This window comes from Eschscholzia californica, unplaced genomic scaffold (assembly GCF_041429995.1).
Source record: "Eschscholzia californica isolate CP2 unplaced genomic scaffold, dmEscCali1.0.p SCAF_3, whole genome shotgun sequence".
Lineage (NCBI taxonomy): Eukaryota > Viridiplantae > Streptophyta > Magnoliopsida > Ranunculales > Papaveraceae > Eschscholzia > Eschscholzia californica.
In genome coordinates this window covers 9,099,231-9,170,047 of record NW_028238420.1, presented here as the reverse complement: position 1 = coordinate 9,170,047, position 70,817 = coordinate 9,099,231, and the positions used below count along the sequence as shown (strand labels likewise).

Sequence of the window (70,817 nt, the reverse complement as noted above, 5' to 3'; positions counted from 1 at the left end):
TTTTTTTTTTTTTTTTTTTTTTTTAGTACTTTTCTGGTAATCAGACTCAAATACACAAAGAACTTTCTTGACATTATTCTTTCCTTGGGTATAATTCTCTTCATTTTGCTTCATAGCTTATTCTCAGGGTTCTTACAAATGGATTTCTATCTTCCTCTAATTGACATTGTTTTCAAGTTTCTCAGACTACAAGATAAAGGTTTACTTCCTGATGACATCCCTAGTGGTTGTAAAATTTGAACTCAAGAGATCAAATGAGTTCTTCTTTCAATATTGCGAGGTTGAGTAGCTCTTCACTCTACTCGGAATTAGCTCAGAAGAGATCACTCAAAACAACAAGAAAGGCTCAGAATCTCACATAGGTTAAGTCTCCACTAATGATCGATTAAGTTCTCTCAGAAAAGTCAACTCTTCACCTATCTAACACTCACATGGCTAGTGCACAGACAACTTCAAGACTCGAAATTCGTGGGAAAACCTTTAGCAAAAGTGTAGTACAACCAACTAGACTCTATAACTATTAACAAGCAAAAACAACTAGACTCACATTTTCAATCCAAAAATAAAACTTTTGAAAAATTTTAAACCCTTTTGAATTTTTGAAATAAGGACTTAGCAAAAAATTCAATCCCCTATCCCCAAACTTAAACCGAACATTGTCCTCAATGTTCTGAAGACTATGCAAAAAAATAACAGGGTGAAGGGAGAGATATTACCCGGTTCAGCGTCCTCTGCATGGGTTGCCTCCCAGAAAGCGCTAAGTTTAACGTCTTCAGCCAGACGAAACAGATGATTCGAAAAATGGAAAAGATTATACCTACTTGATTACAGAAGCGTAACTAACTGTAAACCAATAATCGATACATCTGTGGGTCCACCCAAAACACAAAGTTTTCAGTGAACAATAGTCTCACATTTTTGTAAATTACTGATAGTGCATGTGAGACTATCAGAAAAGAAAGGCAATCCCCAAACTTAGACGACAATAAGGTCGTTAAGTTTGGCACCGCACTAGAGAGAGTACAGACCGGATAGAATGGGTCTTCATATGGATGATCGACAGAGGGAGTGAGTGTTTCAAAATCACTACATGGTTTCGAGGGACAAAATACAAAGCAATCTAGATGACTATCAATGACACCCGGACTTAAACTAGGGTTCTCTAAAACAGGTATTTCGGGTTCCTTCAATGGAGAAACCCTACTATCAGACTCACAGCCCCTAGAAGTCGGTTTAGATAAACCTTCTATACTCTTTTTGATAGCGATGTACTCAGGGTCCTTAAAGAATTCTATATCCTCACCAAAGTCAAGCGAGACAATGGTCTCATTTAACACATTTATCAACCATGATTCATCGTCCTTAAGCGAGTCAGACGACTTCAAATCAACAACCTCTTCATGATGGGACCACGATCTATCCATCTCTCTTTCAAAATTTTGTTTTGTTTTTTTTTTTTTTTTTTTTTTTTTTTGAAATCGAAAACCGAGGAAGCACTACGAAGATCCTACGAAGATCTTATAGAAAAGTACCCACTAGCAGGGGATTCGTGGGTGATTAGAGAAAGTTACCTCCCGTTCGAGACGGGCGACGACCTTTGCAGACGACCCGGGCCACTCTTCCCTCAAGTGTACGAACCCGAGGCTTCTTTGGTTTCGATTACAATTATGCCCTTTAAATTAGGGTCAAAACTTAAATCCAAAAATAAAATTAAGAAAGTCTAAAGTCTCTCTTTCTCACCAAAAATAAAAAAAAATAAAACTGTAAATTTCTTCTTTTCGACTCCTCCTCCTTGTTTGCGCCTTCTCTTTCGCTCCTTAATGCCCTACACACCAAAAATAGAGAAGCAAGTCAAAGTGGCCAAAAATAAAAACTTACCAAAAATAAAAACTTTCCAAGATTAGAACAAATTTAAAACATAGTCCCCGGCAGCGGCGCCAAAAACTTGGTGGGCCTAGAAAGGTTACCCTAAATAGGTCTACACCCGCAAGTGCACGGGTGTCAAGTTGTAAAATTCCGGTAAGACCGGTTCGTTCCTCAGAGACTAGTTAAACCTATTCTAAGACTTGGAAGTAAGACGGTTTTGAAAATGGTTTTGGTTTTGGTTTAAAATAAAAATAAATAAAATATTAAAATGATTAAAAAGGTGAACTCAAATGGGGAAAAGTCAAATGGGACGAGAGCCTAGGATTTTGGAATCCACTCTATAAAATCACTTTTAGAACAAATAATTATCTAATTAATTCTCTTTTCCTATAACTCAGAATTTCGGATAATGAACTATCCTAATTCCGGGAGATGTCTTCGTTAAAACAGATAAATCATAACAATATAATTGTGTTTATTCTGAAAAACGAACCTCTAAACTATTATCTATCAAGTGATAAGTATACACCATCAAAGGATTTAACCTAAGCATGATGTATCAAACCTAAAAGTATAGATAATGAATAGAAAATATATTTAACAAACTAAAACAAATTAAACTATGAAGCCTAATCAAGAGTAATCAATCGAAAATATATCTCTAAAAGATCAAAAATGAGTTTCATCGTAAAATCCTAGATGGAGAGTCTTAGCTAATCATGATTGAGATTTAAATAAATATGAATAATAAAAGAGGGAGAAGAAAACTTAACTTTTTCGCTATTTCAGAACCAAACAGGGCCTTAGGGAAAGATTTTCCTTCTGTTTTCCCAAAATTCTGCCAAACAGACCTTTAGGGAAAATTATTTTCTCATCTTCCCGGAAACGATTTCCAGGTGAGAAAATAATTTTCCTTCCCTGGTTTTTCTTCTCCTTCTCTGTTTTCTCCTTCTTTCTCACTCTCAAGCTTCTCTTTCTCTATCTATAAACAGGAAATATACTCTCTTTCTCTCTCTAATAGTAATGATAAAGAAAGAAGAAGAAAAAGATGAGATTAATGGAGTTTATAAATAATTCAATCTCTTACTCTCTCGACAAACAATAGCTTTCTCTCTCTCTTATTTCAATATAAACTTCTCTCTGTCACTAAGAGAAGAATAAAGAAGAAGAACAAAAAGAAAACAGAAAAGAAAACTCTTTCTCTCACTTTCTCTCTCTAGCTCTCGATTTCTCACTTTAATGGCTGAGTTCTTTGATCTCTCTCTCTCTCTCTCTCTCTCTCTCTCTGTAATGTCTTGTTTAGTTGAGCTCGAGAGACCCCCAATCCGAGATCCTCCTCTCCTCTGTCCTTTGTCTTCTATATGTAGAGAGAATACCCGATCATCTTCTTAATTCTCTCCATTATCTTCTTTCCTTCTTTTACTCCAATCTTCTCTGTTTAGAATATCTCAATCAATGTCGATTTTCTCTCTCCTTATCTTTCCTTTTCTTCTCCTTCTTTCCTTTTTCTTCTTTTGAAACGTTGAAGTCGGTTTTTGATGGAGTCGGCTAAGAAAAAAATGGAAACTCCCAAAAAATGGGAAGTCTCGGTTTTAAGCTGAATAATTGGTGATGAAGGTGATGATGATGACGTCATGATGACGTCAGCAGAGCCTTTGACTCATGGTCCACCTATTTTGACCTGAACTTTGACTTGCTCTAATTTGCTCATCCGGACTCCGATTTGACTTTCGTTTTCGCCTACGGGTTCGTCTTGGTCTCTATTTTCCATCCGAGCACTAATCTCGATATCAGAATCAACAAATGACCAAAATACCCCTCGTCTGCGTTTTTCCGACTTTTATCCGTTTTGCACATATAACTCTGAAAAAGGTACCTGAGTAGAAAAAGAGATAATTCATGAGAGTAACTTGCCCTAGATAGACTAACTTGTCCAAATTAAGAGACTCAGATGGGACATTTTCATGTCTCATCATCCTCAATGCGCAATCCAGAAACCGAGATTGGTCCCATTTCCTGATTATCCCTGGTTTGCATAGGATCTAACATACGTTTTTTCCGTCATTTTCTTCGTAAACAAAAGGCTGAAATCGCAGTTGATAGTGACCTTTGCAGAACCATCAGGTATCTTCACGAAACATTGTGTTTCTTCGTGTAACTATCCAACATAAGCATCCCTACATTGAACAAAAACGTCCCTAATGAGTATTGGATTCCTATAAAGAGGATCCAAATGAACTCGAAATTTTATTGTGCTTTTTTCCTTTCTTAAGAGTAGGATTATGCCATTTCACAAAGATATTACTGAAGAAAAGTTTTCAAAATTTAGAGAATTTTCTTTCATAAATTTCAGTCTCTAACGAGTCGTTCTGAAGTTCATAATACTAGTCGATAGTTTGATCGCGTTCTCTTTCGATATACTTGAGAAGGCGAACACATACATGTATCATGGAGATGAAACACAATTGATTTGTGGATATGCCCAATTGCCTATGGCGTAATTTTTCTTAAGTCAAAAGATTTTTCTCACTTCAACTCTTTCCATATCCGAACCCATCGAGTCTTATCTGTGCAAAATTAAATGGTAAGTATCAACTAAGTCTTCTGTGTTTGCAAAAATGAACACGAAGTCTTGTGTGAATTTTATATTATTCGTGTGAGAAATACTATATGGAGTGACAGTTTTCTAGCGACACCAAAGCGACTCAATAGAAGACTAACGCATATCCCTTTCTTGCTGAAAAGCGTGATTTCGATTATTTTGCTTTGAGTCCGCGAAGTTCCAACAATTCGTATTAAGTCCCAAATCAAATTCTAATCTGGACCATTGAATATTTTCTACAGTCCAGATCATAAACGAATTTCCACACCCACAAAACAACTCTTACTCTCTCTTTATCTCTCCAGACTTGTCGCTCCCTCTTCTTCATCTAAAGATCTAGAGCGAAGCTCTTTCTCTCTCTCTCTCCCTCCCTCTCTCTCCCTCCCTCTCTCTCTTTCTCTAACTTGTTCTATATTTCTCTTTCTCTATCTCTTTCCCTCTTTTTGTTTTTGTACTTCTCTCTTCCTGTCAATCTTTCTCCAAACTCAGAGTTCCATCCATCTTTTTAGTTATTTCTCGGTCTTTATTAATCTCTATCTCTCTCTTTTGCTCTCTTTTGATGAGGAAGACTGGATATCTCATGAAATATAATCAAAGTTCGTGAATGTAATAGGTATCTTATAGATAAGTGAATTGTTCTGGACCATAAAAAAAACAACTCTCACTCAAAACAACTCAAACTCAATCCCCCTCTCTCTCTCATTTCAACAAAAAAAAAATTCCCCTCTCTCCCTCTGAAACGAGCAACCAAGTTCCAGTTCCTCTTCCCCCTCTTCAACGTCAACTCTATTTTATAAACTCATTAGACGATTAGAAAAACTAAATTGTGATGTAAAAGAATCAGATGTACAACAAAATATCAAACAAATAACCTAAGTTGTATACTAGCTTTTTCACTTATTCATAATCATATCAAACAAGTGAGAAAAGAACGTAGAGAAACAAAACTCCACAAGGAAATCATGTCACATAACTGAATTATAGAAATAATTTGATCAAATTTGACCTGAAAATAAAAGAAAAACCCCAATGAAAATTCAAACATCAACAACTCCAATCAAAATTTAGACATGGCCAAATCCAACCAAAAATGACCTAATTAAACAATTGTAGAGAGAGAGAATCAAAAAATTATCGGTGAGCATAAGAATCAAAGACTCAGAGAACATGAAACTATTCATAAGAAGGTATTTTACGTCTCGAGTATCCATAGGAATAGTTGAAGAGAGGGAAGAGGAACTGGGACCAGGTCGCTCATTTTAGAGAGAGAGAGAGTGGGGGGATTGAGTTTTGTGGGAGTGGAAATTCGCTTATGATCTGGACCGTTGAAAAGACTCAACGGTCCAGAATAGAAATTCGATGAGGGACTTGATACGAATCGTTGGAACTTCGCGGACTGAAAGCAAAATATTTGAAAATCACTCTGTTGAGCAGGAAAGGGACACGCGTCAGTCTCCTATTGAGTCGCTAGAAAACTCTCGCTCCCTATAGCATTTCTCTATTCGTATACCAACAGTAGTCTACTATTTCTTATACAATAGTCTTAAACTGTCAATACACATTCTTACCATGACATTCAAAGTTTATCATCTCAAATTTTGGTTATAACTTTTAACAAACAGTAATAGGCCGTTAATTACTACTTAATTTAGTATCATTCTTAAACATCAGTTAATACATCATCATTCATCAACCATTAATTTGTTGTTAGATCCGCCAGTAAAGGCGAGACAAAAGTATCCAAATACAACCTTATATTTCCTTCATACATGTACTTAAAAAACCTAACTTCCAAAATCCAAACAACTCAAGAATCAAAAACTAGTTCTCTAAAAATATCATAAAACAAAGAAACTAATAGGAGAGATGGCAGATCCAAATATGGCCGAAATCGAGAGAATTTTCAAGCGATTCGACATCAATGGTGATGGTAAAATTTCTTCATCAGAGCTTGGTGAAGCTCTTAAAAAACTTGGATCAGCTAATGCTGATGAAATTCAAAGAATGATGACCGAGATTGATACTGATGGTGACGGTTTCATATCTTTTGAGGAATTTGCGGCATTTTACCGTGCCAATGGTGGTTTGATGAAAGACATCGCTAAGATATTCTGATCATTATCGGAATTAATTTACATATATACACATACATATATGATTTATGTGAGTATGTATGTTTATGCTAATTAATATTCTTTTTGTGCTACATTTTTGTATCTCTATGTTTTTCTTGCAATTGTATCTCTAAATTTATGTTCAGAGTAGGGTTACCCAATTTTATTACCGTTCTTTTTAACCAATATGTTTTTCTTTTGTTTAGGTTAGTAATGAAGCTTAATATATAATTACAAAAATTATATATGTATATACGATTACAAGAATGTCACGGGGATAGAATTCGAAGGGTTGACAAAATTTGGGGGTTAAGGGGAACTCCTAATTATAATTGAGAGTCAAATCAGCCAGTTGGTCACAAATTAAGAGTCAAAACAGAATTAAACCTTTATAGTATGAAGTATAACGATTTGATCTATTTTCAGATAAATAATTTTAGATGTCCTTTTTATTCGTCAAGAATGGACCATTATGTAACATATCAACCAAGGCTGCGGCTGCTGGGTGCCTACTCATACTTCATGTAGGACCAATTGAAGCTGTTTTCATCCACTAGCATTTTTATAAAGTTTTCTTGAAGGACACTCATTCTACTGTTTTTATTTGACCACAATATTTATTTTAGCTTAAACTTTTTTTTTTGATGAGAGTATTTTAGCTTAAACTTGTTATGCAAGTATGAAACAGGACTAGTTATAAAGGTATATAAAGGAAGTAATTGAATCTTTCAATCTTATGTTGAAGTTCAAGAAAACTAGTTGAAATGGGGAAATATTACTTCCCTCTAGTTTTGAGTTTAGTTGTTATATGTTTAGTATTAATTGGAGTGGTTTTAAGTTGTCTAAGTTGTAAGAGAAAGGAGTCGTCGAAAGAAATCAATCTTGAAGCTCCGAAAGACAGTGGTGATGGGATAAGTCGTAGTAGCGTTGGTCACGCACCAGTATTGTGGTGGCGTGTCTAACAGGTATTATTTATGCGACAATCAAGCACTCACCTCACGAAATGTTGATTGAGAGTTCAAATTTCCTTTGTTGGTTACCACAGGACGGGGAAGTGGAGGATGCGGACGGGGAAGTGGAGAATGATAGTGTAAGTTATGCGTGACGAAGACAGGGTAACTAGCTTTGGCAGGTTTCTAAGAGGCTAAACCTATATGTATAGAGAGAGAGAGAGAGAGAGAGAGAGAGACAAGGTTCGAATCTTATTATTTCCAAAAAGAAAAAATCGACATTATATGCCATGGGCGTTGAAGTTGAATGTATTTCTTCCAGTCTTGTGAATGTGTAGATTTGGTACTTGTCTCATTTATGTACCTGAATTTATGCAGTTTATAAAATATGGTAGTTCTATGTGTCGGACCGGTATACAGTCCTCTCATATGAGAAGCTTGTCAGCAAGAGGTCGGCCGCATGTGTGAGAGGGTCGTTCATCGTTGGCTGGTGAGCGACGTACAACTTTTTTCTTATTAAAGTCTTTAACGGGCATTTCAACAAAAAAACTCTAATGAAATTAACAAGACTTGGAAAAATCTTATTGTTTTGCAAATTGATTTTGTATACTATATTTACAATGGACCCTTTCGAAAATTCAAGAGTCAAGACTATATACAACTAAGGTGAACAAAACAAAACGAAAAAACAGAAAACTGAGGAGTGTAGAAGAATTAAATTTGTTCATCGGCGATACAAATGATGATCGTCTTCAAGATCTGAAACCCCTAGCATGGCTAAAGCTAAGTGACTTCTCATGTCACTACTCTTTGTCTGTAAATCATGAAACTGAGGATAATAATCAGAAAGACAGCCAGAAAGTTCAGAAGTACTTAAATTTCTTTTTGAACTATACTTCTCTTGTCCTTTTAATATTGTAATGACTTCATCTATGCTTGGTCTAATAGATTCTTCGCTGTCTATACAAGCAGTTGCAGCTTCTATCGTTCGGGTAATTTGTTTTAAATCGCGTGGATGAAGTTTGAGCTTTGGATCGAGCAAATCCTTGACAGTTCTAGTTCCTTGTTGCAAGAGTGGCTTCGCCTACAAGACAATTTACGAACATTGACACAATAAATAAACATCAAAAAAATAAACTAGTATTAGGCAGAGACCTATAATCAGAACTATGGTTCAACTTCGACACGATTATTTCTGCTAGAGTATCTGAAACACTCCTTTCAAGAATATCTTCTATAGAAAATCCCTTATTAGTAGTAACTATCGAAATGCTTGAAGAGTTAAAGTCAACTCCTAGGAGTTCGAAAGTAGTATTATATGTAAAAGTGCTTTCAGAAAGCTAAACGATTTATTGCAAGGAGAGATGGATTTTTTGTAAGTTGAAAAACGCATTGCAATTCGAAAAATACCGAACTTCTCATTTTCAAGTAATAAACAAAACCAAAAGTCTCTAGTAAGCATGTTCAAAACCCTAACAGTTTTCTAGTAACTTTGATCCATTATGGTGTTTCAAGATAGTATACGCAATTAGAAAACATAAGCTATTATGAGAAATTACGAATTAAATCGAGAAAAATGGAACTTACCCATACGACCAAGTTCTCATCCCCTGGAGCTCTTTTCGCCTCGATAGGTTTCCGGCCTGTTAATAGTTCTAACAGTACCACCCCGAAAGCATATACATCCGTTTTATCGGAAATTTTTCCATGTTGGAAATATTCAGGAGCTAAATAACTGCAAATCAAATTAATATTTCAGAAACCTACAGCTAAAACCTTTCAAAGGGTGGACGCGAAAATGAGCATAGTGTTTGTGAAATATATCTTACCCGAAGGTTCCTTTCACAGTATTACAGAGGAAAGGAACTGAAGGTGCCGAAGTCCATGTAGCTAATCCAAAATCGCAGAGCTGCAAATACCAACTTCAATCTTTAAATTGAACAAAAAACAAGAATATCGACAAGAACAAACTTGGAAGCTAGAAACCTTCTTTTGAATCTGAGTTTAGCCTGAGCACTGAAGTGTGAGAATAATCCCACAATAACCAATAAACAATATATCTAGGCCCTCTCCACACATCAAGAATTGGTTATGAGTTGGATGTTAACATGAAGTGATTCAAAACTTCGATTGATGATTCTTAAGATATTAGTTTCAATATCTCGATGGATTTGCTTGTGCTCTATGAGCCAAGGTTTGATGCTTTTATGGTCAAAAGGAGTACTTCAAAACTCAAAAACGAAATTTAAGAAACGAAATAAGTTACTATTTGTTTGCTCACTTTGGGTGTTTTGTTGGAAGAGAGAAGGATGTTAGATGGCTTAATGTCTCTATGAATAGCACATTTATCTGTTCCATTGTGAAGGTAATTCACTGCTTCTGCAATTCCAACTGCAATCTTAAATCGCGTCGACCATGAAAGAGATGAACCACCCCTTAATCCTCTCTTCTTTTCTGCAAAATGGGTATTTAAAAGAAGAATTAAATTTGAAGAAACTGAAAAAGAAATCCACCATTAAGAGAACTTAGAGAACCACAAAAGCTTACCATGAAGATGCTGCTCAAGGCTACCACCAGATGCATATTTATATACCAAAAAGAGACCTTCATCTGGATCAATACAAAACCCTATAAGTGGAACAATATATTGGCTTTCAAGAGCACTAGCAATCATCAATTCTCTACAAAATGCCTTTGTAGATTCTTTATCTTCTTTGTCTAATCTTTTAATAGCAACTGAACTTCTTCTAAATCCAAATCTACCTTTATACACACAACTCAATGCTCCTCTTCCCAAAACTCTACCTACCCAGATGAAGAAACAGCAAACTAGGTTTAAATTTGAACTGAAAACAACTCAAAATTAACAACAAAAGAGTTAAAAAGAAAACCCATTTTTGTACCTTTCTGGAAATTCTGAGTTGCTGATCTGATTTCTGAGTAACTATATCTTACTAATGTATCAGCAACTGGTGAAATACTTCTCTCTAAAGATTCAATCCTTCTCCAATTTAGGTTATTAGGTTGTGATTCTTTCAACCCAGTATCTAAATTCACCATAAGAACAGTAGCCATTGAAGAAAATGAGTTTAAACAGAGTGAATCAAGTTGAGAACCAAAACTAAACCTAAATGAAGAATGAACAGATTCTAGTTCATTATTAGGTTGAATTTTAGAATCTGAAACTTCTGATTCAGCTAGTAACCAAGCATTGTTATGTTCAGAAAGTTTTTGATTGATTTCTTGAACTGGTTTCTTTTCAATTTTTTGTTTCTGAAATTTTTTACTAGGAAAAACACAACCCAAACCCAGTTCCCAAACCATCTTTTGCAAAAGATTTACAACTTCAAAATCAATTTCATGGTAATTTGTTTTAGTGATTATTGAAGAAGAAGAAGAAGAAATGGGTTGTTGTTTTTTAGCTACTACTGCATTTGGAACTTTTGGTGTTTCTTGTAATGAGTAACTCATTTGAAAAAAAAAAAGAACAGATCTCAAGAAGAAGAGGAGACCAAGAATCCAAAAACCCAAAAAAACAGATGTAAAGAAAGACAAAAAAAATGAGAGGTTCTTTGCTTGAATTTGAAGGTGGGGATATCAAGAGAGAGAAAGAGGGAGAATTTTCCGCAGGAGAAGTTTTTAATTTGTTCACGAATGGAAGGTGAATCTGCAAAGTGAAGTAGGTAGTGAAAAACTGAAAATGGTCCAGTGGTTGGAATGAGCGTTGGGCCCAAAACTGGGCCCAAAATTGAAACCCAGACCACAATTGGCCAAAAATATAAATGAGGTCCAATGGGTCAGAGAGCCACGCGAAATTACCGTCGTCCCCGTCGATCTGCTTCAAATTTACGATAGATGCCACTGAAAATTTGGGCGCGAAAAAGTGAAATTTTCTGAAAAAGCGGGATTTCGAGGGGACGTGCGTCAGGCGAACTGACCTTTGTCTTATCAAATTTACGAAAACTGCCACTCGAATTTACGAAATATGCCACTGAATTGCCTGGGAACGCGAAATTTTCAGAAAAATTTGGAAGGTCCGTATTTTACTTTCTCTCTCTACTCCGAATTTTACTTTCTCTCTCTACTGTTATACTTTCTCTCTCTAATTCTCTTTCCAGATTTATTTCGGCGATTGGTAAGGGGAGCTGGAGATTGTTGTTGGGGAGCTGTAGTACAAAATCAATTTTTTGTACTACAGCTCCCTATACCAATTTGGTATTAGGAGCTATTTTTATGGATCTGAAACTAAATAATGGAATATAGATGGATTAGAAAAAACTATATAATTCAAAATTTTAAAAATTTTGATAGTAAATTTTCTTTTCTATTCTTCCTTAAACCCTAAATATTTCAATAACAATATAGCTCTCTTTCTTCTCCACAATTAAGTTATACAAGAACCATTACTGATAAGCAACTAGTCCACTCTCTTCTCTATTGGATACTAACGTTTATTATGTCTCACGATATCTATGATGTTGCTTCTTTAATGGAGGAAGAACATATTTTTCGCTTGAACCAACAACCACCAACTCAATCAAACAATGTTATTATAGATGAAGATCTATCTCAAGATGTAAGAAACTTTCAAGACAAATATTTTCGATTAAATTTTATGTTTCTTTCTTCCTTCAATTTTAAAAAATTGCCCAAAAAGAGGCAGAACCGTTCGGTTCGTTCAGATATTTCCCTGGGGAAATTTTTGAAACATTTCCCCCCAGCTAAGGGAAATTAGGCAAACAAAGATGAAAACAGTAAGTTTTCCCTAGGGAACCACATATTCATGATATTTTCTTTAACAAATTTCCCCTCAGTTGAGGGAAATTAGACAAAAAAGGTGAAAACAGCCTAGGGAACCACATATCCATGATTTCGTCATTGTAATAACAGAACCTCAAAAAATGAAAAAAAAACTAGGAACATTACTAAAGTTTCTTCCCATTTCTGAAATTTGGTGAATAGTATGATTATATTAGAGATATAACATATCAATTCTCTTTACAAAATAGTCACAAAGAGATTCATCAAATTATACTATTGTCAATTTTACTCATAATCTTTATCCCCGTTGCTTGAATCGCCGCCATCGATTGAATCACCCTCATCTTTTTCGTCTGAGACTTGATTTCCCTTTTCAGCAGAATCTTAATATATGCTTTCGAGGGTGTCTTGCATTTTCTTCCTCGATTTCGGACTTATCGGTTTGTTTGTGTCTTCGCCACCACAAGCTTTCCTATTATCTAAAAGTTTACCAATTCGCTTGTTCTGCAAAAACAAACATAAAAATTCTAAGTGCATAACATGTTGTAGTAGTCTACATTTGCTTACAGTAGTTGATAAAAGATTTAGCTTACCAAAAGCCTAAGTACCAGAGCCAAATCAAAGAACATATTGCAATAACAAGTTTTGACGCTAACACAACAATCTTAAGTATAACGAAAGGGGGAAAACAAATAAACAACTTATGACAAATTCTCAGCAATACCCTAGATGTAAAACTCACTAAAACCCTAGATATAAAACTTAGAAAAACCCTAGAAATTAAAATGGGAAGAAAAACTCACAAGATTTTAGTTGATGTCTTCTTCATTAGAGAAAATACTAGGGTAGAGTTAGACGGAATTTTGTAGTTGATGACCGGAAAAGATTGAAGAGAAGTCGGACAAAGATTAAGAGAGACGATTTGAAGAGAGATTGAGTGGAAGTAGAAGGCATCGTTTTTTTCTTTTGTTTAATTCTGGTATATTTCAATGTATTATACTTGAGTCCCTTAAATTGTGAATCTTAGAAGGTCTTTAAAATAATAACTCAAAACTTGCATCTCCCTTTACTAATCATGGCAGCTCCCCAACCATAATAGTTCCCCAACAACAATCCTTAGCTCCCCTTACCATTCGCCTTTATTTCTCTGTATTTATTTAACCAAATCCTAATTTCTCTCCTAATTTAACTAATTTCTAACTAATTTAGATTTTCTCTCTCTCTCTAATTCCTATTATCTCTCCAATCTCAACAAATTCCTCTCTTTTCAAAATTTTCTCTTCAATCTAAACAAATATTTCCAGATTGGTTCAAAATTCTTTCTTTTTTTTCTAGATTTGTTTCTTATCTCAAATTTCGAATTTTTCAAGATTGGTTCAAATTTCGAATTTTTCTCTCTAACTTTCCAGATTTATTAATTTAACCAATTCCTAATTTCTCTCAAATTTTAACCAATTTCTAACTAATTTCGAATTTCTTTCTAACTAAATTCTCTCAATTTTTTTTCCAAATTGGTTCTTGTTTACGAAAATTGTTTAATTTACTGAGGATTTCTTGTGTACTAGACACTTTTGTGTTGGGAAATTTTCTGGTTTACCAGAAACTGTTTAATTTACTGGGGATTTCTTGTGTACTAGACACTTTAGTGCTGGGAAATTTTCTGGTTTACCGGAAACTGTTTAATTTACTGGGGATTTCTTGTGTACTAGACGCTTTAGTGTTGGGAAATTTTCTGGTTTACAGAAACTGTTTAATTTACTGGGGATTTCTTGTGTACTAGACACTTTAGTGTTGGGAAATTTTCTGGTTTACCGAAAACTGTTTAATTTACTAGGGATTTCTTGTGTACTAGATACTTTTGTGTTGGGAAATTTTCTGGTTTACCGGAAACTGTTTAATTTACCGGGGATTTCTTGTGTACTAGATACTTTTGTGTTGGGAAATTTTCTGGTTTACCGGAAACTGTTTAATTTACGAAAAATTTCTTGTGTACTAGACACTTTTGTGTTGGGAAATTTTCTGGTTTACCGAAAACTGTTTAATTTACTGGGGATTTCTTGTGTACTAGACACTTTTGTGTTGGAAAATTTTTTGGTTTACCGGAAACTGTTTAATTTACGGAAAATTTTCTTGTGTACTAGACACTTTTGTATTGGAAAGTTTCTTGTTTACCGAGAATTGTTTTATTTACTAAGAATTTTCTTGTGTACTAGACACTTTTGTACTCGAAATTGACTTGTTCACCGGGAATTGTTTTATTTACTAGGAATTTTGTTTGGGTTATGTAATAGACACCGAATTTCTCTCTAGATTTTTCCTATTTTCCCTCTCTCTAAATTTTATTCCTTTTTCATATTTTCTCTCCAGATTTTTCTCTTCCCATATTTCCTATTTTTATTCGTTTTATTTCTGTTTAAACTTGTTTTCTCTCTCCAATCTTACTACTTTCCTTTTCTTAAAAAGATAGAGATGATGGCAAGAATATAATCGATTTCGAAATATTTATATATAGATAGAAAATTTATATATCTTCTTCTTCTGTTTCTCTAAAAAATTTAGAGAGAGAAAAAAAAAATATTCCAGATTTCAAAAATCTTTTCAAAATCTAGGCGGGGGGCTTAATTACTTTAGATGGAATCTTTCAAAAATCTGAGCTGGAGTTTTAATTTTCGCCAAAACTTGATCCCAGATTTTCAAAATTTGAACGAAATAAGAAAGAATTAGCGTTTTTGAGAAGGTTTTAGAGAGAGAAACAAAAAAAAATAGAGTATTTTCGGGATTTAGATATATTTAGAGAGAAAGATGTTGTTTTTCGATAATCTAGAGAGAGAAAGAGTCAGTTAAGAGAAGGTTTAGAGATATTTAGGTGAGATTTTGCGAGATTTAGAGAGATGTATAAATAGAACAAGAGGATAGAAGAAAGATAAAATCTTCCAAAAATCTGGGTGGGAGACTTAATTTTCGGCAAAAACTGCTCCAAAATTTCCAAATTTTGAATCCAAAAACTGGTTTTGAAAAGGTTTTAGAGAGAAACAAAAAAAGAGAAATTAAATGCTTCCTCACCATCAGTCACTGAACGCGTCAGGAAGGAAACAGCAAGAACCAGCTTTCCATGGGAGGGGCAAAACAGGTATAAAAAATTAAAAAAACCTGAAAACCCTTAGCTGTCCTGACATTTAGACTTAAAACGCATTTCGGTCCTTGTTTGAGCTGTAGGCGTATTGAAGGCTGAAAATTTGGACCATTCCCTCATTTTTCCTTTCAATAATAAAGGGAGTGATTCCAGTCTATGACTACATAAAAAGGACAGAAGATTGGTTACAAATAAGCATTTAAATATGTTCATGTCAACAGTTGGTAGCCCAAGTGGTTCCAAGGTGTTGACATAAACTCCAGACCTCTCTAGAGGTCCCAGGTTCGAATCCCAGAGAAGGTGGACTCTTTGGTTATTTGAATTGGGGTTATTAGGGTGTAAATAATGTTGTTGGGCTTTAGGCCATGTCTTGTTGGGCTATAGGTCAGGTTCGAATCCCAGAGAAAGTTATACTTCACACAAATAATTTTGGCCAGCGCTTTGGGGAAAGCTAAATAGGTTTCGGGGTGTGAATACTTGGTCAAAAATTGGTCAATTTTATTTAGGGGGAAAGCAACATAGCTTCTTCACCTCAGCTCTCTCTCTCTCCACCTCACCTCACTTTCTCTCCTCCTCACCTCTTTATCTTCTCCGATTAGATCGTAGGCCGGAGTTTCTAGAGGGAGAGAGAGTGAAATTTTTTTTTTCATGGTCGCCGCCCGGAAAATTTTCCGGTCGGCGACCTAATCGGAGAAGACAAAGAGGTGAGGTGGAGTGTTTTTTTTATCTCCCCTTAAAATTTATTTCCTCGGGAATTTCTAACATTCTACATATTCCCTTTAAAATTTCACACCCCAGAAACTATTTAGCTTTCCCTAAAGTGCTGGCCATAATTTTGTGTATAACCTAGTAATAAGAAATATATGAATAAGTTATTAAATTTACAACAAATCTTATTATAATATATTTTAAGTTGTTGTTAATTTATTATAAGTACACTTTGAATGTTATGTATAACTGAGAAATTCAAATGATTCAAATGACATGATTAAAACATAATTAACAAAGAATAGATAATAAGATCTTCAACTTTGCAAAAGAGTCAATCAATCATGTATTATGGTCAGGTAATTTCCCAATTACTATTGAAATCTTATCAGTTCTAATCGAGTAATACTCGTCGGGTATTAGATTCTTATCGGATATGAAAATGAGGATCCAGAATCGGCATAACATAGTTGCGGTTATGGTTCGGTTTCGGGTAATCGAGGTACCCATTGCAACCCTTACATTCCACTTTGCCCCAGTATACTAAGATTCCGTGGCGTCTTACGGACGTGGCAGATCCCTCTTGACTAACGCCGGTAGATAACACTTTGTTATGATTTATACGAAAGGTAGAAGATGATGATGGTTGATTTTTTATTGCGAAAAGGAAGAAACATAATAAAAACTAAATTGTTCATCATATCTATTTGAGAAAATTTGGAGGGGAGAAGCAATTGGGAGAGAAATAAGGAAGAGATATTAACCGACTCTTAACTCAGGGTGTGAATTGTGAGAGAAAAAGAAGTTGGAAGAGAAGATAAGTGGGTAGTAGTTATATATCCTAAACGATTTTGGTCGATTTACTCTAATACCCTTCTCTTTTGAGTCGATTTACATGAAGAAAGATTTATATCAGTTATTGAATGTGATATCTATCAAACTCCGAACAAAAATAGACAGTCAGGCACTCAGGCTTATCCGTCTTATATCAGTTATTGTATTTAGAATAATTCTAAAGGAGCTCTTATTTTTGGCGCCTTCCCACAGCAAAAATTTGGGGCTTAAAGAAGCGCCTACAGCTATAAAATGAAGCGCCTATAGAACTTCCCTAGTATTTATTGATTACCGGTTTAGGGGACCCACGTACCTCTATCTTTTTGTCATGGAGACCCACGTACCCTATCTTCTTAAATATTCAGTTGCGGCCTGAATTTATGGGCGCCCGTGTGGGTAGCCGTTAAATGTCGCCAACTCAAACCCAATCACTGGTTTAATTCCAAGGATCATATAAATACACACCGTTTGGACTTTGTACATGTGGTCTAACCAATTTGCATGTGGTTTCCCATGTGCATAAGTGCATTCCATTAAATACCACATTTATTCTTTTTGAGTTATATGTCAGTTTTTAGAAAAAAGAAGAGTTATATTAGACACAAAATCTCCCTTAATTTATTTAGTTTGCAATCAATATATAATAATCAAACATTTTGTCCACCATTATTTGCTTTAGGGTTGGACACCCACTCTTTAAACGGGAGGTCTCAAGTTCAAATCCAATAAAAGTAGAAATCTATCATTTCTTGAACTTAAATATAAATAAGATAAAACTAGGAGTAAATAAACTCTTAGAGTCCTTCAACAAAAAAAATAAAAAAAATAAACTCTTAGAGCATCTCCAATGCAAAACTCAATCTTATAATTCTCGGAGTGTCACATAGGATTTTCTAAGTTTTTCTTAAAAAATCATCTATAATGCAAAACTCAACTAGGATCTCAAAGATGATGTGTCGAGAGTGGAATAGAGATATCTCAAGAGGACACTCTATTTTCAGAGTGTCCTCTTGAGATATCTCTAATTGTCCAACTCATCAATATTTAAATTTCAACCAATAGAAATCAAGTCTTCTTATATTTCCAAAATAACTAATTATTTTTTTTTACAAAAATAACCATGACGCGTAAGTAAAATAAAAGAGTTTAGAGTGTTGCATTGGAGACATACAAGAATTGAGAATCTCTAATTTCGACACCTAGGAGTGAGAATCTCAATTGGAACTTCACAAATAGGACGAATAGAGTTTTTTTTGAGTTTTGCATTGGAGATGCTCTTATGTCTCGTAAGATGACATTAAGGGTCTTTATATGACCCTCAAGACCTTTTTTTAAATACGGTAGTTATTAAGCTCATTTAATTTGCGATGGCGAGAATAGTCTCACACGGGAGAAGAGGTAACTAACAACCAAGAATATGATGTGTAGGTCTTCTCTACTCATTGCCAATTGGTTTTGAGTTGGATGACCACAAACTTAACAGTAATATGTTCATGATCTGTCCGTGTCGGGTAATGATGTAATGACTTCTGAGTTCAGTTCCCGTTAATCAAATCATATCTCCACTCCACAAAATTTCTCAAGCTCAGCACTATCGAATCTTCATTTTAATTACTTTTTATGGAAAAGAGTCGATTGATTTGTGTATCTAGTAAGTTTCTTTTTCTGCAATAAACAAAATCCATTCAAACTAAATCTCTCTTAGGAGAGTTTCCAAGTTACAATCAGGTAGATTGGTGGAGAGAGCCAAATCCGAGTAACATTTTGTAGTAAGGAGAAGCTCTTAAAGGTGTGAGCGACATTCTTACAAGGTCGTCTACAAATGAAAACCAGAACCCCATGTTTCTTGCGTTAGACTTCAGATATCTAAATGATGGAGCGGTAGCACCAAGGTAAATCAAATTAATCAGTATCCAGATTGATCAGATAATTGACTAAAATTTGGGAGTGACCTTCTACAATGCACTTTCCATAACCCAAACGTATCACCAATTCGACACTGAGCAAGAAAACTTGAGCTTCACTTTTCTCCGGGGATTGAGACGCTACAACTTTCGCTTCACCTGCGAAAAAACTCCTCCTGCAATCTTTAATAACAACTGCACATGAGCCCCCACTCTCATTGGGTCCGAGATATATAATAGGATACATTACATAAGACGGATGGAAAATAGGAGATCCGACGGTCAAGATAAGTTGCAGAAATAATATACATGTGTAACACGTGTATGTACGTGACAGATCGAGAAGACGAGATCCGACGATCAAGAAGAGTTCAGAATATTAAAGATATTTGAAGATATATTGAAGATATGTGAAGATTTAGTTTCTTATATTCAGAATATCTCTTGTAACTATCTAATGGTAATATTAGATAGATTTTGTATTATTTCCTAGATTAGTAATCAGAAACTAGGAAACCCTAAACCCTAAGTCATCTATAAATAGGAGAGGGTTTTAGGACTCAAACTCATCGAGTTATGTCTGACCAATGTAACCGATCAAACCCACACACAATTGTATGTGGTGAATTATAATAAAGAAGTTGTTCTCCGTGGATGTAGGTCTTGAGTATTCCACCGAACCACGTTAAATTATCGTGTCTTTTACTTCATGTTCATATCTCCGATTATTTATATAATCGTGAATTTAACAATATATCCCATCCACATTCCCTTGGGTTGTGTTGAGGGTCTCCACCGGTTGATTCATGAATGGGATTTTATGTGATCTGTTATACTTCTCATACAGCGAGCTTATGGCATGCATATCACCAACATAACAGAATTGTCTAGACTGAGCACCTGTAAGCGTATCAAAATCGACCTCTCTTACTAAGTTGAGGTGGTTCGTAAATACAAAATAAGTCCCGTGGGGAATTGAGCTGCTACATTTAGACCGATGAGATTGGCTGAAGCTACTATAATAGCACCATGCACAAAATCATTCCATAGTATCCATATATCACCACTTCGACCATTGGCACACACTTTATAAAATCCAAATTAAAAAGAAGGATCCAAAACCAGATGAATGTCGTGGTGGAGACGAAAAGACTCTATCGGGTCTCATGAGGAATGATATCAAGGTCTGCAATATCGAGGAATCCTCCAAACCTCAGACAGTTCCATGCAAATATCATCATCGTCCTCACGACTCTTTAGGTGTAGCCGCCACAACCCTTTCTTTTCCGAAAAATCTGAATATATCATTAGGCTTATATCCATTGTCGGACCTGTGATTCATGCCATCTTTTTCCAGTTCCTCTTCCTGCTTTCATTCAAACTTGTTTCTTTAATAATCTCCATGGGATCTTCTACCTATCTTGTTTCATCTGCTGTAACTGCGTGTTCCGTTACTCTTATCATAGCCCAGTGGCGATCATCTCTTCAATCGTTTTTCGTCCCTTTTGTCGTTCAACCTCTATAATCACTTGGTCTTCAAAGTCTTCAAAAACGCGGTAAATGTTCAGTTTTTTGAAGCAAAATTCATAGTATGACTGATAAAGCCAACAAACAAAAACGTGGTAAATGTTCAAAACGAAGACACTGAGCAAAGAATCTGCTTTCGTAGTTTTAATTAGAGATTAGAGGTAGAGGTTCAGTGATGTCCACTTCAACCTTCGCCCTACCATATTGCCCCCAATTTTTAGAATCTGTTTTAGTAATTGAGATATGATCTTTGAGAGTAGCCGCAGGAAGGTTCACCGTGTCGATGTCGAGGTGATTGATCGGTAGTCCATGAAACTGAATCCGAAACCAGCTTAAATGAAAAAAACAATGGACGTAGCCAATGTCCTAACAGCTTCAATTGTGTTGTTAGGTCAAACAAATCGACTAGATTGCCTATAACCAAAAAAAATTGTTTATAAGATTGCATTTAGCGAGGCTGTCTTTAACAAGAATGAGTAATCTGATCCAGCAGAGAGATCATGGTTTTCTTTTGTCATGATCCTGCCAGTATTTAATACACCCAATAGAAACTTAAGTCATAGACAACTATTCCCTGGAACCTGGGGTCACTCACCAGGTTTGCACCAACTCAATACATCAAGAGTCGGACAAAAACAAACAGTTACAAACTAACTCAAATCTATCTAAACCTCGAGTTAGATTTTGAATAAGTGCTGAAGTACGGAAACTCCCCCTTAGGGATACTCGGCCGAACCAGCCCATTAGGTGGGACTACATTAAAAATCTTATTCAAAATCAAGAATTTGAATATCCTTCCCAGCCATCATTTGTTAACTTCTCTGCCTTCCTTAAGACTTCATCCCTGACGTCTTCTTGGTATTGAATCATTCTGCAAAAAGTATAAAGAAGTAATTTTAGAACAGTTTACTTCATATATAAATATAAATATACGGTTTAGGGAGAGAGAGTGAGATTGCAGGAAAGGTTCCGACCTAGTAAGTAAATCAGGGTCTTCGACACCCAACATTTTCACAGCCAACAAACCCGCATTCGTTGCGTTATTTATTGCAACTGTTGCTACAGGAACACCCCTCGGCATCTGATTCATTAGCAAGAAAAATCATGAAATGCTTTTAATATTAGATAAACTGAGTAAAATAAATAATATCGGAAAGTGACTCCGAAGGTAATACAGAAGCTATGTACCCAAAGTGACAATGCATTTGTATAGGACAAGTACATGAAAAAGAATACTAATTTTACCTGGACGATCGATAATAGAGAGTCAAGTCCATCCAACGAAGAAGATCGTACAGGAACACCTATAACAGGTCGTGGAGTAAGAGCCGCCACCATACCTAAAACTCAAATAAATGAGTATTCTTAAAACCCTTGCATACATATTTGTGTATGTATGTGGGTGTGTGTGTGTATAGATATATATATATATAGAGAGAGAGAGAGAGAAAGTGAGTTAAAACTGACCAGGCAAATGGGCTGCACCACCGGCACCAGCAATGATGACCTGAATGCCTCGCTTATGAGCAGATGCAGCATAGGAGTACATTAGTTCAGGTGTCCGGTGGGCTGAGATTATTCTTACCTGCAAACTTTATGTGTAAATATCTGGTCAACTGACTTATTAGGTGACAAATGAAAATCAGAATCAGAATCAAAATTAGAATAAGAAAGTCCACCTCATTAGGCACTCCAAATGAATCTAAAACTTTAGCAGCCTCTTTCATGACTGGAAGATCTGAATCAGATCCCATTATAATCCCAACACGTGGAGCAGCTACAGCAAATGAAAAATTAGACCATTCCAAATATAATACAGAAAACAAATTAGACAATTCCAAAGGCGATGTTATTTTCATGAAAAAGCATAGTCGGTAGACAAAAACCCTTTCAAAAGAAAATTCAATTTACCTGTATTATGTACTTCTGAACTTTCTTTTTCTTTAGTCAATATAGAGTTCAGTTTTTTTTCGACAATGGCCATAGAAGGACCAACAATTGTGATGTGACCCATCTTTCGCTGCTTACGCATTTCTGCAAGATCATAAGAACGCCATCAACTCAAGAAAAGAAAAAGAAACTGTAGTATGGTGAAAATATTTCAATATTTTTCTTGCCTGGCTTGTTATACCAGTGCACAGACGCTCCAGGAATATTCAATGCCCTTCGCATCAATTGATGAGCTAAAAGGAACCCTTGCTCCCCCTACAAGAATAGTTTATCCATCATAAATCAGTATGTCACGTTTTTTTTGCTCGAAATTTACAACTGTGAAAATGGTTTATTTAACAAGCAGGTCATGTGTGTGTGAGTATCTGACAGCCCTCTTATAAAAACATGTGTTGTTCATATGGTGAGCCTGCAAAAATATTAAATTGGATATAAGGCTGAAAAAACAAATTCACCTCCTCTTCACCTAGTAGATTGTACATGATAGCAGCTGGTGTCTTCATTGATGAATCACCAAGTGGAAGACCAAGAACAGCTCGTAAATGTTGCTCGTATTGTGAAGTGAAGCAAGCTTCTATTGTGTGATGCCCACTATTGTGAGGCCTCGGAGCAACTTCATTTAGCAAAATCTGTGAGAAGTAAGAAATAATATAGCAGCTCATTCATTGTTACCCTAAAAAATGAAAACAAATTACAAGTACCACCTAACAACGGAGACTAAAGAGCATAGAACAGAAACTGCATACCTGACCATCTTTTGTAAGAAACAACTCAACCGCAAACACACCAGCACCTTCTAATGATCTAACAGCTCTTTGAGCAACATCTGTAGCAAGTTCCCTGATCTTCCATGACACGTCTGCAGGTGCCTTAACTATATGACAAATGTTATCCCTACAAGTGAACAAAACCACAAGTTGAGGATTTCAAAATATAAAGCAAACATTTTGTCTCATTATATTATCATTTATAACAGGCGACAATTTACAAGAAAAAAAATAAAAGAAAATTACTCACTAGTTTCCAATTATAAGAACATTAGATCTTACTTGTGAATGGTTTCAACAACAGGATAGCAGGAAAGTGAATTGTCCCTTCCCCTCGCTACAATGACAGCCAGCTCCTAGATTATCACAAGGAACAACCACCATGTCAGAGCCCATTTTTGTTTTTTAAGTAGACATTTTGTCCGAGATGTCGAATTATCTACTTAGTAATAGACATTATATGACCTCCATAATTACATTTCTATGTCAGATCAAGATAAGGTATATCGTCTATTTATTTTGTTGCACACCATAATTGGGAACAACTTGCTATGTTTGGCCTGGAATAGGCAGTTCAACTCTTAGCTCGAAAAGCTTCCAACTCCCAAGTCCTGATACGGATTGTTGGGGGTTGAGGTGCTGAATCCTAAGACTATACAACTTATTAGATAACTAATTTGTTTAACTGAGGTTACCCGCTCAAGTACCATAGCATAAAGAGTTAAAGACGGAACTCATAGCTGCTATCAAGATGGAAGAATAGCTGGAAGTAGCTGCTTCGCTACAAATAAAAGAGTTTTCGACTGTTCTTTCAAACTCTAAACAAATTATCTAAAAGAGATTTACTTGTCACAATAGAAATGAGTAATTTTGATAAATAAGAAAATACAACCCAAGAAACGCCGTGAACATTTTAAAATAAAAACAGAAACCAACTTTCCCACCAACCTTCACGAATGGAGCCCACTTCTCAACATATAAGCCATGACTATATCCTCCAAGAGCTGTAACGAACAAAATAGATCTTGAGGTAAAGAAATAGAACATAAACCAACTCAGACACTCGACTAGTAACGTGGGAGGATGAAAGTTGAAACTCGGATATCAGATAACATAATTTAAGCTTATTATTACCACTTGGGCTAAGCTTGATCATGAACCTCTAAGTAAACCGCGAAATATATACATAACAAGTGTAGAAAACCCCCAAAAGGTAATGAACTGCAAGCCTCATCACAGTGAAGACTGAGAGTCGTTACAGAAGAAAGGAACAAATCTGGCTGCTAAACAAGCTTTTTAGTAGTATATGGCTATGTTTATATACACTTTCAGTTATTAGCATCAGCTTATGTTGATTTTTAGGTTGCCTCTTTTAATGGTATGTCAGATAGTCAGAGGAAATATATAACATAAGTCAACAAATTTTCATGCCATAATGTACCAGCTACACAAGAAAAAAGGTCGTCTTTGCTACGGGCAACAGCATTGCCACGCCCATCGTAGGCCAACCTTTTGCTCTTAATCATTAGAGGATAACCGAACACCTCCCCTGCTTTTATTGCACCTTCATCATCATCTATCTGACTCAAGCAAAATACGAAAAATTAGAGACATGAATAAATTCAACTACATTAAGTTGAAAAACAACAACTTAGCATGAAGTTACCTGCATAAATTCAGGCATTGGAATAGCATGCTGAGAAAAGTGAACCTTCTGTAGATATTTGTCCTGCAACAGAAAGAAGAAAAACTGAGGTTGAAGGATAAACTCCGTCAGAAAAGAGCTCATTCTTAATTTGAAGAAATCCGTGTTTTTTTTTTTCATATTTTTATCATTTAATATTGTGCTAACTCACCAGTTAACTCCCACTTGCTCACTGAATTTCAGTAGGCTCAACTCGACTGAAGTCTAAATAAATAAATAAAATCTCAATTACCTAAATGATCTACTTTTCCAATGCATGCCTTATATACATAACATTACTTATAAGCAAAAGGAAACTAATACATAAAAGGAGTAGCCTCCTTACTCCTCCTTACAGTTAGCAATTAAAATGTCAAGACTCTAATGCAATTTAGAAGGAACTTCGATCAGCATAAATATCTCATCTCATTTCAAACAACACCTCGGTCTGACTTAAACTACTTATACGATAAATTTTGTTTAATCAACAAAAGAATTCATCACCATTTGCATCGTAATAGTGAGCTAGTGACTTTTGAAGTTAATCTCTTTGAGAAATTTGATCAAGCCTTTAGAAACTAAATAAAAGGGATAGAGAGATAAGAGATTGATGTGGTACCGCATTCTCTAATCTTGAATCGTTACAAAATTATGAGGATGACGAAAGTCGAACTATCTACTTATGAAGATGGACATGATGAGAAGGTCAAAATTAAGAAACATACTTGAATTATTCGAATAGTGGAAGCTTTGGGTTGGCAGTCTACTCCTTGTTGCTCAAGCTTTTCAAGTGTGGCAACATCAACATGTTCAATTTCAACAGTCAATACTCCACATCTAACAAAATAAACGAAAACAAATCAAATCTGCGTAGATGACAGATATATAAAGCAATGGTGAAAGTATCAGATGAAAAATTAATCATCATACTCATTAATATAAAAAGTAACCTTTTTGCAAATTCTTGAACTGCAACACTATCATCAAATCTTCCAACAACATGGTGGTATGCTAGTGTACTTGCTGGACAATCCTCTAGTGGATCTAAAACCATCACCTTGATACCCATTTGTGAAGCTGCCTGGCATAACATCTGTCCTAATTGCCCTCCCCCCAAGACTCCAACGACCGAATCAGATAACCCATGTACAGAGTTTTCATCCTCCCTGAGTGCAAAAAAAAAGGAGGAATTTTTTTCCTATAAATCCAAGAACAGGTAATGTGGGTGGTTATTCATATACAAACTTTTGGCCCATTAAATTATCAAATTGACTTCAAAACTAGATAAGAACTAGAGTTTTATATGGTTTTACCTGAGCGAGGTGGAAGAACGGTCAGTAGATGCACGAAAAGTAGAAAGATTTTTCTTTAACTCAATAGAAGAAGTTCCACTAACACCATTGAAGTTCTTCATTGAAAAAGCTAGACTTTTTGTGACTAAATTTGTATTTTGAGTTCTGAAATCAGAGGTAGATAGGTAGTAACGTTGATTACCACAGGATGCCACAAATGAACATTGAAGAAGCATTCTTTAATCTCAGCTCCTCGTTACTTCACCCTAGCTAGAGAGAGAGAGAGGAATTTCATCAAACAGTTCGGCTACAACCTAAACCATATCCACAATTCTGAAAGAGACTCATGAATTTCTTGATGAATTTCTTCAGAGGGGAAGCAAAATTATATCTAAGTCCCCAGGAATAAGGATCAATAATCTCTATGAGAGACCATTCAGATTTCAAAATCTTTTACAAATTACACATCTAAGTGGTTAGAATCAAATCAAGTATTGAGTACTCACCAGAAATCTGAGTATCCCCAACGTTGGAGTATTTCAAAACTGAAAGTACAACCAAATCCTTGAGAGAGAAAGTGAAGATTTAAGGTAAACCCCTCTAGTTGCTAGGCAGCTCGACTTCTTGCTGTTGTCGTCTTTACTTTTTGAGAAAGGTTTGAGAGAAGTTCAACTTGAAACCCTAATCCTTGAGAGAGAGTGAAGATAACAGATGGTACTAGTTGCTCACTTAACTTCTTTGCTCAGCTCCTTCTCTTCTTTTTTTGTTGAAAGTCGGCTTGCTGTTGTCGCAGAGGTTGAAACTCTCCCTTCCTTACCCGCCTCAAATTTTTTTTAAAGAAAATGACATAGAAGCTGTTGAAATATCCAAATTGCCCCTATTCTTTCAAATAATTACGATGACACCTAGTTTAATTTAAAGGGTGCCTCTAAAGGCACCGGGTCCAACAGCTATGGAGTATTTTTATCTATAAGCACCGGGTCCAACAGCTACGGATCTATTAACAGAGGTCTGTTCATCACGAATGTTCGTGATGAACAGACCTCCGGCGAAGGGAAACCCCCTTCGCCGGAGTTTAGAGAGAGAGAGAGAGGAGAGAATTTAAAAAGAAATTAGAGAGAGAAAGAGAGAAGAGAGAGAAAAAAATAAAAAATTTGAAGGTCGTCGTCCGAAAATTTGGCCGGACGGCGACCCCTGCCGATGAAGACGATGATGTGGCGTGTTGAAATGATGTGACAAAGAGAGAAATGAGATGGAGGAGAAAGAGTAACGGAATGTTGAAGATAACGGAAAAAGGGGGTCATGCGGGAATTATTGCTAATGTAGGGGGTCAGGCAGAAAGCTGGTCACAAAGTTGGGGGCCATTTGGGAAATTACCCTTTTATCTATAAGCACTGGGCCAATCTGTAAGCACCGGCCCAAATGACTTAAACTTAATGCCTCCGTCCATTTCTCACGAAACCAGACCAAAGTACCAAACCATTCCGTTAAGTGTTTCCTCGTTTTCTACCCCCGACAATTCCTTTACCGAAAGAGAGCTCAAAAGAGGGTAAATCGACAAATCTATTGGGGCTTTCCTTGGAACCAAGACATTGAATATCAGGCGAAACAACGCATGTTACCAGATCTAGAGATGTCAAAGAAAATCCTAGAAGAGATCGACCTAAAAAAGAAGACCTTTGATGAAATCCTAAATTGAGTACTGAAACTTTGATTAAACTGATTGGATCAGAAGGAACCGAGTCACTGGAGTCCTCACTGTTATGAATCATTTCACCAACTTTCGCTGCTTTCGAGCATTGTTCTTGCACATTTACGCCTAGAAAAAACAAAGATTGTCAAGAAAATCATCAGTAACGAAGATTTATACAACTCGACAAAGTAATTACAAGAAGACTTACGATTAGTTATGTGAGGTATCGTCCATTTTTTGAGGAATCGAGCTATGAACATGAAAAAACTGTCTGCGATGAAAAGTAGGGTTAGATAAACCCTAAGAACAATACAACGACTAGGGTTAGAAATGAAAATACCTTTGATGGAGTTATTTTGTCGCCAATAAAGATCAGTGGGAAGAAGTGGATCTTGCCATAAGTCATGTTGATAATGTGAGAGAAAAAGAATGGGAGAGAATTCAAATCAAATTATTTTGAAAAAGAAAACGAAGGTGAACTTCACCCACGTTAGTTGACTGGGTGCTTATAGAGAACTCGGGTCAATGATCATTGACCCGAGTCCATGACATGGCCGCCTGCTTACAACCGTTTGGCCCGGTGCCTACAGAAGCACCCTAATTTATATATTCATCTTATTTCATTCTTACCCTACTCATAGATTATAATATATTTTTCGAAAAGTGACTACGAAAGTCATTAAAATGACATCTGACATATAATTACCGAAGTAAACCTTGAAACAAATGGGTCTAAACCCAACGAAACAAACGGCCTAAAGTCCATCTAACTACATTATTTGTACCTTTAATAGTCCAAGTTTAATAAACTATGGATTCCACTTCCTCTGGATTCTGGAGTTTATGTTAACACTTTCAACCAGTTGGGGAACCAAATGTTGACTAGATTATATCATAATTTTTTTTTTGAGAAATCAACTACAATTTACGTTAGTCGTTACAAGGCATTGATACATCATCAAGATGTGATAAGCACGATAACCTTCTAAGTTTAACTTATAATGAAAGAGGCCTAAAGCCTGACATACTTATTACATTATTTATACCTTTAATAACCATGGATTCCACCTCCCGTGGAAAACGAACCTAGGACCTCCAAGTTTTTGGAGTTTTATGTCTAACCCTTTGAACCACTTGGGCAACCACAATACATTGAATAAAATACATTGAGTTAAATAACCCAAGTTCAATTAAAACTATCTATTATTTTTTTTAGAACGCACATTACATTGAATAAAATCAATTATAAAGTCAAGTCCTTAAAGTTATGTAAGTAAAGAAAGTCGAGGACTAATCATAACAAATTTAACCATGTAGGGGGTGATAGTTAAGAATTAATTATACTGGACTAAACATGAAGTAGCCAGATCATAAGCTACTTGATTCTGATTTCTTGGGGAGTAGTTGTGAAATTAAAAAACCTGATTGGAAGGCAGACTGTATTTAAGAAGTTAATTCCGCCAAGAATGTCCCAGTTGTGTTGGAAAAAGAAAAATGGTAAGTCGTCTGATCCAGGTAAGGGTGGGAATCGGGCGATATGGGCACCCACGAGTAATCTTCCTTCGGGCTTGGGCAGGTCAGGCATATGTCTTCAATGGCTAATAGGGGAGCCGGGTGAATTGGGCGGGTAAATTCGGAAATTCCAATGCCCAAAGCCCGCCCATGTTCGTTTAATTAACCAGACATATAAGGTCTGGGGCTATCGGGTTTCGGGCAATCCTAATTTGAAAGGTAGCAAAACATGGGCATTGGATACATCAAGCAGCACACAAAGTCGTGGGCATGAGTAGCGGTACTTGGACTATTTATAAGAGTCTCCCTCACACCTTTCAACTATGAAGGAGCAATGTGGGACTATTTTTAGGAGCATTCGAGAACTTTTCACTTTAAATGCTTTAGTCCCACATTACCAGACTATTGCAAAAGTTGTTAGGGGTTTAGTTATATATAGAATCCTTATCTTAACTTTCAACTTGAGGCACAAATGTTGCACACTTCAGCCCACACAAATTAGTTAAAGTAATGTGGGCTAGATTTCTAAACTAGGATGGTGGTCAAGTACTCATCTTCCTTCTAAATTTATCGGGCTACTCGGGTAATACCGGTGGGCTCGAGTACAGGCGGGAGGTCGGGTAGAAGCACAAACTATTCGCAGGTCGGGCGGGTGGCACCCGGGATGGGCATCGGGTGCCCATGTTCGGGGTACCCATGGACGGGTTCGGGTCCACAGGCAGAATTCCCACATCTAGATCCAGGGCTTGTGATCGACCCCATCTTAATGACAACTGCTTTAATTTCGTCTGATGAAGGAATCCTCGAGATGTAGCCCAACTAGTCGCCTGAGTGAACCTTGAAAGCACTAAGAATGTCAGGCGAAGGTTGGCTCACTAAGTCAGCTTTGAATAGATTTTGAAAATATTCTATGAATTCCTTTGAAATATTGTCTTTATTAAGGTAACCTCACCAGAGCTAAGTGTAAGTTAGTCTATTTTGTTTTTCTGTCATCTGGTCTCCATTGGCATATGAATATGCTCTTGTGCTTCGGTCTCCATTTTTTTACTCAAGTAGATCTAGCTTGTTGTTCTGCTTTTGTATTATTTATTTCTTCTAAATATAGTATCTGGTCTTGCAAGTCGCTTTCGATATCCAGACTGTTTTTCGTGGGCGTAAGAGACTGAATGTCTAGTAGTCTTTTCCGAAGAATAGAGAGTTTATTCCGTAAAACCCCAAAAACCTCTTTCTCAGAATCTGAATGGACTCTTTGACCATTAGTATTCTTGCATGAAAAGCCCCTGAGCTAGCATCCCGATTGGTTTGGAATGTATTCCAGGAGTATTATCATATTTTGTCTAGTAAACCTCAAATTTTCTAATCGTATTTATCACCTAGCCTTGTATCTTTAGTTTCAGAAGAATCAGAGCATGATCGTTGTTGTAACGCGGAAAATGAAATACCACTGCCTCCGGATATTCGAGTAGCCAGGAGACACTACACGAGACTTTATCCAACCTTTACGGAGTAAAGTGATGACCCGATTTACAATTCGTCCAAATGCTTAGTCCATTGAATCGCAGGTTCAACAAATTTGCGTTGTGTATAAAATTCTAAATGAGTTAGTGGACCCTCCCCATTTTCCGTAGTTGACAACAGAGCATTAAGGTCGTCTAAGCAACAAATAGAGTTAGATAGTCTCCGAATTCATTAGTAGTCCATTCTAAAATGGTAAGTGGTCTTGCAATTGCGGGGGTCGTAAATACAAAATAGGTCTCATGGGACCGAGCTATTCAAACAGTAAGATAAATAACATTGTTCGAGGCCTAGTTAATTACAATATGTGAATTACTATGGTATAGCCCGTGCCTGTAGGGCACATATTTTCTATAATTATGTTATGATAGAGTAATAAATACACATTAAAAATGATAACTGTAATTACATTATGTTTGGAGATATAATTGGGTTATTTGAAGAGAGACCATGGAGAGAAAGGATCGTGTGAGTTAGTAGTTCGAATACAAGAGACAGAAAAATAGTTAGAGAATTTATAGGAAGCGAGTAGTTATTTTGATTTTTAAACATAATCTCTCCTCTACACTTTTTAATAGAAAGGTTAAGAGTTACAAGGATGATTCAACGGTCTAGATTTACAATTCCAAGTTATGACATGGCAAAAAGCCTAGTAAATTTGTTATATAGATTTATCCGTAAGAGGAGTAAACCTCCGCTTCGACCACGAGGTAATAATTGAAAATGATTAATAAGATCATATTTATCAAACACAAGAGAGATGGAAATGATAATAATTTGGTTTCAGAGAGAAAAATCCCAATGAGGTTTAGTCGCTTCTAGGAACTTCTTAATGTTTAATTTGTCGGGTTGCTTAAGTCCCCGACAGTTCCAAGCCAAAATATGCATTTATCTTACGACATTTGGGTTGTCGATACTCGTTTCCATGCAGTGTCTATAGAGAGTTGTCTGGCCATCCTATTTTGGCCCTTTCATATTTGTCTCCAGTCACAGTATAAATTCATCCTGTTGAACGTTCAATGCAGACTCAGAACCACTTCCTTTAGTCAGGTGTTCTACGCCATGGCTCGACTGACCAAATGAAGCTTTGGCCGCAATCATTGAGTCTGTTTGAATTTTGTTTCTTTTAACCTGAGTAACTCGAGAAAGCACATCCCCAAAGTTAGATTGTAAAGATGAATTGACTGTGGTGTTTCTAGGCTCCTTGCAAATGTAGTATAGTCTGACCCTAACATTCCGATATAGATCGGACGGTCTTAACCGAAAGACTCAAATTCTTTGCCTGACCCCTAACATTGAAGCGGGGCTTTGAAGGAGTCTCACTACTTAGGTTCCATGGCCTTCAAAAGTAAATGTTTTTGCTTCTCGATTGTTTGTTGTTTTAATAGATTGCCAAATGTGAGAAATGTTGGACAAAATAATGAAATGTCCAATAAAATCGCAAGAAACGCAGAATTGGGGAAGCTTTTCAATACGAATCTCAAATGAAATCAATTGATTGTTTAATGGTCTGAGGTTAACCCTCTAGGGCAGAGGTTTTTGCAGAGAAACTTCGCCTTTCACTTGTCCTACAATACTTAATTTAATTGCGTCCTCCGTAGGTTGAAAGTTTCCAAGCGACCCCGCCAAACGATTAACCGTAGTATTGTTGAGGTAACCCAAAGGAATATCGTGGAACTGTGTCTAAAACCAAAATGAGTCAAATGAGTGGCCAACCGGTGTAATTTTCTTTCGGCATACTTAAAATACAATAAATTCCTACTGAATTACCCAAGGGGAACTTTCTAATGCCAAGTCCTGTTCAGTAGTCGTCAAGAATTTGAGGAGAAAAACATTGCCCTTCACTTCGGTTAAAGTAAACTTATTTGGACCGTGAATGATGCAGGAAAGTCGCATCATTGCTTGGCTGATTTCAACTTTTTTTTTTTTTAATTTGGAACCATGTTACCCCAGTCTGACGATGTCGAATTCCCACCGGTGGCATGGCTGAAAATATAGGCCCCCATGAAATTTTAATCGAAGCCCCATATATCGTTATAGGAAAATAAAAGGTCTCAAAATTAATTAACTCTAAAAATGTTATTAAATAAAATTTTATTATGTAACAAACTTATTTATACTTGCCCTATTTATATAACTAATTTATTTTAAAAATATTCATAATATATTTGGTGTATTTAATGTAAGTAATGAATCTAAGAAAATTACAGTTTTTATTATATGATTTTTAATGCAACAAAATAAACATATGATTACAGAATCTACATTAACAATAAATATTAGTTATTTTTACTTAAAAATCAATAGAAAACAATGGAAAAAAACTCTAACTTGATAAAGGGACAATGAAACCTATTAGATTAAAGGAGGAGTAGAAGACAAAGAAATTAGATAAGAGGAAGGAGGGGGAAATTGAAACGTCAAATGATTAGTTTGTTTTTTTTATGTCGGCATCTAACTCATCTAAATATATCTCTTTAATGGTTCTTTGAAGAAATAAGGACATGTCACCTAGAGTCACGATGGAACCAATTAACCTACTAATTACCTAGAAGTCTCTAGGGCCTACAAAATAATAATATTGGGCCTTATAACATTGTAGCCCAAATCAAGTCTTCATTCCCCATCAAACAAAAAAAGAAAAAATTATCCCATAACCTTTACAGTGCAAAGCAAGATAAAAATTAGTTGAGTTAACACAAGTTTATGCACAAAATTGGCTTTCACGTCAATAAGTTATTTAAGATTTTCCAGAGAAAGGACCTATGGGAAGAGGGGGGTCAGTGAGATCGCACCGCTCGCACCCTCTGATTCCCGCAGAACTGAGTCCTCACCTTCCACGATTGCCACAGTATGTTCCTCCTTAGTGAGGGTGGCGAAGTGCCGAAGAAATTGTGAATTTTGTGTGTCCATAGTTATTTAGTAAATCAATCAAAAACTGAGAAAATTTTCTATTTTGTAGAGAAATTTTTACTACCAAGCTACTTGGTTTTATCAACGGACAATAAAAAGAGACAAAATATTCCATCATTAACACCCTCTTGTATGGAAAATGCTAGGGTTGCTCATTGGATTACTTAGAGGATGACCAGTCCACTCATATAGCTGAGGTGCCTATACAGAAGTAGATTTTGGAAAGAAATTCAACATGCCACCTCAGCTATATGAGTAGACTATTCATCCTCTGAGTAACCTAATGAGTAACCCTAGCATTCCCTCTCTTGTATTAGGAGGAGGATTTAACACAATTCTATCAAACACGTAATCTCAATCCCTAAGGATAAGTACGGGAGGTGTAATCTTAGTCATTAATAAGGGTTTGAAGATAAGTTTAAGATGTATAATCTTAATACTTGAGATATGCTTTGAGAGGTGTAATCTTGACACTTAAAGAGGGCTTAAGACAATTTTGAGAGATATAATCTTAACCCTTGGAGATAAGATTGGGAGGTGCAATCTTAGCAATTGAAAAGGAAGGTATATTCTAAAAAAGATACTCCCATCCCTTCTTATATAAGTTTTTTTTTTTTTGAATCAAACTTCATTAATAGGCCAAAAGGCTAATGAGAATTACATCATGAAGTTGAAATCGAAGACACAACCAAATCGGACAAACAAGTCTAATTATGCCCACTTGAGGTGCATCTAAAGCTGCCTGGACTAACTTGTGGGCTACTTCTGTTGCAGTCACCACTAACCATCTGTGGGTAGTTTTAAAATCGTTGCTTCTTCCACCTTCTGCTGTGAGTTGTTGAAGAAACTCCCAATGGTTGCCAAGATCACGCACTCAGTCTGAGATAAGTACAAAAATTAAAAAAAAAGATCCTAAAGACCAACAAAACAGATCCTAAAGACCAACAAAACATGCCATAAAGACCAACAAAGAAACATAATCTTTATTTAGAATCAAAGAAAGAAATCCGGTGACCGGAAAAACAATGAACCCCGTGGATAATCCGTGATGATCTTTTAAGTATTGAAAGTTGTATCTCCAACAAATAAACAAAAGAGTCGATGATGGACTATGATGGACTACTGTGAATGTTGGCTCCAATTTCTCGGACTTCCATTCAATCTAATCTCCATTAATACGGTTACTTCTATTGCACATACTCTGGGTCCGAACCAAACGATCACTAGTGACTATGAGAATTCATGGAAAGGATTCATTAAATTAACATTCGCAAACCTCCACTAATTAGCCTTACCAGTAGACTCCTTAAAGATCAAAACATTTCAATATCCTTTTTTTATGAGAGCCTTACAATATCCTTGAAGACATCGTTTCACTTCCACCGATGATTCAACTATGACTCTAGACACTACTAATGGAGGGAAGACTAACAAACATCGAGAGAAAAAGGAGATCCGACGAAGGGAATCCCCTTCGCCGGAAGAACAAACTCGGATCTAGAAGATGAAAGAGAGGGACGGTTATGGAGGGAAGCCCCTTCTTATATAAGTAACACTGGGCGCTTTATACTTCTATTTCTCTCCTCGATCCATGGGCTTATATTTACAATTTAGGAAAGTTTTATAGGACTTTGTATGCACAACATATATGTATTTTTTTAATTCACAGATGTGTATGCATATAACAAAAAGATGCGTTCATATAACAAAAAGATGAGTGCATATAAAATTTACAATAGTCCCAGAAAAACTACTGGACACAAGACCAATTTTTCTTGACTTGGTGTAAAATCAACCCCTGATTTTCTTTAAAAAGAAGAAGAAAGGTGATGAAAATGGTCTTTATCTTCATCAATGTCACAACCATCTATAACTTGTCCACCACTATGGTTCTCTTTTGTCTCTTTAACATCTCCCCTCACCATCTCTCTTTCCTTAGGAAATGGAAAAGAAAGGTGATGAGTGAGAGATGGGGTGAGGATGGAATATACTGAAGAGAAAAATAGTGGGGTAATGGTTGGTGACGATACAATTGAAGGAGTTACAATTCGTAACCTCTTGTTTAAATATATAAATTTGGGCTTACACACTTTTTTATATTCACGCCCCACGACCTATATAAAAATCAGGAAATTGGGCAGGAGGCCCAATTTCTTGTAATTTTTTGTTACAAAGACAACCCATGTTTTTAACTAGCTAGGCCCCAAGTAAGTTATAAGAATAGGCTTGAAGGACATTTTTAAAGGCACCAACTTTTTAAGAGTCAAAAATACCCTTCATTCAATTAGAAATACCTAGTAATAATCTAACTAATAAATCAAGAACTTGAGTTTTTTCTCATGAACGAACCGAGTTGGATTGTCGACGCCGATTAAAATTTCTGGGGGTTTGAATCGATTTGGCTATGAGATAGGTTAATGTTTTTAGGTTTTGGTGATTTAATCTATTTGCTTGTTGTTTGAAGAGGCTTTTAAGGGGTTTGATTTAGTTTTTGGTTCTAAATTCTAGAGAGAGAAAGTTTTATATACTTTCAATGGAAGGAGAATTTGATAGTGTTTCAAGGTATAATCCAACTTCTTCATTGCTTTATTTTCATTGAGTTATGAACGATGGATGACAATTTGTTAGTTTTGATGTTTATGTTCAAACTTATTTGTTGGATTTATATGGAAGTTGTAAAAGTATAGTTGATGCAAGCAATGTGTTTGATAAAATGCTTGAAAGAGATGTTGTTGCTTGGAATGCAACGTTAGTTGGTTATACAAGACGTAGGTTGGTTGAAATAGCCATAAAGTTGTTAGATGAAATGCTTGAGAGAAATATTTTTTTCTTGGACAATCATGATTTGTATTTATGTTCAAATTTAGAATTTCATGAAAGCTTTGGAAGTTGTTCGAAGAAAAGTAAAATGATGGTGCTAGAGCTTATAAAATGACTATTATGAATTTGTTGGGGTTTTAGCTAGTTTTTCGATACAACATTCTATTAGACAAAATATAATAATTTGTAACAAATTTTATGTTAAATCAATTCAAAACTAATTTGCAAACCATTTGCATGGCATTGCAAGGTGTTTGCAAGGCTCTGCAAGGTGTTTGCAAGGCTTTGCAAGGCTCTGCAAGGTGTTTGCAAGGCTCTGCAAGGTGTTTGCAAAGCTTTGCAAGGCTCTGCAAGGTGTTCGCATGGTTGTGCAAGGTATTTGCAAAAGTCATGCAAGGTGTTCGCAAGGCTCTGCAAGGTGTTTGCAAGGCTCTGCAATTTGTTTGCAAGGCTATCCAAGGTGTTTGCAAAAACCATGCAAGGTGTTTGCAAGGCTCTGCAAGGTGTTTGCAAGGCTCTGCAAGGTGTTTGCAAGGCTCTGCAAGGTGTTTGCAAGGCTCTGCAAGGTGTTTGCAAGGCTCTGCAAGGTGTTTGCAAGGCTTTGCAAGGCAGTGCAAAGTGTTTGCAAGGCAGTGCAAGGTGTTTGCAAGGTATTTTCTTAGACTAGGGTTAGGTTGGTCTTTTTACTGAAATTGAAAATGACATAATTGCCATCAGGGAGGTGAAGCCTAAAAAACTTTGATGAATCCTTTTTAACCAAAATCATAATTTCTTAGGAAGTTTTGGCCAAATTCCCCTATAAAAATTTGTAAGGCCCTTTATGAACTAACTTTTTGGATTTTTGAGTAAACAGTCCAATTTTTGGGGGGTAAAAAAAAAAATCCAAACTTGCCAAAAAATTGAGTGCAGTTCCAAATGTCAGGGACAACTCATTATTCCCTGGTTTTTATTTTTTCCTCCCCTTCTTGCCCCTGGACGGGAAATTCTGAAAATATAAAGCGGGAAAGTAAATGTTTTTGAAAATTCGAAATTTTTGGCCGAAATTTTGGGATCTCGTCCAGCAAACTCTGTCTTCTCGTCTTCTTTCTCTCTCTAAAACCTTAAGAGAGTCACTACTTTCGTTACTTCCCTCTCTCCGTTTCTTTCTCTCTAAAAAATTTCCCAGTTTTTCTCTCACTATTTTTGGCCGTTTTTCTAGAAATTTTGGCGAAATTGTAGGATCCCGCCTACAGATTTCCGCTAAGATCCTTATCTCTCCCCCTAATTTCTCTCGTAAATTTACGGTAAATTTATCTCTTTTTTAGGAAGTTTTTTTTAAAATCTTAAAGTTTTTTTGCATGGATTTCATTTTTAAATTTTAGATTTATCTCGACATTTTCCTTCCCTCTTTATCATATTTCTCTCTAGATTTTAGACCTTTTGAATCAAATACTTTATTTTCTCAAATACTTTCATTTTATTTTACACTTTCTCTGTAAACAATAAAATTTCCAGAACACAAGAAAATTTCCTAGTACAAAAATGTCTAGTACATAACCCAATTGGTAGTACACAAAACAATTCCCGGTACATAATTAAATTCTCAGTTCGAAAAGTGCCTAGTACACAATACAATTCCCAGTAAATAAAAAATTCCTGGTAAACAAGAACTTTTCTAGTACAAAAGTGTCTAGTACACAAGAAAAATTCTAGTAAATAAAATAATTTCCAGTACACAAGAAAAATTCTCGATACAAAAGTGTCTAGTACACAAGAAAATTCCCAATAAATAAAGTAATTTCCGGTAAACAAAAAATTTACCAGGAAAATTCTCAGTAAATAAAATAATTTACCAGAGAAAAATTCGAAATTTGAACCAATCTGAAAAAATTCGAAATTTGAACCACTGTGGAAAAATTCGAAATTTGAACCAATCAAGAAAAATTCAAAATTTGAGATAAGAATCAAATCTTAAAAGAAAAATAATTTTGAACCAATCTCAAAATATTTGTTGAGATTGGTTAAATTTGGAGGGAGAAAAAACCTAAATTAGTTAGAATTTGGTTAAATTGGGAGTGAAATTAGGATTTGGTTAAATAAGTAAAGAGAAATAAATCTGGAAAGAGAATTAGAGAGAGAAAGTAAAACGCAGGGTAGAGAGAAAGTAAATCCCGTGATTTTTCCGAGTGACAATTCCGTAATTTTTTGGGTGATAGATTTCGTAAATTTGATGAAAAAACAAAGACGTTACGATACTTTCGCCTGGAGCTCTGACTATTTGGACCTCCTTTTTATTTATGGGCTACCGTGGATGAGATGCCTATAAACTCCCTCTTTTTGGACCATTCACCCAACACCCCAATTTATTAAGTCAAAGCTATAGATAAAGATGAAGAAAAGTTGTTTTTTTTTGTTGAAATAATGAAGAAAAGTTGGTGATTGACGAAAACGAAGAAGAGGTAGAAGAAATTTTTTATAAGGGGCGCCTAAAGCAATTATGATTGGCGCCTCTAGTCCCAATCCTTCCCTCCCAACAAGTGCCGTTGATTTCGCTTCCTTTCTTCAACGAGAAAACATATCCTCTTTGCCGCTACTCACTATCTCTCTCTACCTGCATTTTCACAGCGTATTTTAGCATCCGCTACGTTAAAATGCGCCATTCTCTATAACTTACACAAGTAATCATCTGATACACAATCTCCATTAAACCATGTCGGGTTGGATCTCCAATAAGCTCAAAGTTGCAGAAACTTTCCTTCAACAGGTAACAATTTTTCATTCGATTTATGTTCTCTTTAAATTTCTAGGGTTTTTCTCATTTTTGAATCAGGAATTCTAATTGCCATGTTAAAGAATTAGTGAATTGTTTGATTTCAATACGAAAAAATGATTTTCTTTTTTGGGGGGTTTTGGTTTTAGATCGATCAACAAGCAGCAGAATCGTTAAAGAAGAATGAGAAAACTCGATCTGATGAATTGAATCCCGAAATTCCAACGAAACTTGAATCTGTTGTTCCTCTTAAAGATCAGTTAAAGAAGAAAACAAGGTCGGAAAGTCATGATTCATTTGATTTCCGGAAGGATCAAAGCAAGGAAGTTGAAACACCGACGAAATTATCGTCGGATAACCCTAGACCTAAGTTGCCACCACCACCACCGCCAACTCTTACCGACAGTGATTGGACTGAACTTTTGAGTACTCCTAAGCGGCCACCGACGAATTCTAATGGAATGTCGGTAATTCGCGGATCACGTAAGGATGTGAAGAAACCGGTAGAGGTGAAAAATAATCAGAATAGCCGTAGACCTGTTTCGTATAAATCGAAACCTAGACAGGCAAATGGATCAGAGAATAGTAATAATGGTAGCAGAATTAGTAGTAAAGGTAGTGATGGTGAGGAGTCTGGTTCTAGTGATTCTCTGCATAAAAAATCTAGTTCTGGATCAACTAGTAATGAAAGATTTGTCGTGGAGAGAGAAAATGTCGGTGCCGGAGAAAGTGTACCTCATTCAGCAAAAGGGTCTCCTACTCTCGATGATGGATCAATTTTGGGCAGATTTGACGGGGGAATAGATAAAAAGAAGCAATTGAATGATGATAATGATGTGATTAGGGTAGTGGATTCTGATACAGCCGTGAGGAACTCAGTTCCTCATGAATCTTCAAGAGATTCTTTTTCAGCAAGTGACGGAGAATCTGATTCAGACAGTGATTCAAGTTCATCCTCTGAATCAGAAAATGAACGCAAAAGGAGGGAAGAACGAGAAAGGAGAAGGGAACAAATTAGGGCTGAGAAAGCAGCTGCTAAAGCTGCTGAGGCTATAAAAGAACGTGAAAATGTAGTTGCTAGATTGGAGGGAGAGAAGCAAAGTCTAGAAAAGATACTAGAAGAACGAGCGAGACAACAAGCACAAGAGGTAAAATTCTGTTGTTCAATTTTTTGTTATTGTTGTTGCAGATTGTTCTCATGGTATATTTTGCTTGAAAAGGTCGACACTGTGGAACCAAAACATACTGTTCTAGTATTTGATCTACCACATTTATCATGAAACTATTAGATTTACTAAGCTATTGGAGGAAATTATTTATTGTCTTCTATCATGCGTTAAACAAAGACTAAATCCATGCCTCAAATGAATACTAAAATGTAGGGATAATAATAGGGTGGTATCTGCCGATGTGTTTGTTATGTTAGTACAGGAGTTGTTTAAGACTTTTTGCAAGCATTCATGGAAAAGGAATTCGAGTCTCCAACAGTGTCATAATTCATAAACATAGACTAATTAATCACTTACCAACATGAAGCATATAAAAATGATCTGGAATAAATATCCCATTTTTTTTCTTTTCATATTATACATGCTACCATTTAGGAAGATCGGCGTAATCCACTTTAAGGATATGAGAGAAAGCATATCAATTTGATGCGTGCTTTGAATATGTTCAGAGTGTCACAATTGATGTTTGTTATGTAAGTCGCCTAGGTTCCTATTTCATCGTTATCTAATATTAATTGTTGGAAAGAAGTGAGGAATCTCTGGAATGTAGTGTTACGTGAATGATTTTGGGCATTTCCCCTAAATCGAGGAATGAGGCGATCTTTGGAATTTAGTCCCATATGCAATGATTTTGTGGCACTCGAAAATCAAGGAATAAGGCGATTTTTGAAAGGAATTGGTTTCGATATATTAAAAGAAAGATTGTTGTTAAATCATTATTGAGCAAAGAGGAAGAACTGGACAGGGCTTTCTGTTGAATTGGAAGGCTATGTTTCATATAATAAAAATTGTTCTCATTAGTTGGGTACCCATGAAATCAATTCAAGATCCCTTCTATTGTAAATATTTTTGTAATATCTAATTCTTTCGTTTACGCCTTCCTTTACTAGGCCTCAGAGTTGCAGATAAACATGATGGAGACAATGGAAGCTGCTGACTTGGAGAAGCAAAAGCATAATAACACTAGGATGGAAGCCCTAACTCGAATGGCTAAACTTGAGGTCTCTCTGATATTTTCGACTTTATTCTATAAATATGTCATTGTCTTTGTGGTATTGTGTTGGTTTGCTACTTGTATATTCTTATAAAAGCTACAAGTAGTTTATAAAAACGCAAGCGCGGCTCTAATGGTATTACATAAAAAATGTCATTGAAAGCTGCGCTAAGATAAAGAGGAGTATCTTTCCACTTACGTTTGGAATTATTTTCTGCAGACTGCAAATGCTGATCTTGCAAGATCTCTTGCAGCTACACAATGGAATCTTGAAGTGGAGGTAATGTGAGCTTTTCTGTATGATTTTGCTTTTGAGTGTTCGTATTTATAAAATCTAATTTGGTTGGACGGAAATATTGTACATCGGATATAAAATGGAATTTTAATCTTATTTGCTTAAAAAGACATTATTTTGGTGCCTTCAGCAATATTAGAATACGGGAAAAGGGGGCATCACCATAAAAAATTTGGTTGAGCATTACTTTAGAACTCTGAACAACTAAAAGAATTTTATGACAATATAAGCAATTACGCATAGTACATTAATTAACGGTTATGATTTATTGTTCTTGATTCGTATTTTTGCAGTAAGCTCCTCCATATCTTTTATACTCTGCCCAAAAAGAAAGTCATTATTTATTTATTTATTTTGGCTATAGTAACAATAATAATGATCTTCATGTCTTTTAAAACTCTATCTTATGTTAATTTTATAGTTTTTTTTTCTTTTTGGGTGTTTTTCATTATTGATAATATCTCCAATCTCCAAGGAGATTTATGTATCCTTGTGTTCCATACTTTTATTTTGGGCTACAAGCCCACAAGTTTAGGTAGTCGGTAAAATCAAATAATATGAGATGTATAATTTGTCCGATTCTTCGCCTATGTGCCTTGGTTGAGACTTCTCTCCCTTTCAGAAAGCATTAAATATTGAATATGTCGTCTTTTATTGCATTATGAATCCATACCTTATGAATTTGCTGTACTCCCATATCATGTACGAAGGCTAATCGGGTAGCGGAATTAAGGCAGCTAGTTGAGCTGAAAGAAGGAGCTCAAGAAGGTATGCATTTCTAATTCCTTTAATTGACTTAAAGTTGAAATATATTTTGAGCTCTCAGTTCTGGATCCTTCTTTCCATCTTAACTTTTCTCGGTGTCTTTTGACTTCGACAATATATTTGAAATTAAAGAGACCAGTCGAATGTTGACAAATTTATGCTTATTTAGATTGTTTGAACATTGACATTTCCCGTTCTTATTCCAATAAAGACTAAATTCAGCATGTACACATGACTATTCATATGTTGTTTATACAGTTTCACTTAACATTGAAGTATCTATATGAAAATGAGCCAGAGTATAATGTTTCGGTCAAACTATAGCCTAGTAGAAAGAGCTGATTAAAACAACAATAGTCGAAAATAAGCATCAATTTACAGAAGTAAAATTCATTCTTCCTTGAATGCTGAAACACCAAATCTGCTAATTCAAATATCTAGGGTCCCCTTCTGTTTTAGAGGAAAAATGTCTGAATTCTTTCTGCACCATGACACCATGTTAGCAATTAGAATGTAAGTTCATACTGGGCGCTTTTGAATACTCCATAGAAGTGTGGAATTTATACGTTCCTTCCACTAAGTTACTGCTGTATTTTGCAGCTTTAATATCCTCATAAGAAATCCTATATTCTCTTTTCTTTTTTAATGGGTATATCTCACAGTATGTTAATTTTATTGCACAAATAACCAAAATGTCATGCTGAACTAACAACCCTCCAGAGGAAGTATGCTTCCGTCTTTTATTCATTGCAGTTCTGAATTGATCTTGTATTTGTTTAATCTTGATTGCTGAGGTTCTCTAATTCTGAAAATATCCTTAGTGCCTTTTAATACATTCCTAGGACAGTAACCTCAGTATGTGAAAAGAGTTCCATGTGATAAATAGTTGTTGATATCCCATTCGGTGGTCTCGAATTGAAACTAGTTTCAGAAGTTGCTGGAAAGACATCTTCAAATTTTAGCTTTCATATTCGTAGTAGTCATCGTTGCATGCCAGAGTGTTCCCTAATTACATTAAAGTTGCAAATGTGGGCATCTGCTGAAGATTGTTCTAGGTAGAAGAGACATAACTGGAAGCGCATAGTATGCATGCCAATAGCCCAACTAACAATACATAAAGATTAACGTCTAAATACTACCATGTAACAGTTGTTCTTATTTATTTATATTTGCTCCTACGCAGAGCTCAAACGGAGAATATCACAGATCCAACAGAGTGGATCATCTAAAAACCAAGTAAGTTATCCATCCATATCTTGTGTGCCTTGTGATGCATTTATAATTTATTTCTTGTATGAAAGTTTATGCATACATTTTTTCCGTTTGATCACTAAGGCAACATAACAAGCACTTGTGAGTTATTGATCGGAGCTTCCCGTTAACATAGTGTTTTCTTGGATAGGTTCCCTGATTGTGGGAGGCAAGGGCCAGGGCCATGTGCTGATTAATTTTCTTTATCTGCTTTCAAATTAACCTTTTCTTTATTTTGATTATATATGTAGGAAGCTTCAAAAGGAGCTGAGTTTGAAAGAGAAATACTTGAAGCAGAGTACTCATTCACATGTGATAAAATTGGACAACTAAACAATAAGGTGTGTGTGTTTTTTATGTATGTAATTTGTTGATGTTGTCAGAAGTTGTACAAAGTGTTAACCATTAACCCTTACGGATTTTCTGGTTGTTGCCTTTATACTGCCTAAAAAATGAGGAATATTCATCCGTAGCCACAAACAGAAAATTTGCGAAACCAAACTTTCGAAACAGTAATTTCAATTAACACAGCTTTGGATGGATATTTCATAACAAAAAGATCAATCCAGGTTGGGTCTTGACCTCTTGTTTCACTGCCTTTCTATTTTTGCCTAACTGCGTCCCATGTAGTTTTCGAGATGTTTGGGGCCTCAAACTTTTCGCAAACCAAAACTTTTTGGAAGTAATTCATCTTTGTTTGAATGGATAGTCTACTTTTCCATGCCGTATATCTCTGATCATGCTATGAATAGGATGGCTAGGTTCAAAATTTATACTTAATGCCAAAATTCGTAACTATATGCTTGTAGTTAACCTGTACTATCTAATATCCAATCTTTTTTGTCCTGTCTGCTTTTCTTTTCCAGGCAAAGGAGCTAGAAGAAAGCATTGGGGTAACTCGTAAAGAGATGGAGAACCCCACAGTAGTAGAAGTGGAGCTTAAGAGAAGGCTTTCGCAGCTAACTGACCATTTAATTCAGAAACAAGCTCAGGTTTGACACAGACATCTCCATTAGTTTGTACATAAAGCAACATTGGTTCTTGAGAAAAGAAAACCTGTTTGTTGCTCTTTGGATTTATGGAACCCTGTAAAAGCATTCAAAGACTATGTTGGTCGACATCCGATCTCCAATCTTTTGTGGAAAGTAAATGTAATCTAAGTCAAACCTTTATTTCATTTCAACTAGAACGGAAGGATGTTTTGTGTGCTGTGTCTTTTCCCATGTCTGGAATATTTGTCCCCGAAAAAGTTTTAAGTTATCTGGAAATTGAAGCTAGCAGAACCACAAACTGTTAAACCCTGCATGTTGTAGAAGCTTAGCATACTTTTATCCATATAAGAGTTGTAGATAACAAATTGCAGCGAAGTCATGAAGTACAATTTTGATGTGGCAGTGGATTAATATCTAAAATAACACGTGAGAAGACATATCATGTCATTGCATGCAAATGCTTGTTCTCAGTCTAAAACTAATTCATTTACTCAGCTGAAAATGAACAAACATCTTCTGTGTTTCAAATTCTAAGTTCAAGTAATATATATATATATATATATATATATATATATATATATATATATATATCTGCTATATTGGTCAGAGCAAATGTGATGATCTAACATCTGAGTTTTCAATCAGGTGGAGGCTCTCTCTTCCGAGAAGGCGACCCTGCTTCTAAGGATAGAGGTAGAGTGAAAACGCTACTACTTTTATGCAATTGGCAAAAGCTTTTTTTGGAGTGTCATTTTGTTTGATGTTTAACCTAGGATGGGACTTGAACAGTCAAAATCGACCATCCTATCTAAGTTGCGTTTTTGGCAACAAAATCAAGGCTTTCCTTATCTGAAAGGTAAAACTTGGGTTATATTTTGCAGACCGTTTCACGACTACTTGATGAAGAAAAGTCGGCACCACAATTCTCGGACATGAGCTTAACCAAGGATGATTTAGAAGCAGGGATGTGGGACAGATCAAAATCGAAGATGAAGCCTCTATTTGCAGATAAAATCAGATCAGGTGGTGAACATCTCGGATCGTTGCTTGTGCAATTGGATATCATATTCTCAGCAGGTGCTGCATTTCTAAGGAGGAATTCAACAGCAAAACTATATGCTTTATTTTACATTGTATGCCTTCATTTCTGGGTTTTCTATATTTTAACGTCGAATTCTCAAGCATCTGATAGCAGTTCTGGTGCCGTTATCTCCTTGGAAAGCATCAATAAGACAACCGGTTCTTAAGTTGTGAGTTTATTATTGTACTGTCATTCTTTTTTCTTTTCCTGGTTAGCTTCTTGGATCCCAGTGTTATCTAACTAACATGATTTCCTTAATTCTTGATTTTGCATCACAACAATCGGTATTGTAAACTTGTTAAGAACAGAAACAAATAAATGTACATATTTTAGCAGTAAGATCTCTTCTAACTTGTGTAAAAGTTCAAATCATTAAATATAGAAGGTGAACAACCGAATCGTAACGACTGGCTCAGTATTTGCTTCTTGTGTTGTAGTTTATCTGCAGAACTCTTATCAATTGTAGCCAATACTTTCATCTCCCTCACTAGAATTATCACCAAAAAAGCCAAGAAGATGCCCTACAATAACCCTAGTAAAAGTCCTAGAAGTCCCACAAGAGACCCTAGAAAAATATCCTTGAAGTGAATGGTCTGAGTGGAGTGTGCCCTGTCCCAGGGCGCATCCCTGTGCTGGGCGGAATTGTTTCAGATGCATCCGGGGACGCATCCCAGTCTTGTCTGGGCAACCTAGTGGAGAACTCTGCCATGCCTCCCGAGCTGCTTGCCCCGCGTCTTTGTTGTCCAGTGCCTCATGTCTGGCCCTGGCCAACCTCCATGCTGGAACTAAAAAGTTTGTTTTTGCTTTGTACTCCTCTTCTAAGTCTTCACCACCATTAGTGTCTTTCTGGATTGAATCGATTCTTGTTGAAGTAAAAGTAATCGAAATTCCTGTTTCTGTCGGCGAGACACGGAAAAAGAAAATACACACCCATGCCCGGAATGAAATCCCGCCCTTGTCACCCTTTTCACAGCTTCCACTACCACCACCACCACCACCATGCTCTTCCTTCTCCTATCTCTCTTCCTCTTTCACTCTTTCCTTAAACTCTCTCATTTCTGGTAAAGCAAATAAGTGACTTCCTTTGACAAGACTCCTTTGACTAAGAAGGTGGCCGGTTCATGAAAAATAAATCTGATTTTTTTAATTTATATATGAACAAGGGTATAACCCGTGCCCGTCGGGCACAGACAGTTCTATAAAGGGAAGTTTTATAGGGCCCTCCCATATTTGTTAAAAGGTCTCCCCGTTAATTCATTGACTTGGTAAATAAGCATTGACCTTGTTTGGTTAAACGAATCCCATGCAATGGTTTTAAAAAACCCACTTTAAGGGTGTATATACCCAGCAATCTAAATATCTCAACCCTAAATCTCCCCAAAATTTAAATCCCTAAACATTCCTATTCTTCCACTTTGGTGATAACCAAACTTTAAAAAAACTAAACCTAGGGTTTGAGGAAGATGAAAGAGGAAGAGATGAAGATGAAAAAAGGGAGAGAGAAAGAGAGAGAAGGAAAAGAATGAGGGAGAGATGGAGATGAAAATGGCAGTAGTGACAGAGGCGATAGATTTTACAGAGAGAGATAAAGAAAATAAACTGAAGAAGAAGAAGATGAAACATAGCTACTGGCCCAATTTTCGGTGGGCTCATGTCGTATTATGCAATATTAACACCCACAGTAAAATGTTGCATAATTTGGTCTGAGCCCACCGCAAAATGTTACATAATTTGGTCTGAGCCCACCGTAATATGTTACATAATTCGTTCTGAGCCCACCGAAATTGGTCCAGCAACTACTGGTGCTACTGACCCAATTTTTGGTTGCTCAAGCCGAATTATGCAACATTTATGGCTCGAGCCCACCATATTTGCCACCAGTTGCTTTTCGGTCTGTTGCGACCGGAAAGCTCACTTAGGGTTTTTCTTCCTCTCTTAATTTTCACCCGCTTCCAGACAAAATCCTTCCAAATAACGTCAGCAAATCTTCTTCCTTGTGTTGCAAACCAGTAGATTCAAGTATTCAAACAATGTAGTTTCAAAAGTTTGAAAAACAACTAAACCTAGGGCTATGAGGAAGATGAACGAGGAAGAGATAAAAATGAAAAGAGGGAGAAAGAAAGAGAGAACGAGAGAGAAACCGACAGAGAATGAGGGAGAGATGAAGATGAAAATGTCGGCAGTGATAGAGGTGATAGATTTTATAGAGAGGGAGAAGATAAACTGAAGAAGAAGATGAAACAGAGCTTATGAGGAAGATGAAAGAGGGGTTGAACTTTTGATCGGTCAAGGGACTCTTTCTTGGTTTGAATAATTTTGACCTAACGGCGTTTAACTTAGGTCAAACTAGAGAAGGGAGAGTGTTTTTTCTGTAGGGGCCCTTCTAACCAAAATGAGAGATTTTGGAGGCGTTTTTAAAGGAGGGGCCCCTATAAAATCTCGCTCTATCAAATGCGTCACCTGAGGTTCGGTTTAAGATAATTGTGGTTGATCTGTACGCGCCCCACATTGCAGCTATAGGCACCCCTCACAGGCTAAAGTTTAAGGGATCCATATGTAAATGGGGTGACTATAACAATAATATGGATTCATTTTTAAGTCTTCCCAAAGAAAAATGAGATCTTTGAAAAGATGCTCTTTCTTATTATCTCAACCCTTGGATGAATTCTAATCAAATTTGAAGCCTCAAACTTTGAAAAAGTAAATCTCAACCATCAGAGATAACACATGAGAGAGTAAATCTTGGTCATTGGGAGGAGGGGGAAAGATACCCTCCTCCCTTATTATATAGATACACACATTTTCTTTTGAGGACCTCCGTTGCATCTATGTAATCAAACAGAAGGGAAAACGCTGATTGGGACAAACATCTTTTTTAATTAATGATATTGTCCAGAAGCCCTTCCCAAAACTTAAAATATAGTTCTTCTTAGACACAAAATAACCTATTTAAAAAAAAACCGGGTCCTTTTTAGAAAAAATGAAACAAAAGAAATTACAAAGATTAAAAAAAAGAAATTGAAATCTCTCTTTGAATAAAACTGTGTCTATCTCGTAATAAAATAACTAATTTAAAGAAAAAAGGAAACAAAAGAAATTGTAAAGATTAAAGAAAGGAAATTGAAATGTTTCTTGTGATAAAATAACTAATTTAAGAAAAAAAAAAAAAAAAAAAAAAAAAAAAAGTGGTGGGCAAAGGTGGTTCGTCCTGTGGTGGTAGGGGTGAAAGATAAAAATTCTGTATGCCCCCAGAGTGACCAACTCTAGCTGTCTAGCATGCTGTAGGCCCTTCGCCCCTTTTCTTATACGGCTATAACGATTGTTCCACCCATTTATGTCAGTAGATTCTCAGTTTTCAGTTCTCAAACAAATTAAGAACAAGGTACAATCTAAAACTATTTCTATACATTTTCTTCAATCATTTGAAACAGTTGAGTTTTCAGCTTTGTTTCTTTCGTGTTTTTTTTTATTTGATTTTAGAGATATGAGTTAGGGTTCAAAGGGGAATCAAACCCCCAGAATAACACCTTCTGAATTAGATACAATCGGATAGACATTGGACTCTAGGGTTTACCCCAAGAGACCATTCTAGCCCATCTGTCCCAACTTCCTTTCGATTGCTTTGCCACAAGTGTCAGGAGTCTTTATTTCCAAGAGTAATCTAAGAAAGAATCAACAATTCTGAATTATCTCATGTAAGCGTTGGAATTCAGAACACTGATAAAGAAGAAGAATAGATAATATCTTCATTGTTTGACACTAATTATATATTTAGATACCCATTTGTGTGTATGTCTAAAATACCAAGAATTCGTCGGAGTCACTCGGGCTGTAGTCGATTTGTCCCATGTAATTTATCAGTGTATAAGTACTTCGTGGCCTATTCGGGTTGTTATCAGAGCTGCTTTAGGCCCTCCAGAGTTCGTTTTACGACCATTAGAGTTTAGGGTCTATAATGTTGTTTTGATAGAGGTATGTAAGTTTACTTCATCCTCTTGATACATGACTGTCATATCATGTAATTATGCTTCGTAGCAGTTATGTGCTTATTCCATCATCTAATGTATCCACGCCATATGATGTAGGAATGGAATAAACCCTAAAAAACGTATTTTGAAGTTGATAATTGTAATGTTCATAGCTCTGTTCTGGGGAGAAATTGATATTGTTAAGAATTGGGGTAAGCGACATTGTTTAGAAATGACAAGGTCTCCTACATGGAATGGGCTATTTAGAAGATTCTTGTGGTAGAAAGAATAATAAGAGTGATTTGACAGTTCTTTTAGGAGTTTTTTTTCCCACTTTCTAGGCTTTTTATTATGATCTCGCCAGCATGTTTCAGTAATCCCTACATCTCATGGTATAGATTTCTAAACATTACTGATTCAGGACGAAGAGTAAGGGGTGCACAAGTTTACGAGATATGAAGTGTTTGAAGGTCTACGGTCTCTTTCGGGCTCAAACTTCAGCAAGATGGATGATAGCACGAGACTCTTCTACCAAGTTATTTGTCGGAGGTATCTCTCTCTCTCTCTCTCTCTCTCTCTCTCTATATATATATATATATATATATATATATATATATATATATATATATATATTATATGTGTGTGTGTTAGATATATACACAATTACTAAGTTTCAAAAAATATATACACAATTACTTAATCATTAATTTGTCGGTGTCATGACTCCTTTTTGCCCTTTGTGTGTGTTTGTCTCCATCCCTAAACATTTGAGTAAAATCTGATACCTATGAGCTATGGGTGTTTGATATAGAGACAATCGGAATTTTGTATGATCAAAAGTCGATCTTCTTCTACATAAATCATGAAACAGAGCTTCAGTAAGAGACAGCTCAAGGCTGTCTTAGTAGTACCAACTTTTCAAAAGTTCATATTCTCTTACCCAAGAAAGATAAAAGTAAACAGTTCAAAATTCGGTAATACCTTATTTCCGTTCTTCTATTTTGATTTTATTATCTGACATGGGAATTAAGGTTGGCAGGCCTTTCGCATGACACCAATGAACCTGTGATGAAGGAAGCTTTTGAACCGTATGGTGAAATCATCGAAGGTGGTATGCATTTTGATCCAACCTAATTTCCAAATATTACAGAGAACACAATGTTAAAGAATTGTTCTTATATCTGGCAGTTAAGGTTATATGTGATCATACGAGTGGGAAGTCAAAAGGGTATGGGTTTGTCCAGTTCAAATCGGAAACATCAGCAAGCACAGCTTTGCAAGAAATGGATGGTAAGGTAAGAAATTCATATGTATAATTGTATATAACCTAAAACTCTATCCCACTAAAATATTTTTTCATATTCTAATAAAACTTCAACTTATTGTTACTTTGCTTCAGAAATTAGACGGCCGAAAAATCCGTGTTCAATATTCAAACAGTCAATGAGTATGATAGAAACAATGTCGGGTTTGTATACTCTAAGAACCAGTTGATTTTGTACTCATTTTAGAAGATATCTGAATAAATTCTTGGATTGAAAAGTATGCAAGTCTGTCTTAATGGCAATGGTACGAAGTTTCTGTGTTATCTAAATTGCAGCGATGAAAGCAATTGGTCCGCAATGTTGGACAAACTGTTGGGTTCTTAGGTGATGTTGACGATGATGAGGTGGAAGGTTGATGATTGTGATTAATGCCATGTCAGTGTTGTATTGAGGGCTTATAAGTGGTGAGTAGTGTAAAAATAATGTCATTTGTGAGTAAAAGCTCAGTTTTTGGAAACCTACTGATTGTGATAATGGATTTCTCAGGATTTAACTTCCAACATTTTGAAATGTTATGTGAAGATTTCATTAGAGGACGACAGTTGGGAATTTTCACATAGGGCTTTCAGTATTTCTTCTTTTTATCAAGAAAAAACACCTACACCATCCACCACCAACCAAACTTCTCTCATTCTTGTGCTTTTCTTTCTCCATTGGATGAATCAAGAAAGAAAAATAAAGAAATGGGAGTTGTTATCAAGATCCATATATGCAGATTCATTTATTTTAGAAGGAAAAAAACCTGGGAAAGTGTAAGGTATTCTTCCGAAAGTTATACATAACTTCAAGAAGCTCCGAGGGTCTAAAAGTTATTTTGGTCTCAAACGTGACATGTCTAAAGCTTTTGACCGTATTGAATGGAGCTATTTAGAGAAAATTATGGCCCTCATGGGTTTCTCTTCTCACTGGATCAATTTGATCAGAGCCTGTCTCAACTCCAGCACCATGGCAGTGCTCATAAACGGTCAACCCGGATGTGCCTTCGAGGTCAGCCAAGGCATAAGACAAGGCGACCCCCTCTCCCCTTTTGTATTCGCTATAGCTATAGAAGGGCTCAGTCGTATGCTAGAACACAATAACAACCAGATACCCTTCGTTGGTTTCCCTATCCCCAACTCCAATCTCACCATCAAGCATCTTCTTTTCGCTGACGATTGCATCATTTTCGGCCAAACACTCTTGAAAATGTGCACAATCTCAAACAAATCTTGAAAGAATTCAGCGCAGCATCCGGTCAAATGATAAACTATGCTAAATCCAACACCTTCTTCTCAAAAAATGCGCACCCCAAATTCAAAAGGATGATCATTCGCAATCTCAAAGTTCATCAATCAACAACAGGAGATAAATACCTTGGCACTAATCTCTTCATTTATAGAAACAAAAATCAAGCTTTCAGATCGCTGGTAAACCAAATAAAAAATAAACTCTCCAAGTGGCAAACTAACCTTCTCTCGCAAGCTGGTCGCTCAATAGTTATTTCAACTATTGCAGCGACCGTTCCCCGATACCAAATGCAGTGCTTTGCCATCCCAAAAGGCATATGTCACAGTATTGAGTCCCTCCAAAGGACTTTCTGGTGGGGAAAATCCAAAACCTTTCATACCATAAACTGGGCAGCCATCTGCAAACCTCGCAAACTCGGTGGACTACGCTTTCGACTTCCTCTCCTTGATAATCAAGCTTTCCTCAACAAACTCAATTGACGTCTTCTCAATAATCCCCACTCCATTTGGGTCCAAGTTCTCAAAGCCAAATATTTCCCTAAGTCACCTAAACCCTCCCCCCTAAGGGTAACCATTCTTGGTCGTTGAAAGCTATCAGTAAACAGTTCAATTAGGTAGATGGCTTAGTCTTTTGGGATGTCAACAAAGGCACCCAAATCAACATTTGGCACGACTTCTGGATGCCTAATCACCCCCACCTATCACTTACCAGAGTAACTCTAATCTCCAATGGGTTGCCCAACTCATAATAAATAACAATTGGAATACTAATTTGATAAATAATTGCTTTGATACTGACACTTGCAGCGTTATTTTAAGTATTAATTTGCAGGTTGATAAGGAGGATGTAGCAAAATGGACATTCACCAAGTCAGGAAACTTTTCTATTAAATCAATGTATAATTATTTGAGAACTAGTAGCAATGGACCAATGCACGACGACACAAATTGGTTTTTTATTTGGAATATGAACACGATACCTCGCATCAAACTGTTTCTCTTGAAATGTTGTACGAATAGTCTACCAGTTCGAGACAAAATTGGTAGGTATATTGGTAACCTTTACACTTGTATAAACTGCGATGAAAACGAAACTTTAGACCATGTGATGTTACATTGTAACTATGCCAGAGCAATATGGTTTCATTTTCAAGTAAGGTCTAAACAATTAACTACAGTTAGACAATGGATACAGCAATGGAAACTATTGGATGAGGACATTACTAATTTATATGCTAAAATTCTATGGTTTATTTGGAAAGCTAGGTGCGAGAATTGTTTCGACTCTCCTAAGCAAAATCCTATTCAGATGATTGAGCGGATCAAAAATACGTCTACCAAACCACTCAAAATTGAGACCACACTAACAAACAAAGGCAGGAAAAAAGCACGGCAACAATAATGGAGACCTCCATCGACACCGTTCCTCAAGATAAACGTAGATGCCTCTTTTACGCAACTCACAGAACTAGCTGGAATAGGATGTATCATTCATGATGAGGAATCAAATTTTATCACAGTAGCAGCAGACACAGTCAGAGGACAAAATGCAGAAGAATGTGAAAGTTTAGCGATACACTACAGCATCAGATGGGCAATCCAACTTCAAATCAATCAAGTTCATATCGAAAGCGACAATCTCAATTTAATCAATTTCATCAATGGCCAGAGTGACAGTATACATTGGCAATCCAAACAAATCATCTTGGAAGTGCTCGATCTCAAGAAACAGTTCACAAACATCATTTTCACACATGTCCCCAGGGAATGCAACACCAAAGCTGACACTCTCGCAAAATGGGGTAGAATGAATGGTCAGAAAAATGTTTCGAATGTAGCACCATCGTTTCTTTGCGCTCTTAATTATTTATTGTTGTAAGAATGTTGGTTTTTTATTTTAATATATCTCATAAAAAAAAAGGTGTTGTTTTTTGTTTTTATTTTTATTTTTTCAGATTTGAAATTTGAATTGGGATCAATTTAGATTTCAAATGTTTGTTTTTCTTATTTGTTGAATCTGAAATGTTGGTTGAGTTGAGTCTATGTCTGAATGGGCTGAAAAAGAACCTTCAATTTCCAAGACTTCAAAACAAGTATGAAATAAAGCATAATGTCTGAAATATGTTTAATGACACTAACACCCCCATGTATTAGAAACATTTCATACTCAAATATTTTAACACCATCACCGCGGAACCATCACCACCAATAGATTACCACCACTAGAAATCGACAACCACCACCATAGGAAACTGACAACCACCACCACCACCACTAGGAAGGTAAAAATCGACAACCACCACCACCCGAAATTGACAACCACCTCCCCCACCAGAAACCGACAACCACCTCCACTGGAAACCGACAACCACCACCGCCATTAGAAACCAACTACCACCATTAGAAACCGATTACACCACAAAATAAACCAAAACCCACCCTCCACCAGATTCGATCTATTAGAGAAAGAAAGGAATGGGGAGAAAGAGGAATTGAGAGATAGAAGAACAGAGATAGATGGAACTCTCACTGGATCTGACGAGGGTTTAACTTCACTGATCAGTTAGAGGGGCAGAGAGTAATAAAGAAATTAACCTGTCGGATCTCCATTTAGAGAGATCTTGTCGGGAAAAGAGACAGAGAGTAAGAGAGAGAGAGACTTCACCCGTAGGGGACACAGAGAGATCTCGCCGAGAGAGAAAGAGATCTTGCCAGGTGAGGCAGATTTCGCCGGAGAGACAAATTTTGCCGAACTAAGGGAGAGAGACTGAGAGATGGAGAAAGAGAAATTGAGGAGTTCAAGGTTTTGCTTTTCTTTTTATTAAAGAGAGAAAAGTAAAGAGATTTGTGTTTTTTTGTGAAATATATTAAATATGAGTATAAATGTAAAATTGATAATTCAAACCTAAAAATTCAGATTTAAAAACAAACATCTAACTTACAAAGTAATTCAACTAATTGAAAAATCAACAAATTCAAATTGAGACGTACAAAAGAAACAAACAACACTTAGGATAGCATGACTGTAAACATCTTTAAATGGACTAGACTACAAAAGAGTAATGGCCCTGCTATAAATTGTTACTTTTAAATTGATCCCCTAGTGCCTGTCAATGGCTATCCAAATATTCGACATCTAATCCGTATCCGTATTCGAATTTTCAAAAATATATGAAATTTCGGATATCGGATACAGATATTCCTATCAGATATCTTCTTATCAGATATCAGATACGGATACACCAATATCCGATCTGATAAATATCTGCATCTTATAAGTAGTATAAAAAAATAATAAAAATAAAAATTTATTAATAGTAATATACTGAATGTATAGTTGAGATTTATTATTTAGATCTAATGGTTAAAAATTTAAACTTCAAATATAGAATTTTGTTTTTGTTTAGGATATCGGATATTATCTGATATCAATTAATATTATCAGATTCAGATCCAGATATTGAGTTATAATATCCGATCCGATAAGCTACCGTTTACAGGTCTACGTCCTTACATGGTATTGTTTAGAAAAAATTTTGAATCAGGTAAATCCTAATCCTAACTCTAGCCTCAAGGGAATCGTTTGATCATTAGTTTCCCCATTTGATCATTAATTTTATACTTTAAAAATTTTCCCTTTCAGTACTTTTACATCGTAGTGATGGTCACCATCTATACAAACTTCATTAATCTCTTTCAATCTTAACAAAGAAAATAATATTATCAAACGATTTAAAATAATTTCAATCCATTGATAAGTTAGAGAGATTGAAAAGACCAAGATTTTATATATAGTAGTACTTAGACAATCAACAATGTACATTGCAGATTAAGAAGTACCAACTAGAATTGTACTTCAGGGACGCCACATTAATGCAGACCCACTAGACTTTCCCATAATCAAAACATATCAAATCTTGATTCGGAAGGCCATAAAAACTATATTCAAGAACAATAATTATGCAGAGTGAGATTAACGATTTGATTCAGCAAGAAAAGGTTTCCCATTGATGGATAACATGCAAATCTAAATAGATTCAATGATAAAAACAAGTTGTTTTTGGATTAGGGTTCCTAATATCGAAAAGGCATGTTATTTCTAGAAGCACTCTTATAATAATTAAGATATCTTTTATCGTATATTCTAATTAGCATTATTTTTGTTTGACGCTTAGTTTATGATCAGTTTCTCAATTGGTCCTTTGGTTATTCAGATGATTTCGTTTTGTTTTTTGTCTAAGTCAATTAAATTAAAGTTAAGTTAAATTCTGTAATTCCTTCCTTTGTCTCGTTAACTAATTTGTAACACGTCAGTTTCTCTCTCTTTTTCATACACCAGTTATATTTATTTTTTTATATTTTTATAATCGTATTTCTTCATACTTAACTTCTCTCTCTTCACCTTTATCTTTTCAATACTAACTTTGTATCTCTTACTATTCTAACCTCTTTATATTTTTAAACTAAAATATGGTACATTTATACAAGATTTTCATAAAATTTATATTTTCTTTATTCAAAATATCGAAAAACGACATTACTAATTTTAAAACCAATCTATTTGAAGCTATTTTTTAAGATTAACAATATCTTAAATTAATTCAAGATTAAGACTTAAGTTTATAAAAATTGGTCAACGAGAGGCAAAGTCTCAAGTTTGTCCAACTTAGTTAGTCGAGTTTAGCTATAAAGATAGAATTATTAGTTATAAAATTAAAAGTTATTTTTTTTGAAGAATAAATAACTTAAAAAACAAACCGATACCCAAAAAAAAGTAATTAAAGTATATAAAATAAAAATCATAACAAAAATAATACATAAAATAAAAAATAAATAAATAACTCAAACAAATTGAACTTAAAAAGAGTCAAAGTATAACAATAAATATTAAAAGTAAACTTTTCAAACACATGTAAATTAGTTATGCTTTATTTTGAAATTAAACCTTTAGGCAAATTCCACACCTAAATTTAAATTTATTTAATATAAAATAAAAAGAAATAATTTTTAGTATTTAGTTATAAAATTATGAGTTAGGTTTGAATTATTTATTATAATGTTAAGCGTTATTTTATTTATTTTTAATAATCTTTTTAGCTTGAAATATAAATTAGAAAAGAAATAATATTTAACTTAAAATAAAAAAACACATTTAATCTCATATACTCTAATAAGTTCTACAACCTTAATTTGCACATCGATAGGTTTCTCTAAATGTCGAACAAATTTTATCGATGTTTTTCTAATTCAGTAGCTCTTTTATTGATCTTTTTGTAATTGAATAGCTCTTTCGATCTTTTTCTAATTCTGCCGCCCTTTTATCGTTCTTTCTTTTAATTCAGCAGCCCTAATTTATACATCGATAAGTTGCCTAAATGTCGAACCTAATGTCTAATGAATCGCCTAATTCCTTTTCATCAATAAGAGATAGTCTCGACTATGTCCACTTTAATAAATTGAGTTTCACACCAAAAATTGAGTTATTTCTTTTAATAAATATATATTCTTGATACGTAGAAGTTATTTATTTATTTTTCATTTATTTATTTATTTATTTTTTATTTATTCTATTAAAAAAGTAAATAACTTAAAAACAAACAAATACCTAAAAGAAAATGTAAATAACGTCTAATAAAGAAAAATATTAATAAATCAACCATAATTAAGTTAAAAAAGTGGTAGCTAAAATAAAATATAACAAATAAATAAATAAATAAATTTATAAAATTGATACCTAAAATGATGTTATCCAAGTATAAAACGAAATATCGAAGGTAAATTTGTCTTTATTCTTATAAATTAGTTGACGTTTAGGTTGAAGCTCAATTTATAAATTAGACAAATTTGCCACCCAAAGTTTACATTTCTTTTTTTCAGTATAAAGACTACTAAAATTGTCTAATAAAGAATAATAATCAAGTTATAGTATAGCTAAAAATTAATTACCCTCTTATATTTTTTATGTTTTGTGGACAGTAGAAAATCACACAATTAATAGATCGTGGATTGGTGGGCCACCGACAACTTGGGCTTAAGACCTCGAGACGGATGAAGTTCTGGTTGGACCTGTAGACAGACAAAAACGAACAGAAACCGTGAAGTCTTGGGGACACCGGGATGGTGTCTTACCAAGGGCATTTCGACGGTCAAGTCAGCAAACTATAAGTGAAATAAATATTAATCGATTGAATGCTGAGGGTGTCACCGTGTTGTATCGTCGGAGGATGGCTAGACTCGTAGAGTGGCCGGAGCTTCGACTCTACGGGATAGTTGGTCGGATTGATCTCCTGGAGCAGGTCGAGAGGTCGTCTCGATCGGAGATTCTAGATAATGGAGAAGTGGGATGTAACAAGGACTGTAGAAGGACTTCGAGAGTGATGGAGCTTGAAGATATAATATCGTCGTCTAGAGTGATCCCCTAGAAGATTACCCTTCAAGTCTTCTGGAATTCGAATGTCGATTATCATCGTCTAGAGCACTGAAGATGCTAAAGACGAGAGAGAGAAGAGTGTCCAGTAGTTTTCTAGTCGGTATTCGATGTCTTTGGAGCCTGAGTCTCCTTCTATTTATAGGCGACTGATGGACTCGTGGAGTCTATCAGATCCGAAATAATTGGGGTCGAGGATGACCCCAAACCCTAAGGGAGACTCGTTCTTGGCCGTCGATTTGTCGCCTAGAGTAACTCGATCGTACGATTACGCCGCCTCGACTTTAAACCCTTCGTAGTCTGAGATCGTCTAACGGTACTTAAGGCGACGTGGGGTTTTAGAGTGACTTCGTCAAATGAGTACGTGGCGAGGTCTCTAGAGTTGAGATTGACTCGGTAACCGGCAGGCTCGGTTGAGGGCGACCAAGGGGTGCTTGGAGTATTGTTACTTTCGATGGGTCGTTCTTCTTATAGATGGACGTTCATAAGGGCTTAGAATTCCACGTTGGAGAGTGTCCAACTATTTGGTCCTCTAGCGGGTCGAATTCCACGTTGGAGAGTGTCCAATTAGTAGGCGAGTGGTTTGGACCCAAGTGATATTTATTCGAAGTAGGCTCGGTCCAGACGACATTTAGACGAAGTGGGCCTAACACGATTTTTGACCATTACAGTTTGCCCCCCACTCTCTAAGTTAGTGAGTTGCTTACTTAGAGAGTAGATTGGTAGCGTCGAGGGAGCGTCCATGTCCAGTGTCGTACTGGAGTCATAATTCGGCTAAGTCCAATCGTTACTTCGTCGACCTAGAGATCTTGATTGTTTGCCAGATAACTCGAGACCACTATCTGGGTATCTAAAATGAGATTTCTAAAATAACTTTTTCGAGCTAGAAGAAAGATTTCCAAATCGAAATTGAAAAAGAAAATCTCTAGACTGATCGAAGGTAGTTTGGAGAAAGACCCGTCTAATCGTGCTTTAAAGGCAATTTGGAGGAGATATCCCCAAGTTGCCTTTGGGCGGTCTCGGGGGCTCCAAGCTGCCTTTAGGAAGTCTGGAAGAGGGAAAACCCTCCAAACCGGCCAAAGACAGTTTGGAGGAAAAACCCTCCAGACCGCCCAAAGGCAGGTTGGAGGTAGGATTCTCCAAACTGCCTTTGGCTAGTTTGGAGGTAGGATTCTCCAAACTGCGTTTAACTAGTTTGGAGGGTATCTCCAAACCGCCGTTAGGCAGTTTGGGGATTTTCCTCCAAACTGCCTGGGAATCCACCTCGTTTTTTTTAATGTGTGTATATATATATATACATATGTGTGCATATTTACATATATATTTATTCAAGTGACATATAATCATGTAGACAACACATGTTTTTTGTGGGGGATCTCAACAACTATGCGACACATTTATTTTCAAAGGTCTCGACCAATGTGTGAAACACATACCTTTTTTCTGGGCAGTACACTTGTCGATATCCGTGTTTTTACTGTTGATGGAATTTTGGCCATGAAATTGCCTAGACTAGTAGAGGTGGCCTAATGATCGACTTGTTTCATTCAAGTTCACAATAAGTCTATATGGACTCAATGTCAGCTCTCTCCATTTTAAGACTCTAGAAATTATTGTGCTTTCGTCGAGGTCTTATGTTCTTCGTCTAGAAGTTTGAGGTTGATTGCTCTGGTCTCTTACACGGCTATGCAGGAAGTTCAGCTTGCATTTTGGTGTGACGTTGTCCCTGTTAGGCTAACTGGAGTTCGAGTGTGGACCTTGTTGCCTCGTTGAAGTGACAATAAGCTTCTAGGAAGTATTGATTTCTCGTAGAAGTCTTGTGTTCTTCGTCTGAAGTTTAAGATCGAAGCTCTAGTCTTGCTTTGGCTTTGAGGGAATTTGAGGCACCGTTTATCCCCCAGCCTAAGTGTAGAAAAATAGTTTTTCTGGCCTTAGATTGTTTATCGGTCGGTTAGTGCCACTGGATTAGTGAAGTTTGTGTTTCTCCTGCTTGTCCCTGAGCCGACCTGTACACACACAAAAACGATGGTCGATGGTAGCACCATCGACCCTCCGACACTCGAGTCAGTAATATTCTATCAATAGAGGGAAGGATAGAAGTAAGGAGTGAATACATTCAGTACTTCATGGAAGTTGAGACGAACATTGTTTGACCTTATATGGAGTCTCGGATTGTGCAAGACTCGAGAATGGTTTGGTTCGTTCGTGCTTCCAAGGGATCGTTGACAATTTTTGTGTCCCTGCTTGAAGGTGGGGAGTGTTTCACGCCTTTTAGTCTAGAAGTTGAATCAACTTTTCCAGATTGTTATCTTTCGAGTCCACTAAAGTTGGTGGATGATGGAGGTGTTGTTTTCCAGCCATGCTTGTCCCCCAGTTGTTTATAGTCGCTCTGCAATTGAGGATGAAAGGGAGGCCGATGATGTCGCCATCAACCTTCCGGTGCTAAAGTTACTTAGTAGAGTTTTGAGACAACGTGAACTTTCGAGGTAGAGTTTTAGAAGGTTAAAGATACACCTCTGGCGAGACGTCTGGATGCCTGGGTAAGATGATATAGCCTGCATAAATTCGAGCTAAAGGGTTAGTCGGTGGCGTAACCACCGACTCTCCGATGCTTAAGTCGGTAAGTTTATTCGAGATGAAATGTAATAAAGAGTTTAGAGTTTAGAAATGGTACAACTTTAGATGTGCTGCATTCCAACTCTTATTAATGTTGGGTCCATCTTAGACTTGTAGTTTGTCCACCTTGCCCTACTACTCAGCTGGCTCGATGTTCAAGTTGTATTCAGAAACTCTGGTGTGACTGGTTCATTCGGCAGTTCTCCGTGGTGGACTAAGTGGTTTCATGTTGTCTCGGGCTTGAGGTCGCCTTGAGGTAGCGTAGGGCTCTAAGTGTCTGCCCTCTGATCTGCGATTTGTTCGCCTCAAATGACGCTCTCGAGACCGCTCGTAGCTAGGGTAGTGTCTATTTCGATGGTACTTGTCTTCTTTCCAACGGATTGCTACCCAAGCTCGAGTGAGGACATCCTCCATAGTGGTGCAGTTAAACTTGGTGAGTTCTTTGTAAAGTTCGTTGTCTGGAAGTAGCCTTTTTCTAAATGCATCCACTGCCGTCTCTTGGTTGCAATAGGGGATCGAGACTTTCTCTCTGCTGAACCTCCCTACATAATCTCTAAGTGGTTCACCTCTCCTCTGACTAAGTCGGTAAAGGTCTCCAGAGAGCTTCTCTAACTTCTTACTACTCACGAACTGTTCAACGAACTTGTCTGTCAGTTGGGCAAATGAGGCGATGGAGTTGTTCGGCAGATTGGTGTACCACTAGAGAGCTGGACCAATGAGACTCGTCCCGAAGCTTTTGCACATGCAAGCCTCTCTAAGGTCCCTAGGGATGGCTGCAGTGAACATTCTCTGCTTGTAGAATGCAATATGGTCGTCTGGATCTGAGGTGCCATCATACATTCTCATACTTGGGAATGAATTTCTTTGGCATCTCCACTAAGGCGATGGCGTCGACGAAAGGGGAGTCTGCATAACTCTGTGGTAGACTCTTTCTAAGGGGAGTTGGGACTCCTGGAATGCGAGTGATCAGAGCCTCTATCTCCGCCAATTTTTTAGCCATCGCCTGCTTCAAGGGGGTTCCTGAAAAACAAGAGTTCAGATTGTCATTTAACAGACTAAAGGGTACTCCGATAGGTGGTAAAATAGGAGGAGTAAGGAAGGATGAGAAAAGAGGGGCAGTCATCGACTGCGATTGTTGATTGGTTTGAGCTGAGCTTTGGAAAGATGATAATAACGTCGCTGCCGGAGTCGTAGTATTAGTCACTGGATTCGAAATCGAGACGCCAATGGTGCCAGACTGGACGATTGGTTGGCTGGAGGAGTTTCCTGCTTCAGGGATCACCGTGGATTGCATCGGGTTGACTGGAGTTTGAAACCTAGGTTCTGTTGGGTACACTATGGCGAGTTCAGTAACTTTTTCTTGAAGTAGTTGGTTTTCTGCTCGAACCAGAGCATTCTCCTCCAGGGCTTTAAACTTTTGGGAGTTTTCTCGCATCTGAGCTGTGAGTTCGGCGATCTGGGTTGAGACATCGTTTAGTGAGGCTACCATTCCTTCTTCCATTGATGAGGTCGTTTGAGATGTTAGTTGAAGGGTGATGGGCCTAGAAAGATTACCCTAAATAGGTCTACACCCGCAAGTGCACGAGTGTCAAGTTGTAATAATTCCGGTAAGACCGGTTCGTTCCTCAGAGACTAAGTGAAACCTATTCTAAGACTTAGAAATTACACGGTTTTGTTTCTGAAATCAATTTGACTTTGGTGATAAAAATATTTAAATAAAATAACGGAAATAAAAAATGAACTCAAATGGGGGGAAGGCCTAGGATTTTGGAATCCATCTTAACACGTCTTAATGACGACCTAAACACGCATATCTTTTTATCACTCGAGTTTTGGTAACCGAATGTACCAATCCCCGGAAAATAATCCAATTAACACCAAATATTCCTAAAGTCTAAAACCAAAGAATTGACACATCGAAATCGCAACTATTAACTATCAATCTATAAGCATGACTCAATAAAGAAGATAATCTAAACATGAGTCATCAAACGGAAAGCATAGCTAATGAAGAAAGTTTCTTATATCAAAACCAAGATTTCTTTAACAATTAAAACATTTTAAGCTTTTTAAAGCATGAAAAAGATATCATCAAAATTATGTTAGAATTTCATCATAAACCCTAGCAAGAGAAGTTAGTAAGACATAATCATCAAGATAAAAACTAGTTAGCATGAAGGAAAAAGATAAAAATTGGATAAACTTAATTTTTCTCACTGGAAGCCAAACGCGCCCTAAGGGAGCAGTTTTCTCATCTTCTCGGAAGCATTTTCTCTCTGAGAAAATCATTTTCCCATCAACTTCCTCGTCTTCCCCAAATCTTTTTCTCTCTCTAACTTTCTGTTTTCTCTTTTTCTTTACTGTTTCTTTCTTCTTTAAACACTCTCTCTCTCTCTACTGTAGCCGAAAATATCAAGAGACAATAGTGAATAGAAGATTATCACAATCAAAACTCTTTCTTTTATATAACTCTCTGTTACAACCTTCTCTTTCTCTCTGTTACAATTCTCTCTCTCTCTCTCTCTATTCTATTTGTTACTTTCTCTCACTAAAAGAACAAAATAGAAAATACAGAAAAGTAGATGAAACACAGACTCTCTCTCTCTCTCTCTAAATGTTCAATTAAGCTTTGAGAGGATGATTTGACCCCCAAACCGAGATGGATCAACTCTGTTTTTTTCACCCCCTGTTTATACCATCAAAATAGAGAATCCGAATCTCTCTAAAATACTTTGATCAGACAAAGAAAATCCGTTCAGCTCTATCAATGGAATTTCTCTTTGATTTTTCTCTCTAAAATCTTTTTGTTCCTTCTTTAATCGAATTCCTTCTGTCTTCAACTCTATGTGATTAACAATATCCAACACACACCCTCTCTTATCAATCAATTTCATCTCTGATCGATTTCTCTGAGTATGGTAATAAGAAGATGGAGCCGAGATATTCTAGCTCTAGAAAATATTATCTCTACTGGTTAGAGAAGATAGTTCCAGCCGAGTGCTTAATCTTTTCCCTTCAATCTATTTCAAAATCTCTCCATATATCAACCAAAGCAAAGAATAACCTCCTCTCTCTCTCTAGAATATAATCATCTTATTTCCTTCTTTCTGTTTGCTAGCTAAACCGTGCTTCCCTTGCTCACGTCCGTTAGATGTAATTTGCACGACCAGGGACAAGGATTGTATCCTGCTCTCGGTTACACCGGATCTGTCCCATTAGTGATCCCTAACGGTATCCCGTATGGCCAGAAGCAATACTGAGATATTCAAATTGTCGTTCTAATTTTCGCCACGTGTTGGAGAAAAATCTGGTTTTGACCCAAACTTTGACCTGCTCTAGTTTTATCCTCCGAACTCCGTTTCGACTCCCGTTTTCTCCTACGGACTCGTAATGGACCCCACTTCTCATCCGAGCACCAACGTTGGTTAAGATTTCCAGGAACAGCAAATGACCTTAATGCCCCTAGCATGTCTTTCTTCCCATTTTAGCTATTTTTCAAGCTCAACTCCGTAGAAGACACCTGAACAAGAGAAACACACAATTCATGAGAGTAACAGCTCGAAAAGGACTAACTAGCCCGAGTTAAGAGAATCAGATGGGACATTTTCATGTTTCATCAAACATCCCCAAACTTAGATTTTGCTAGTCGTCGAGCAAAACAGAAAAATAAAACTAAACAAAATTCACCACTTTCGTAAGGAATCACGATTACACTTAGCATGTGCAACAAGCCGTTAAACCTCTAGGTTGCCCTAGAGGACGAGTTTTGTCTCGTGAGGGTTTCCAGTGAATATACCCACAAAATTCAAAAATTTCGAAAATCAGAAGGGTCTAAATATGATATGGACTAAAAGTGTTTATCTGGTAGACTTCGAAAGTTAATAGAAATGAAATCTAAGTCGACCAAACCATACAAATGCTAAAAACCTTCACTAGTAATCTTGACTCGAAGTGCACGTGACCAGCCAATATGAGCATCATTTCAGTTCCGAACAGACAAGACCTCGATAACTTTCTCAATACATTTCGCCTCGACTTTTGCCTCACGGTCATACACTCAAAAATTAAAGTCACTCAGAAATGGTTCACTCAACGTGCGAGTATGAGTATGAAGAAAACTCAACACATGAAAAAGACGGACTAAAATTCTGTGGACGACTGATCTCAAAGAAGGAAACAACCACTAATACGGAATGGGGAAGCTAACCAACTCTTCTCACCTGATCAACTATCTAACAATGCTTCCTAGAGGTCAATAAACTATAATGATGAACTAGAACTCCTGAGAACTCGACGTCTTCAAATCTTCAAGAACTACTTCAAGGGATAAATACTCAAACACTACTAAACAAACACTTTTCCTTTTTCTCTTTTTTTTTTCTTCTATTTTTTTCTTTCTTTTTTTTTTTCTTTTTTTTTTTTTCTTTTTTTTGAATAAGCTTCTGGTAATAAAACTCAAAATACACAATATACTTTCTTAACACTTGCCTTGGGTATAATTCTCTCCACTTTGCTTCATGCCTTATTCTCAGGGTTCTAACAAATGGATTTCTATATTCCTCTAGTTGACACTGTTTTCAAGTTTCGCAGACTACAAGAGAAAGGTTTACTTCCTGATGACATCCCTAGTGGTTGTAAAATTTGAACTCAAGAGATCAAATGAGTTTTTCTTTCAATATTGCGAGGTTGAGTAGATCTTCATTCTACTCAGAATTTGCTCAGAAGAGATCACTCAAAACAACAAGAAAGGCTCAGAATCTCACATAGGTTAAGTCTCCACTAATGATCGATTAAGTTATCTCAGAAAAGTCAACTCTTCACCTATCTAACACTCACATGGCTAGTGCACAAACAACTTCAAGGCTCGAAATTCGTGGAAAAACCTTTAGCAAATGGATAGTCTGACAAACTAGACTCTATAACTATTAACAAGTAAAAACAACTAGACTCACATTTTCAATCCAAAAATTTTAAAATTTTGAAAAATTTTAAACCCTTTTGAATTTTTGGAATAAGAACTTAGCAAAAAATTCAATCCCCTATCCCCAAACTTAAACCGAACATTGTCCTCAATGTTCTGAAGACTATGCAAAAAATAACAGGGTGAAGGGAAAGATATTACCTGATTCGGAAGTCCTAAGCGTGGGTTGCCTCCCAGAAAGCGCTAAGTTTAACGTCTTCAGCCAGACGAAACAGATGACTTGAAAAATAAAAAGAATTATACCTACTGGATTACAAAAGTGTAACTAACTGTAAACCAATAATCGATACATCTGTGGGTCCACCCAAAACACAAAGTTTTCAGTGAACGATAGTCTCACATTTTCGTAACTTGGTGATAGTGTAAGTGAGACTATCAAGAAAGAAGGGCAATCCCCAAACTTAGACGACAATAAGGTCGTTAAGTTTGGTACTGCACCAGAGAGTGTACAAACCGGATAGAATGGGTCTTCATATGGATGATCGACAGAGGGAGTGAGTGCTTCAAAATCTACACATGGTTTTGAGGGACAAAATACAAAGCAATCTAGAGGACTATCAATGACACTCGGACTTAAACTAGGGTTCTCTAAAACAGGTACTTCAGGTTCCTTCAATGGAGAAACCCTGCTATCAGACTCACAGTCCCTAGAAGTCGAGTTAGATAACCCCTCTATAACTTATTTTATCATGTTATCATCGGTGTCCCTAAAGAATTCTAAATCTTCGCCTAAGTCAGGCGAGTCAAATCTCTCATTTAGCAAATCATCCTCAACTCTAATGAACTCTTCATTATGGTCTGAATGGATTTCAAGTTTGGTACAATGAGAGGATATCTCTATATTGGGCTCCATCGCTTCTGAAACTTTAGTCTCAATAACGATGTTGTCGGGAGAACTGTACTCCTCTAAAATTGTATCCTCGTCATCATAGTACACAGGACATTGTGGACCGTACTCTACATTCTCATGGTGACTTCTTCTATAATACTAGTTGTTATTTCTTGTAGAGTTCTATAGGTATTGTCATTCTTTTCTTCTAAAGTCTGACAAAACTCGAAAGTACTCTTTTGAAGATCACTAACAGCTTGGGTCAATGAAGATGATCTTAAAGATGGAGAGTCAATAGTTTCACCGTTATCCCACTGAAGTTGAGACACGTGTGGAGCAGAAGATTCTCCATTACTCCTACTTAGCATACTAATAGACTCTTCATGAACCTTCTTTAACATACTCATAGTTTCGGCCAACGAAGATGATGCTAAAGATGGAGAGTCAACCTTTTCACCATTATCCCATTGAGGTTGAGACACGTGTGGAGCAGAAGATTCTCCATTAATCCTCCTTAGCGCACTAATAGACTCTTCATGAACCTTCTTTAACATACTCATAATTTCGGCCAACGAAGGTGATGCTAAAGATGAAGGATCAATAGTTTCACCGTTATCCCATTGAGGTTGAGAGACGTGTGAAGCATAAAATTCTTCGTTATAATGCATGTAAGAGTCATTAGTTTCAATGTTTTCCCATTGAGGTTGGGACACATTTGGAGCATAAGACTCTCTACTATAATGCATGTAAGATGATCTGTCAGGATATCTATAATATGGTTCATAACCTTCTTGAGGTTGATAATAATCCCTACGACCATCATTATGCACATTGTCTCTAGGATGACTACTACTATTCTGCCCATTTGCTAAATACCACCATGGTAGATTTGAAGAACTCTCGTCCCTTCTGCCATTATGTTGGGACCACGATCTATCCATTTCTCATCAATTTTTTTTTTTTTTTTTTTTAATCGAAAACCGGGGAAGCACTACGAAGATCCTAGAAGGAAAACAACCACAATCACGCTGACTCAACCAAGCAACCTAAACAAAATCTAGACGACTAACAGGTTGTTCAATTTCACTTAAAAGTCTAGACAGCTCCTATATTGTAACAAAGCCTGAACTATAATTGTTATGAGGGTTACTCCGTCAAAGTAATATGGTCAAACAATTCTTGGTGACAACCAACGATGAACGTTGTGATAGCCGTCCAACCTTCGGTAATGTTTCCTCTTCTCGAGGTGACCTTTTAAAGAATTGAGTGACACTTTCCTTTTAGGAATGCCCAAATAAAAATTAAGTCCCTGAATTGTTTCAAAGATCCTATGAGCTCGATACCCTAAGGCCAATGACTAAACCAGATTTTAATTTAAGTGAGGTTTGGGATTCGCAACGTTGTTTCCTAAATGGGCAAGAGATCGGTGATGAAATCCGACTCCTATCTTGTAATGGGGTTTGTGCCCTTACTAAAGACGATTAAACTAAGCAGTTCGTCAAATCAATGAGGCACACAAAACACGTACAAGGACCCACTTACAGGGGATTCGTGGGTGGTCAGAGAAATTACCTCCCGTTCAAGACGGGTGATGACCTTTGTAGACGACCCGGACCACTCTTCCCTTAAGTGTCCGAACCCGAGGCTTCGTTTGATTTTCGGTTACAATTTACAAGCCCTCTAATTTAGGGTCAAAACTTTAATCCAAAAATAAAAACTAGAAAGTCTAAAGTCTCTCTCTCACAAAAAATAAAAAATAAATAAAACTGTAAATTTCTTCTTTTCGACTCCTCCTCCTTGTTTGCGCCTTCTCTTTCGCTCCTTAATGCCCTACACACCAAAAATAGAGAAGCAAGTCAAAGTGGCCAAAAATAAAAACTTACCAAAAAATAAAAAATTTCCAAGATTAGAACAAATTTAAAACATAGTCCCCGGCAGCGGCGCCAAAAACTTGATGGGCCAAGAAAGGTTACCCTAAATAGGTCTACACCCGCAAGTGCACGGGTGTCAAGTTGTAATAATTCCGGTAAGACCGGTTCGTTCCTCAAAGACTAAGTGAAACCTATTATAAGACTTAGAAATTACACGGTTTTGTTTCTGAAATCAATTTGACTTTGGTGATAAAAATAATTAAATAAAATAACGGAAATAACAAATGAACTCAAATGGGGGGAAGGCCTAGGATTTTGGAATCCATCTTAACACGTCTTAATGACGACCTAAACACGCATATCTTTATATCACTCGAGTTTTGGTAACCGAATGTACCAATCCCCGGAAAATAATCCAATTAACACCAAATATTCCTAAAGTCTAAAACCAAAGAATTGACACATCGAAATCGCAACTATTAACTATCAATCTATAAGCATGACTCATTAAAGAAGATAATCTAAACATGAGTCATCAAACGGAAAGCATAGCTAATGAAGAACGTTTCTTATATCAAAACCAAGATTTCTTTAACAATTAAAACATTTTAAGATTTTTAAAGCATGAAAAAGATATCATCAAAATTATGTTAGAATTTCATCATAAACCCTAGCAAGAGAAGTTAGTAAGACATAATCATCAAGATAAAAATTAGTTAGCATGAAGGAAAAAGATAAAAATTGGATAAACTTAATTTTTCTCACTGGAAGCCAAACGCGCCCTAAGGGAGCAGTTTTCTCATCTTCTCGGAAGCATTTTCTCTCTGGGAAAATCATTTTCCCATCAACTTCCTCGTCTTCCCCAAATCTTTTTCTCTCTCTAACTTTCTGTTTTCTCTTTTTCTCTACTGTTTATTTCTTCTTTAAACACTCTCTCTCTACTGTAGCCGAAAATATCAAGAGCCAATAGTGAATAGAAGATTATCACAATCAAAACTCTTTCTTTTATATAACTCTCTGTTACAACCTTCTCTTTCTCTCTGTTACAATTCTCTCTCTCTCTCTCTCTCTCTATTCTATTTGTTACTTTCTCTCACAAAAAGAACAAAATAGAAAATACAGAAAAGTAGATGAAACACAGACACTCTCTCTCTCTCTCTCTACATGTTCAATTAAGCTCTGAGAGGATGATTTGACCCCTAAACCGAGATGGATCAACTCTGTTTTTTTCACCCCCTGTTTATACCAGCAAAATAGAGAATCCGAATCTCTCTAAAATACTTTAATCAGACAAAGAAAATCCGTTCAGCTCTATCAATGGAATTTCTCTTTGATTTTTCTCTCTAAAATCTTTTTGTTCCTTCTTTAATCGAATTCCTTCTGTCTTCAACTCTATGTGATTAACAATATCCAACACACACCCTCTCTTATCAATCAATTTCATCTCTGTTCGATTTCTCTGAGTATGGTAATTAGAAGATGGAGCCGAGATACTCTAGCTCTAGAAAATATTATCTCTACTGGTTAGAGAAGATAGTTCCAGCCGAGTGCTTAATCTTTTCCCTTCAATCTATTTCAAAATATCTCCATATATCAACCAAAGCAAAGAATAACCTCCTCTCTCTCTCTAGAATATAATCATCTTATATCCTTCTTTCTGTTTGCTAGCTAAA

The 70,817-nt window shown here is 36.3% G+C and overlaps 4 protein-coding genes and 1 long non-coding RNA gene across 23 annotated transcripts; 3 read left to right on the top strand and 2 right to left on the bottom strand.

The window, feature by feature from the left end:
- The first annotated feature begins 6,261 nt into the window (after nucleotides 1-6,261).
- LOC147548220 (uncharacterized) lies at nucleotides 6,262-8,128 on the top strand. The gene is made up of 2 exons (XR_015237981.1): nucleotides 6,262-6,631; nucleotides 7,628-8,128. It is a non-coding gene; the product is annotated as an uncharacterized LOC147548220 (long non-coding RNA).
- On the bottom strand, nucleotides 8,103-11,282 carry LOC147548219 (putative serine/threonine-protein kinase PBL7). The gene is made up of 6 exons (XM_086670234.1): nucleotides 10,436-11,282; nucleotides 10,080-10,337; nucleotides 9,814-9,986; nucleotides 9,362-9,441; nucleotides 9,120-9,267; nucleotides 8,103-8,616 (listed from the first exon to the last, which is right to left on the bottom strand). Exons 1-6 carry the CDS (start codon nucleotides 11,001-11,003, stop codon nucleotides 8,257-8,259), a joined length of 1,587 nt encoding a protein of 528 aa, XP_086526360.1. The 5' UTR covers nucleotides 11,004-11,282; the 3' UTR covers nucleotides 8,103-8,256.
- A 9,534-nt stretch (nucleotides 11,283-20,816) lies between these two features.
- Nucleotides 20,817-26,971, bottom strand: LOC147548218 (phosphoribosylaminoimidazole carboxylase, chloroplastic-like). 10 transcript variants are annotated; one of them, XR_015238932.1, is made up of 18 exons: nucleotides 26,599-26,916; nucleotides 26,114-26,358; nucleotides 25,751-25,966; nucleotides 25,526-25,637; nucleotides 24,783-24,845; nucleotides 24,558-24,696; nucleotides 24,065-24,120; nucleotides 23,399-23,472; nucleotides 23,096-23,243; nucleotides 22,805-22,978; nucleotides 22,517-22,604; nucleotides 22,311-22,433; nucleotides 22,079-22,176; nucleotides 21,867-21,991; nucleotides 21,645-21,739; nucleotides 21,374-21,480; nucleotides 21,157-21,270; nucleotides 20,817-20,966 (listed from the first exon to the last, which is right to left on the bottom strand). XR_015238932.1 is itself a non-coding variant. In XM_086672539.1 (18 exons), exons 2-17 carry the CDS (start codon nucleotides 26,326-26,328, stop codon nucleotides 21,177-21,179), a joined length of 1,920 nt encoding a protein of 639 aa, XP_086528665.1. In that variant the 5' UTR covers nucleotides 26,329-26,362; nucleotides 26,599-26,918; the 3' UTR covers nucleotides 20,817-20,966; nucleotides 21,157-21,176. The 10 variants fall into 10 exon arrangements, 5 of the variants coding, with proteins under 5 accessions (XP_086528665.1, XP_086528666.1, XP_086528662.1 ...); XR_015238931.1 differs by having other exon boundaries at nucleotides 26,114-26,362; nucleotides 26,599-26,915; XM_086672539.1 differs by having other exon boundaries at nucleotides 21,867-21,984; nucleotides 26,114-26,362; nucleotides 26,599-26,918.
- Nucleotides 26,972-38,654: 11,683 nt separating this feature from the next.
- Nucleotides 38,655-46,240, top strand: GC2 (golgin Putative 2). Its single transcript, XM_086669051.1, has 10 exons — nucleotides 38,655-39,288; nucleotides 39,444-40,442; nucleotides 41,414-41,524; nucleotides 41,738-41,797; nucleotides 42,523-42,580; nucleotides 43,761-43,813; nucleotides 44,080-44,169; nucleotides 44,695-44,820; nucleotides 45,466-45,513; nucleotides 45,702-46,240. Exons 1-10 carry the CDS (start codon nucleotides 39,235-39,237, stop codon nucleotides 46,065-46,067), a joined length of 1,965 nt encoding a protein of 654 aa, XP_086525177.1. The 5' UTR covers nucleotides 38,655-39,234; the 3' UTR covers nucleotides 46,068-46,240.
- A 2,795-nt stretch (nucleotides 46,241-49,035) lies between these two features.
- On the top strand, nucleotides 49,036-51,749 carry LOC147548216 (glycine-rich RNA-binding protein 2, mitochondrial-like). Of its 10 annotated transcripts, none has more exons than XR_015238619.1 (6): nucleotides 49,036-49,283; nucleotides 50,291-50,418; nucleotides 50,909-50,977; nucleotides 51,058-51,164; nucleotides 51,269-51,598; nucleotides 51,681-51,749. XR_015238619.1 is itself a non-coding variant. In XM_086671813.1 (5 exons), exons 2-5 carry the CDS (start codon nucleotides 50,325-50,327, stop codon nucleotides 51,361-51,363), a joined length of 363 nt encoding a protein of 120 aa, XP_086527939.1. In that variant the 5' UTR covers nucleotides 49,036-49,283; nucleotides 50,291-50,324; the 3' UTR covers nucleotides 51,364-51,749. The 10 variants fall into 10 exon arrangements, 7 of the variants coding, with proteins under 7 accessions (XP_086527939.1, XP_086527943.1, XP_086527940.1 ...); XR_015238621.1 differs by having other exon boundaries at nucleotides 49,144-49,283; nucleotides 50,901-50,977; XR_015238620.1 differs by having other exon boundaries at nucleotides 49,238-49,283; nucleotides 50,901-50,980.
- The last annotated feature ends 19,068 nt before the right edge of the window (nucleotides 51,750-70,817 follow it).

Bases quoted from the DNA above. Each gene is read 5' to 3' on its own strand.
- LOC147548218 (XM_086672536.1), bottom strand. From the start codon at position 26,328: ATGCTTCTTCAATGTTCATTTGTGGCATCCTGTGGTAATCAACGTTAC. The intron at 22,434-22,516 runs GCAAGAAAAATA...ATGATCTTGCAG, and splicing joins GCACTGGTATAACAAGCCAG to AAATGCGTAAGCAGCGAAAG. The intron at 22,177-22,310 runs GTAAATTGAATT...CATTTGCTGTAG, and splicing joins TTCAGAAGTACATAATACAG to CTGCTCCACGTGTTGGGATT.
- LOC147548219 (XM_086670234.1), bottom strand. From the start codon at position 11,003: ATGAGTTACTCATTACAAGAAACACCAAAAGTTCCAAATGCAGTAGTA. The intron at 9,987-10,079 runs GTAAGCTTTTGT...CCCATTTTGCAG, and splicing joins CCTTGAGCAGCATCTTCATG to AAAAGAAGAGAGGATTAAGG. The intron at 9,268-9,361 runs GTAAGATATATT...TTTGATTTGCAG, and splicing joins ACTGTGAAAGGAACCTTCGG to TTATTTAGCTCCTGAATATT.
- GC2 (XM_086669051.1), top strand. From the start codon at position 39,235: ATGTCGGGTTGGATCTCCAATAAGCTCAAAGTTGCAGAAACTTTCCTT. The intron at 43,814-44,079 runs GTAAGTTATCCA...TTATATATGTAG, and splicing joins GTGGATCATCTAAAAACCAA to GAAGCTTCAAAAGGAGCTGA. The intron at 45,514-45,701 runs GTAGAGTGAAAA...TATATTTTGCAG, and splicing joins CCCTGCTTCTAAGGATAGAG to ACCGTTTCACGACTACTTGA.
- LOC147548216 (XM_086671813.1), top strand. From the start codon at position 50,325: ATGAAGTGTTTGAAGGTCTACGGTCTCTTTCGGGCTCAAACTTCAGCA. The intron at 50,419-50,908 runs GTATCTCTCTCT...TAAGGTTGGCAG, and splicing joins TACCAAGTTATTTGTCGGAG to GCCTTTCGCATGACACCAAT. The intron at 51,160-51,268 runs GTAAGGTAAGAA...ACTTTGCTTCAG, and splicing joins AGCTTTGCAAGAAATGGATG to AAATTAGACGGCCGAAAAAT.